A 52,359-nucleotide genomic window follows, 5' to 3' on the forward strand; every position below is an offset into this window, starting at 1 on the left:
TATTGCTCATCAGTGTGATATCCGTACCAGGTCGGGTTGACGGAGGAGATAGAGAACATCCAAAGAAGAGTGGCGCGTTTCATCACAGGGTTATTTGGTAAGCGTGATAGCGTTACGCAGATGTTTAGCAAACTCAAGTGGCAGACTCTGCAAGAGAGGCGCTCTGCATCGCGGTGTAGCTTGCTATCCAGGTTTCAAGAGGGTGCTTTGTTGGATGAGTTATCGAATATATTGCTTCCCCCTACTTATACCTCCCGAGGAGATCACGAATGTAAAATTAGAGAGATTTGAGCACGCATGGAGGCTTTCCAGCAGTCGTTCTTCCACCCCTGGAACAGGAAAGGGAGGTAATGACAGTGGCACGTAAAGTGCCCTCCGCCACACACCGTTGGGTGGCTTACGGAGTGTAAATGTAAATGTAAATGTATACAGGTAGTAGTAAAATCGCATACACAAGGTATCAAGGTATAAAAGTGCAGTGTACTAGCAGAGCTGTCACTGGCACTCAGATGATGCACGTGAAAAGGTTTCCAATGTGATTATGGAGACATGAAAGGAATTAACAGATTCTGAAATCGGAATGGTGGTTGTGACTAGATGCATGGGACGTTCTGTTTGGGAAATCATTAGGGAATTCAATATTCGAAGATCCACAGTTGCGAGAGCATGCCAAGAATACAAAATTTCAGGCAGTACCTCTCACCACAGGCAACGCAGTGACTGGCGGCATTCACCTAACGACAGAGAGCAACGGTGTTTGCTTACAGTTGCCAGTGCTGACAAGTAACACTGCATAAGATAACCACAGGAATCAATGTGGGGACAAATGTATCCATTGGGGTGGTGCAGTGAAATTGGTGTTAATCAGGGTGTATACATGGACAAGGAAAATAAAATTTCTGGGTTTTTCCCGGATTTCCCAGTTGAAAATACACTTTCTCCTGGGTGAAAATACACTTTTCCCGTTTTAAGTGACAGTATACTTTTCCATGCCGAAAGAATTTCCCGGCACTTTAGAAAACGAAACTAAGGGGGGAAAAACACGTTTTGGAAAGATCTTTGATGTGCAGCTACATGTACACTGCATATTTTCGTGTTACGAATGTATATATTCGAATTCCACCAAACACCGCATTTTACTTTTCAAAGCATCGAAATCGAGATTGTGACGTGCTTTTGTAAGCCAGTCATAGCTCATGTCATGTGATCTCACCAGCTGATGACAGCATAGGACACGTGATGATGTCAGCCAATAGCAAGATCACTCTTAAGTAGCGCAAATGCACAAATAAGAAAATTTAATGGTTTAAATTAATATACATAGTGTTGCTACAAGAAAAACAAAGCTTTCACATATAATATTGGTCTCTAAGATTAATACGCTGCAACAGAAGCTAAGCTTCCACATGTAATGTTCATCTTTTTTGCGCATGTTACACTTTAAGTTACATCACACAAATGTGCCAGCAAAATTTTTAATAATGACGTAAATGTCTGATCTTCTGGGTTCAAAATTCTTCTCGATGGTCGTCCTCAAAGAGTTGATTTTTAATTGAGAGTCAAACGCTCTGTGATTTAAGAAATTCGTCGTATACTCTCGCACATAGTTCATCTTGTGTGAAAGGAAATTTACTTTGAGAGTAACGCTTTTCAAACCACCATTCGCAATATTTTCCTGTGACCTGTTACAAAATAATTCGTTCCAGCAGTTGCCAGAGAGCGCCAGATAACAGGCGTCACTGCTCTTGCGCAGCTACGATGATACAGGAAGCCCGTATATTTGTACATGTAAAACATTAATAGATCTTGCACTATGTCACAAAAGAAACAGGACATCAGAGGATACTTCAAGAGCATCGGAATTTCATGAACCATACTAAAATGCATAATTTGGCTTAAAGTGCTCATTCGTATGTCCAGATTCGAATGTAAATTTTCTTGGCATACCAGTACTGAATTATCTCATGTATGGTTCTTTATTATGCCGTAATGCCATACGTGCTAGAAGATGAAAACGCGCACTTGAAATGCAGCGAACAGTTGAAAATAACCAATACTGTGCAATTAAACACTTCTTTCCAAATAAATTGAGTGCGTCAGTGGAAAAGATTAATAAAAGCCCAATTTCTTTAGAAAACCGTCAAAAATAACTTCATTGTTCTGCTAGATGATTAATGCTTTACTGCCCAAAAGGTGGAAATAAAATAAAATCTGAAACTAATAACATATTTTAGCCTTCCGTAATTATGAGAATGTATTTTAATTTATTTGATAGCTCCCAGCCACAGAAATCTGTTTTGTTTCATTTGATGTGAGAGCAGTAAGTGAAGAGGAAACAGCAAAACAACTAAACATAATCACAGGTCACATGGAGACTACCCACCTCCCCATTACTGCTCAGACTGCTCTGTGCATAGCCCCGGGTCTACGATATTTCCAAACTGGAGCAGTATTAGATAGTGGCGCCCAGCCACACATCCGTAGCCAGAAGTGGGAGAAGGTACTACTCATAAGCAACTCAACTGGGTATGCACAAGAGCTGTCCCACAACTGCTCAAACAAATCTAATGTAAACAGCTGTCACGTCATGCTCATGGGAGGCAATTTGTTGTTAGGAAGCATTGCATAGTCTTCCCTAAGCCTTTGACACACTTTGCTGTCGGCAGACGCATGTATGAGCACTGTCTTTCGTTGTTGTATATGGCACATTTCCTTTGCAACTTAAGTTTTATTTTCGTTTTTTTCCCCTCTCGTTCACGTTTTGTTGCTGCAGTATTATTCTACAATAGCTGGATACAGTAATATGCTTTGTTGGAGTATTGGTTCTTACCAGTCAAAACCACAAAAATTTAACTGAAAACTAAAACAATGAAAAATGCCCGGAATTCTAAAAAATTCCCAGGTTTTTCCCGGTTTTCTCCCTGATGAAAAAATTCCCTTTATCCTTCCTGGATCTTCCGGACTGTATATACCTCGTTAATGAACTGTGGCAGTAGATGACCAATTCCAGTACCTTTGCTAATACGACATCGCCTGCAGCACCTCTCCTGGGCTTCTGACCATATTAATTGAACCCTTGATGACAGGAAAAGTGTGCCTGGTCAACTAAGTCCTGATTCCAGTTAGTAAGAGCTGATGGTATGATGCAGACCCCACAAAGCCATGGATCCATATTGTCAATAAAGCGCTGTGCAAGCTGGCGGTGGCTCCATAACTGTGTGGGCTGTGTTTACATGGAATAGACTGGGTCCTCTGATCCAACTGAACTGATCACAGACTGGAAATGGTTATGTTTGACTACTTGAAGGCCATTTGCCGCCATTCATGGACTTCACGTTCCCAAACAACAATGGAAGTTTTATGGATGACAATGCACCACGTCATCAGGTCGCAATTGTTCGAGATTGGTTTGAAGAACAGTTCAAGTGAATGATTTGGCCACCCACATCACCCAACATGAATCCCACCAAAATTTATGGGACAAATCGAGAGATCAGTTCATGAACAAAAATCATGCACCAGCAACACTTTCATAAATACGGATGGGTATAAAAGCAGCGTGGCTCAATATTTCCTCAGGGCTTCCCATGACTTACTTGAGTCCATGCCATGTCGAGCTGCTGCACTATGCTATGAAAAAGGTGGTCTGACACAATATTAGGAGGTATCCCATCACTTTTGTCACCTCACTATACTAATAAGTGCTTGCTTTCAAAGAATGCACCACTGGAAAGCATCCTTAATGTAACTTATTGTAATACTCTTTTATAATTGATGCAGTCAAGCAAAGAAAACACATTAGTTAGGATTTGGATGTGTCGTGGACAATTTTACAGTAAATAACAGTCATTGCCAGTGTTCTTCATAACTGTTATTGTTCTTTGTACATTAGCAAGCAATCATCATAAATATTATTCCTGAAGAAGTTTGCTTCACTAAATCACATAAACAGGAACTTAAAATAGGAACAAAGCTCTTTTTAATCTTGATTATTTTATCAGGCAATAAAATATAAATCATAAACTTTCCAAATAATTGTGACACTGGGTTACAACCATATTTGATGCATGTTAACATATCCTCGACAAAACTGACTCATTGGTAGTAACTCTGCATTTATTAATGCATGGCTGCATATAACAATGACTATTTTCCACAATGATTAGAAATGTTTTGCACTTGTAATCTCAAAATGTCACTAATGGCAGTCAGTAAGGTAATCATCAACTGCTCATTGCCACACTTCCTGCATGATTCTGAACTGATTCTTTCATTGCACTGTACCACGGTCCTATCTTTGTGTTTGCAAGAAGGTCCGCAAAAGCATTACAACCTTCTATACTAGTCAGAGCACCATACACAGCCAAATCAGCTAAGTTAGGTCTGCTTCCTCCCAGAAATGGCGTCCCTTGTTTCTTTATGGTTTTTATCCAAAAATTGCATTCATCATAGAGAGACTGCCGAACATCGTCTTTCAGGTTATGCCTAAAACAAGAGTACAAACAAAATTTCAGCAAACAATTAAGACAATTAATCAGAACAAGATGAGAGAGAGACAGCATGAAAAAGATACTTGGATGTAAGATATTTACAGCAAGATAATTTGGTTTACTGGTTTTTCACATGGAACACTTACTCAATATGTCTCTCAATATATTTGTATGTACTGGAAACTAATGACAATGTCTTAACAGATAATTGAAGGGCTCGGAGAGATATAGTCATAAGCCACAACTTTCATGAAATTGAGTTTTTCATGTTGCGGCATTCTTAACAATGTCTTCTTCACAATGCGTTGAAAAAGTTCCATGTTACTACAACAGATGACAGACTATGATGGAATGCAGTTCTATGCTGTGCCATTTGGTGATAGTTTCAGAAGATACACAGTCACAAGCCACGGCAAAATGGCAGGTGGGTCAGGAACGTCTGAAGCGTCTTCGAGTCTTCAACGCATATTTGACACAGACAGTATGGAAGTGAAGAGCTTTACCCTTTGGATCCTGACAGTGATGAATCTTGGCATCCATTTGACCAGCAGTTCCAGCTCAGATGATGTTTCATTAAGGAAATAAAACGGTTTATTTCTGGTGATTAATTTCCTGTGGCTTGTGACTTTGTTTCTCTCAACATTGGCAACGCATTTGACAGCCATCCTGTGTGTTAATGATGAAACTTGATGGGCACATTTATATTACTGCATAATGGTGCAATAATGTAGTTTCAAAGGCAAAAGATGTGTAAAAAATATGTTATCATTAATGCGATTTTAGTGAAATTTAATGTTCTATGTGGCTTATGACTATATCTCACGCAAATTCTTAGACTATTTTGCTCTTCATATTATACCTTGAAATAAGTAGAATAAATGAAGAATCACCCGAAAAGCCAAAGCCTTCATGGAAAAGAAAGCGACATATTGATCAGTGGAAGAAAAATAAAGCAAAATGTCGACGAAATGCTGGTCAGCAGTATAAACCCACAAGACTGTTCAGGCTGCTACTATAGGAAGTCCCTGTATTGGTTCAAATAAATGCTTCACAAAACTGCTTGCAGAGGAAGAAAACATTTTTCATTCATTTTGGGACATAACAAACTTTAATGCCCCGAATACTTACCTGATGAGCTGTAAGGAAATGGAACCGAAAAAGCGGAGGTTTGTTCACTATTTAAATACAAATGGTTTAATATTGTGTACATTTATTTCATTTTGTTATATTTGTCATAATTTCTTTCAAAGCTATCCAAAAAAGACTTCCAAGAAAATATCATCCAGGGATGTTACATTTTCTTATAATGTGAGGGTATGCGGAATAGAAGTCATGATCTGCAAGTAAGCTTTCCTAAGGGTTCATGGCTTACAGATACATGCACGAGGAGTGAGGAATTTGCAACATCAAATGAAGCAGGGATTTGCAGTGCCAAAAGATGATGGAAGAGGTTTGTATGTTACTCTGTGCTATAAGTTAGTGATGTACTCAAACTGAGTACTATACAAATATTTCTATTAGGAAGAGGATATTAGCTCATCTTTTTTTTCTTTCAGAAAAACATGGAAACTACCCATATAAATTTCAAGATGAAGCTGTACAAAGTGTTAGAGAATTTCTCAATGCCATACCGAAATATAACAGTCATTACAGCAGGCAACAGAACCCCAATAAAGTGTATTTGGATTGTGATCTCACAACTGCTTCCTTATTTTGAGATAAATACTCCAAATACTGCAACGAAAAGCAGGTTCCTGCAGCATCTGAAAGTAAATTCAGAGAAATTTTCGTATCTGAATTTAACATAGGCTTCAAACCACCAAAAAGTGACACCTGTTCAAAATGTGATGGATTTCTAATTGCAATAAATAACCCAGAATTATGCGCAGAAGAAGTCACAGAAAGGAAACAACAATATGAACTGCATCTCATAAAGGCTGACAGAGGACAAATATGATTGCGTCTTTAACTGCTCTGGCTAAAGAAAATTCGAAAGAGCATCATGTGATAGCAATGGACATGCAGCAAAAATTCCCCACACCTAAACTAACAGTAGGTCCACCATTTTAAAAGAGGAAAATATGGACATACAACTGTGGTATCCACGACTGTGGATCAAATAAGAATTATATGTTTCTGTGGAGCGGGAAAGATGGAGGACGGTGTTCAGATGAGGTTGGGAGCCGCTTATTGAAGTACTTGGAGATAACTAATCCTCAGACAAAACATCTCCACATAATCATAGACAACTGCAAGGGCCAGACAAAGAATTGGAAAGGTCCCTTGTTGCTACCAAAAGATTTGATTCTGTCCAGCTTTACTTCCCTGTGGTAGGTCACACCATGCTACCTTGCGATCGTGATTTTGGTTGCATTGAACGGTATGCAAGAAACAGACGTCCAATAGTGTACACTCCAGATGAATGGGCAGAAGTAATAAAATGTGTGAGTCCAAAACATTTCATTGTAACTAAAATGGAAAGAGAAGACTTCAGAAGTTTGGAAAGCCTGAAGACATTGATCTCAAAACGTACAGAATCCACGTCTGGAGATCCCCACCATTTCAATGAAGCTACTCAATTTAAGTTTGAGTCTGAAGATCCCTTCAAGCTATGTGTAAAGCACTCTTATTCAGACATAGGAGCTTTCATGTCAGTGGATATTCGAGTCAAAAAGAAAGGAAGGCTAGTTGAACCAAATCCATATCAGCTGCCAATAAAGTACAGAAAGCCACTACCAATTAATCAGAAAAAAATTGATGATGTACTGTCTTTTATCCCGTATATACCTGCAGCAAATCAAGATTTCTTTTGGTCATGTATTGGAAATAACGTGTACAATAATGAGGTAGAGGAACTTCCTTGATGTAACTGTATAAATGAAAAAGTAATTTATACATCTCAGATACCTGATATGTATATATTAATGTGTAAAAATTATATATTCTGCTTGCTGTGTAAGAGTAGTTAAAATAAATCCTTACAAATTCATACTTTATGTTTTAAACAATTTTTTGGGAGATATAGTCATAAGCCACCGTTTACTACATCTTAATTAGAACCTTTCTAAAATTAATATTTTATAGCATTCAGAGAGTTGACTATTTAACAACATGCTTCGCAAGTATTAAGCAAGTGTTTGCAGTAGAAATAAGGTTTTTATTTTGTATTAAACATTTTCAGACCTCTATGGAACTTTAAACTCGCTGTATCTCAAAACTAGTTTGATGTGGCTTATGACTATATCTCTCCGACCTCTTCAATTATATTGTCTTCACAGCTTTCTATGACTCATTATTTTCACAAGAATTATTTACAGGATTAGTTAACTTTTCTCAAATGGACAATAAAGTACCTTCTCTTCAATCTCTTGCCAATAATCCACATTGCAACGGCACCAACATACACCATGATAAACCTTTCCCATGCTGGAAACAGTTTGTCCCACTCGCCAACCTGCAAAACAAGTGCATAATTTAGCACATGACCTATATATTGGAACTGTACGATAGGTGTAAATTTAATCCATAATTGAAGAAACTCTTCCGAAAAATGCTTTCAGGATTTATGTTTTGCAGTTCGTCTGAAAGCCTACTAGGTTCCCTGTTATTGTTTTACAGCTAATCCAAATTTATTCACATCATAAAATATATTTATACTCAATTATTGTAAAACACTACTAAAATATCTAAGAGCATTAGTAAATTTTAAATAAAATAAAATGTATGTAAATGGTTGACAATTCATTTTCAACAAAGGGATAAGAAGAATACTCCTTTACTTCTCATTATGGTATCTCTATGTATTACTACTGATAGTAAGTCATTCATTTTAAAAACATGGCTCTAAATCAGAAGCTAAAGCTTACAGATACACTGCTGACAAAAAGTTAAGCATCAGGAGGGGAGGATGAAATGAAATGAAATTTCACAAATTGAGAGGTTATGTCATTACAAAATGAAGTCAGATTTTCAAAGAACTTAGCAATAAGAGCCCACTTATCACATGGTTCTGCACTCCCCCCGGCCTGGATGTATGCACTGTCTCAGTTTGGAAGGGTGTCATAAAGCCATTGTATCCTCTCCTGAGGCAAGCATCCCACAACTGTTGTAACTGGTGTTTCATATCCTGGAAAATCGAGCTGGGACAAGGCTGACATCCAAGATCCAAGCTGCTGCCCCCCCCCCCCCCCCCTAAACACACACACAGTCTATCAGGGACAGACCTGTAAACCTTGCTGGCCACAAAAGTACTTCAACACCACACAGACCATTCTTAGTCATGTGTGGATGATCACTGGCCTGATGAACAATAGCACCATCAGACTGTCCCATTAGAGGCAACACGAGGATGCAAGATGTCCATTTGTACCCTTGTGTTGTCAGAGTTCCCTCAATCAGTGCCAGCTGTGAACTAAAGTAACACCCAATTGCTACACACACTATGAGACCAGGAGTAACACCGCTATGTCACTCCAAAATATTGAAACAATGGGACCTCTCCCTAGGTTGCCACAGTACTCACTATCGACTTCCATCTGGAATAATACAGAACCATCTTTCATCATTGAACACAATGTGACTGTATCCACCGGCAGTCCATGCTTCCTGGCCATGGCACCATTTAACACAGCTGTCTGTTACAGTGTTAACAGCAGGCTACACATGGGACAGTAATACCATAGTCCAGCTGCTGCTAGTGACTGACCAGAGGACCAGGAGTACAGAATGGTGCATGGAGTCCATTACTTGTTCTTGGACAGCAGGTGCAGATGCGACGAGGTTACAATGTGCTTGGTGCACAATACGGCGATCCTTCCTTGTGTCAATCAGACATGGTCGACCGAAACACTGAAGATGAGTATGCCTGCCCTCATGTTCCCACACAGTCCAACATCGGCCAGTCACATCCAAAGGCCCTAAAAATCTGGATATTGCTAGATTCAACCAGCCACCCAGATGGAGACCAACAATGAGGCCCCTTTCAAACTCTGAAAGGCACTGATAATGCTATAGCACATGAGTATGCAGCACCTTCACATCCTTATTCAACATCTTGCACTATTCACACCACTTATGCCCTGAAAGGCCTGGTAACAGCAATAACACACTCGGGTAGCTGTTCTACCGGCCGCAGAGTATTGCGAACCTTATCATTCAGATATATGCCATAGTGTTTACAGATATGTAGTCACATTGACATCCCACCATGTCTTCTGGGAGCTTCACCTTTTTAGCCAGGCAGTATACTTTACACTTTATGACATTGGCTTCCTTTTTTTTAAGTAAGAGTACTATTGTTAGTAAGTATTGTTGGGGCTGTAGTGCAGCTATAGTTGATGTGATGTCATTCTTTCCTTAGATAATTTCAAAAGTGGCAAGATGGAAATAAAACTTCAGTAAGGGAGTGATTGAGACAAAACACAAGGTCTGCCTCCTCTCACGCAGTTAATATACCATAATGATAGTAGAAATTAGACAAATTATTATTCCACAGAACCCACCTTAAAAACATTTTATTTAATTTCAAAGCATTACCGATTTGAGAATCCTACAAATATACAGCAATGTTCTGAAATACAAGCCATTGTTATTAAAGCAAGAAAATTAAGACCTGAAGTAACAAATAAATTTTGTAAGCTACAGTAACTCAAAAACATTAGTTGCCACAAAACACAATGATAACAGTGCAAAGAATGGTACAGATAAACACAAACTTAAGCTTCTGGGGAGTGATACAGTTCCTCTTACTTAGAATATGTAGGTGATACTAACCCAAGTAGAACAAAGTGAGGACTCTAAATCAAGGAATTAATATAGATGGACAACACTAATCTACAAGAGAAACAAAAGTAGGTGTAAGAACAGTGACACTGAAAATGAAAAAGATTTTCTCATTATCTGTGGTTACAGGCTAAAAAGTCGTAGAACGAAATTCACGAATAAACTAACTACATATTCAGCTAAAAAGTAGGTTCACCAGATATCAGGTATGAACTATAAAGGTGTGTTCACATATGTAGTGATAAATTCATTTCAGTGCAGCAATGAGTAAGAACTTTGGTGATAAAAGATCTAAGGACTCAAACTAAATTTTTTCTAAATATCACATAAAAAATGAGCCAGTTACCTATACTGATAAAATTTTAACATATTATGGACCCGAAGATTTGTCTGCTTTTTATTTGTTTTTGTTAGGGACATTCTCACCATTCAGAACAGTTCACTGAACTGCCAAAAACACGCAGGGAAGTCCTACATAAAAAATTTACATAAAAAGAAATTTTAATCAAGAAAATTTAACTCTGTTTCATAATAATGTAGATGAAACACAAAACCCCTTTGTCCTAATATTTCAAATAGTGCAAATTATGTTAAGTTCTTAGGCAGTGTTCAAGGTGCAGTTAACAAAATCTTTCCACCAGAATCTATCATAACAAAGTAACAATTAAATTTTATTTTAGACACTAGAATGATATGTTTAACAATGTTGTGAATACAGCAAAATAAAAGCCAAATAATAAGCTAATTCCATGAGATAAAAATACAACAATGACCATGTGGTCTGTTGTCAAATCTGAATTAGTAGTTACAGTCTGAAAGAGTTAAATTCCTGAAATTAAGCTTGATGGTGTCATTATTATGTGAGTGTGTGCAGTAAAGTAATGCCTCCAAATTTTTTATTCCTTTCTCAGTATTAGTTAAGTATTACATGTCATGCAGATCATTCGGTCACCTTTCCTGCTTTGCTGACAAGATGCAACCCTCTGCCACAAGAGGGATCTGAATTGTTGTGTGTAATGTGGTGATGTGTAACTACATCAGCGCATGAGAAACAGCATACTACAATCAAGTTCCTGAAAGCATGAATCTGATGAATTCCTCCACACATTAGGCACCCTCTCCTATTCTGCGTCAACTGCAACAAACCAGTGTCTTTGGTTCACTGTCACTGTTCATCCTCCATACGGTCCTAACTTGGCCCCATCTGATTTTCAACTGTTTCCAAAACTTAAGAACACCTCTGAGAACTTCACCTTGATAGTGATGAAACAGTACAAGCAAAGGTGAGGTTGTGGCTTCATCAACAAAGTCAAACATTCTACAGTGATGGTATCAAGAAACTAGTCCCATGTTGGGAGAAATGTGTTCATTTCCAGGGTGACTATGTTGAGAAATAAATAGGTAGATACAGAGAAAAAAAGCTCTAGAATGTTAATAAAGTTTGTTTTATTTAAAAAGCTTTAAGAGTTTTTGCATATTTGTAAATCCAGGTCAAATATCAGAGTGCTTTAATGAAATAGATTATCAAAACAGTAAATCCTTTAGCCTGGTTTAAAAATTTGAAAGTTCCAAATAGTTTTAAAAAAATAGACATGGAAACAATTATATTGTCACTAAAAAAAAAATCCTGAATTTTAAAGTTCCTGGTGGATTAAAACTGTGCGCTGGACTGGGACTCAAAACCTGGGACCTTAGCCTTTCATGGGAAAGTGCTCTACCGACTGAGCTATCCAATCCTAACCCATGAGCTGCCCTTACAGCCATACTTCTACCCGTATCTCTCTCTTATCAAATTGGCACATACTCTGGTGTAGAGTGAAAATTCAGTGATGACTGTTACCGGGGTAGGGACCATAGCGTAAGGAAATGGATGCACAAGGAACATAGGGACTGAGCAGGATATGGGGTGACGGGAGGAAAGGGGGATCATGAAAAACTGTTCTAGTTGTGGTGGGCAAAATGATACAAAGAATGAACCTTATTTCAGTGCACAATTTTATGAACCATAGCCTTGTTCAAGTAGCCAATTAATACATTCAGGGCGAGGATAGTACTGGGTGATAATAGGTGCACTGTGCATTTCCTTGACTTTTATCATTTCCTTGATTTTTATAAGCATTTTCTCATGCCATCATTTGGCAAGTAGATCTTTTATCTATCCAGTTATGTTAAATAAGAAGTCAGAGAAACCAAAAATGTTGAGTATCTAATTAATAACTTGTGTAACTTTGCTTTCGCAATGCACATTGAAGCATGTGCTATTTACATGGAGGATAGAAAATAGCATGCTTTCCACAAAACACTGGTTTGTTGTACACCGTGTCATGTTGTAAAATGTTGTATTAATATGATGCTTCAGCGCTTGTAATACCGTTGAGTATGGGCTGCCCTGTCCCTCTGAAGTAAATTATTCCACATGTTTTGACCTCACAAACACCCTGAGTGTGCAGCCTATCAATGGCATCACTGATTGTCTTCTAATTTTGTTTTTGATCTGACAGATCAGTTTAATGTTCACTTGGGCAAGAATTTTCTCCACCTGGACCTTGACTGTATGGTACAATAGTGGTACATTGTTGTTCTAACTCCAGATCTCTGTCACTCTTGTTCTTTGTGCGTATGACTCTTTGTTGATGCTTACAGTATTACCTCTGTAGGTGGTATCCAGCTTCCGGCTTCTGCAGTTCTGGCTCCATGTTGTCAGCATCACAGATTCACTGAGCACTTTTGCACTGTAAGTGTAATACAGACTTCTTGTGTTGTGGTTGCATTGTGGAAGTACATTTTATGGGAAGTTGCGAAAGTCTACACATGTAAATAGTACCATGTTTATTTTCAATCAATTATAGAGCAAGGTATTGTTCTTTCCAGAAACACACCTAATGTATCATGAGAATTGGAACTGCAGAAGAGGAGAGGGGGAGGGACCCATTAGGAATGTGTGCTGAACATCAAAAGGAATCATCTCACCCATTACAAAAATCCTTCAGATATTAACTGTACACCATCAGGCCTGACTGATTGCCATATAGCCAAAGTGGATAATGTTGATCGATCACAACTAGGGACCGGATTTCAATGACTAAATGAAAAAATATGAGTGAAATATGCCTTTATGACCTAAAACTAATATGAACGTGACCTTAAAAAATAAAATACAATTTTACTTAAGTTTGTTTAAAAGCAGTTGATTTTTTGTGTACCATGTAATACAAAATTCACTTCTGAACAAATTGTGAATATAGGACTTACTTTTTGCAGTGTTTGAAACTAAATAGCACTTATTTTTGAAATGTCTGTTTTTACTACAAAACACCACTTGTTTAATGTATTCCTGTCAATCTACAGTTTCTGCATAGTTGCACTGGATCAGAACATGCATTTTCTGGTTTTCTATTTTCAAAGATCTACAATTGTCTTGATGAGGATAGTTTTGTACACAGAAAGTTCCTCTGCACATCACAGACATCGCATATGAGTACATGAAGATAGCGAGGTAACTGCAAGCCTGCTTTAGTTCCTTTTCTTCGAATATTGTGACATTTCCAGAAAGACTGTCATTAATTTTGGACATTGCAGAATATCCACAATTCTGCTGTAGAACAAAATACCAGCTACTTCCATTGATACAATGGCTTTTGATACCACTGAAAACTTGACACTGATGTACGCTAAGTTCCCAGACAATGTAGCTGTAGAGAGCTCTTTTACATTTTTGATAGTACTTTATTCATCATCATCAAGATCACAAAAGATTGTCTTTATTTTGGTGTAGTTGGTGCAGTAATACTCAGCAGTATTAAGCCGAGAACCGCATTGTGTAAGAACAGGCTGAGAGGGTAGGGAAGAGCAGTGAAGGTGCTCGTTCCTTCAATTCCTGCACCTATAGTGGAGCTTTCACATAGATTTTCTTTCCATAGGAAGTGATGTACACCATACTGGGGTAAGGAATCTGAAGCTTCTTGGCTGCTTTAGCCATGTATGAAGCACCACCTGTTACTAGCAACAAATGCTGTCTTTATTCACACCATCCAGCCACAGTAGCTTCATAGAGCTGTCAAACAAAATTGCAATTGTAGAGTTGTTTACTCTCTTGAGAGCTTCACATGTTAGGAGGAACGTCTACTTTTACACCACCAGCAAGAACAAAATTTGCAACAGAATGTCCACCCCCAACCTTTTGGTCATCCACATTAATTCTTATTTTGTTGAGCACCTCCTTGTGGCACGTGGGTCAATAGTTCTTTTCCAATTTATATTCATCTGGAACTGGATGTTGGTATACTTGGTCAAGAACTGTCCGAAGCATTAGCTTCTTCAGTGGGATGCTGCAAGAGACCATCATCTCACACACCTTGAAAAATGATTGCACAATTGAAGATGGACCTGTCTGTTCGAATAACTGTGTTCTGCTGCTAAATTTTGAACAATGGAAAATTCAGAACGGAATGTAACACAAACATCAAAAGGATAGTTGCTGCTCACCATATAGCAGAGATGCTGAATCACTGATAGGCACAACAAAAAGGCTATCAGAAAGTGTGCTCTTGGTCATATTGTCTATTTTCGATGAAGGCCTTGGACAAAAGCCACTTTCTATTGTGCCTATCTGCAACCCAGCATCTCCTATATATGGTGAGTAACAACTATTCTTTTCATGATAGTGTTTGTCTGCTGTAATTTTTAGCACTTCTCTTAACACAGCTGATGTGTTTGACAGAATTACAGTGTTGTTGCACATTTAGCTCTTTTCTGCATTAACTTTAATTTCAGACAGTTTACAAAATAATAATTCCCCATCAAACTGTGAATTGTTTTTTATAATCTAAGACATTTGATTCACATACAGGAAACATGTCAAAACTGCAGTAAAATTTCACCATGAACACAGAACAGCTGGTGTTACCAAACAGCACCATAATAATAATACAATTTTGTTATATATACATACAATAAAATCTAACACTTTGTTACCCCTTCCTCAAATTATCATTTCATCCTCTATGTATTCTTCTATTAAATAGTAGCATTTCTCCCGCAGAATCTGCTGAAGCCTCTTCTTTTAAAATTTCTGGCTTCATATTAAATATGTTTTTGCCCATTAACTTGTTATATTTTGTCATCCCCATATACTGTGGAGTCGCATATAATTTCAACTGGTGTGAGGACAGCACAAAATTATTTTTATTTCTCGTGTTATACATGTGATTAAAATGATTCTCCTCAAATAATTTTTGTCTGGTGTGTAGGAAGATTATAATTTCATAAACATATATGGAGAGAATTTGTAGTTGCTGTGTTGACTTCTTCCGTAAGTTGATTGTTATGTTAGATTTTAAGTTCCTCACATTTTGAATGTTTGGTTTTGAAATGTACCAAATGGTCTTTTTTTGTTTATTTTTTTTTACATTTAGTTTCAATCATTTAAACTGGAACCAGTTTTCTAAGATATCCAGTGGGGTTACAATGGAGCTCGGAATTTTTTCTGTATCATCAACTTCAATTAAAACAGGAGTATCATCCACCAACAGAACTGATGCGGAATTTATATTTGAGGGTAAGTCATTTACATAGAACAGGAACAGGAACAGGATTGGCCCCAAAATGGAGCCTTGAGGCACATCTTGTGATACTGCACTCCATTTCAAACAATAACTCACTGCATCTGAAGGGATAATTACTTTTTGTTTTCTGTTGTGTAAGTATGATGTGAGCCACTTTAGAGTATTGTCCTTAATCTCATATATTTGTCTAAGTTGTAGATAAGCAAGTCATGGTTAACTGTGCGAAATGCTTTTGTGAGATGACAGACATCTGAACCTTTACTCCTCTGATACAATGACTTGCATATCTTTTCAATTAAAGTATTCACTGCATCCACAGTATTTTTTCCTGGTTGAAATCCAAATTGGTTTCTTAAAATAATATCATTTTTTTACTACAATTTTTGATCTGGTTTGCAGCTACTTTCTCTAACACTTTTGACACGACTGGAAGAATAGAAACAGGGCAATAGTTTCCCATGTCTTCCCTTTACCCTTTCTTGAACAGAGGTCTGACTTTGGTGTACTTCAAAGTAACAGGAAAGCATCCCTGTTCAAAAGATAGGTTGAATATTTTACTTAAGGGAGGTGCTATTATGTCACACACTTTAGTGAGTATCCCATCCGACCCAGCAAAGTTTTTATTTTTAGATGACCTTATAATGTTCTCCACATACTATATTGTGACTTTTTTAAAATCCGTAAGATACTCAGCTTCTTGGTGGAATCCAAGGGGATTTACTTTACTCTGATACACTGTTACATTAACATCAGACATTGCCCCTTTTGTGAAGAATTCATTTGAACACTCTGATATTTGAGATGTGTTTACAATAAAGCTATCATCTAGTTAATGCTGAAGAACTTATCTGCAAAAGCACAAACAAAACCTCGCACCTTCATGCTGTTGGAGCACTTTCCTTTTGGTATCTTGAACCAAGCTGGATTTGCATTCAAACTGAATTACATCAGGTTTTGGAGCATATACTGTATTCAAACATTGTGAATCACCTCAAAGGGAACGATCTATTGATACGTAATCAGCATGGTTTCAGAAAACATCGTTCTTGTGCAACGCAGCTAGCTCTTTATTCGCACGAAGTAATGCCGCTATCGACAGGGGATCTCAAGTTGATTGCGTATTTCTAGATTTCCGGAAAGCTTTTGACACCATTCCTCACAAGCGACTTCTAATCAAGCTACGGGCCTATGGGTATAGTCTCAGTTCGTAGTAATAGATGGCAAATCATCGAGTAAAACTGAAGTGATATCAATAACGAAAAAAGGTGAGGTGATCCACATGAGTTCCAAAAGAAATCCATTGGAATTTGATTACTCAATAAATAGTACAATTATCAAGGCTGTCAATTCAACTAAGTACCTGGGTGTAAAAATTACGAACAACTTCAGTTGGAAAGACCACTTAGACAATATTGTGAGGAAGGCGAGCCAAAGGTTGCGTTTCATTGGCAGGACACTTAGAAGATGCAACAAGTCCACTAAACAGACAGCTTACACTACACTTGTTCGTCCTCTGTTAGAATATTGCTGTGCGGTGTGGGATCCTTACCAGGTGGGACTGACGGAGGACATCGAAAGCGTGCAAAAAAGGGCAGCTCGTTTTGTATTATCACGTAATAGGGGAGAGAGTGTGGCAGATATGATACGCGAGTTGGGATGCAAGTCATTAAAGCAAAGACGTTTTTCGTCGCGGCGAGATCTATTTACGAAATTTCAGTCACCAACTTTCTCTTCCGAATGCAAAAATATTTTGTTGAGCCCAACCTACATAGGTAGGAATGATCATCAAAATAAAATAAGAGAAATCAGAGCTCGAACAGAAAGGTTTAGGTGATCGTTTTTCCCGCGCGCTGTTCGGGAGTGGAATGGTAGGGAGATAGAATGATTGTGGTTCGATGAACCCTCTGCCAAGCACTTAAATGTGAACTGCAGAGCAATCATGTAGATGTAGGTGTAGGTGTTTATTACATCAGATGCCACCTTTTTTGGTTCCAAGAGTTTTTTGTCAACTCTTTGCAGCAATGTCTTACACCTGCAAACCGACTAGCGCATTAAATTATTTTTTCTTATAGTCCTGATAAATAAAGCTTTGTAGTAATGGCATTTATTTGTGACAATATATCTGAAGCACTGACATGTAAACAACATTTTCATATTTTTATTCTTGTTAACACATTGCATACCAGCTGCCGTGCTGCGCAATTCTCATAACACGAGTGAAATGAGCGACCATTCCTTATCTGAATGTAGCTGCATGTACTGGTATCTGATGCTGTTTGAACTCGGCAGACATGTTTGTTTAATGTTCTAATATTCTTGAAGTGTGTGATATCTCTGGAAACATGTCTTCATGTAACGGCAAATCACAAAACTGGCAGTAGTATCTTGTTTCACTTCTTTTACGGTGCACTGCACAAACTCTGCAAGATTTTGCTGGATATTTCCTTTTTCCACTTCCCACAATAGTCTGAATAGTATGTTCTTGCATGTTCCCTGGCAATCAACCAGGTGGATCCTTGGGAGCTGCTCATTTTGTAGGTCTGATAGGGTCAGTTTCCTACACAGTTGCTGTGCCAACTTGTTGATCACCTGTCCAGACTCTTGCAACTTCTTTTAGGAAGCCTTCTGCCCCCCCCCCCCCCACAACCATACACACATTGTGAACTGTTATCATCATTCTCACCTCCCTTTTATCTTTCCATACCTCCAGCAGAATGTCACCTTGTCTTCAAAATTTAGTGTCACCTTTCTTTAGAGATTTGGCTTCTGTTGGTAGACATTGAGGAAGACCTCTGTTGATTCATATTGTACCACAAACTCTTGTTTTCCTTTCTAGAAGTGTTTTGGCAATAGCTGTTTTGTTGTAATAATTTTCTTTAGAAATGTGTTGCCATGTTGCCACATGCCAAGGTGAGGCGAAAGTACTGAGAGAATAGTGTCCTAAAGCTGTTTTCCTTCCCCAGGGTGGCGTGTTTGTCGCTGTTAGTAGTAGTTTATCCTGTAGTGAAGTAGAAGTGGATAGTTCCTGTGAATTATTATGGGTGGAGGTTACACTCAACAACCGAGCTAGGTTAATAGTTGGCTCCTTTTACCGACCTCCCGACTCAGCAGCGTTAGTGGCAGAACAACTGAGAGAAAATTTGGAATACATTCCACATAAATTTCCTCAGCATGTTATAGTCTTAAGTGGAGATTTCAATTTACCAGATATAGACTGGGACACTCAGATGTTTGGACGGGTGGTAGGGACAGAGCATCGAGTGACAGACCCAAACTTTTCGACTCTGTAAGTGCAGAACAGGGAATCAGTGATCATAAGGCCGTTGCAGCATCCTTGAATATGGAAGTTAATAGGAATATAAAAAAAGGGAGGGAGGTTTATCTGTCAGCAAGAGTAATAGAAGGCAGATTTCAGACTACCTACCAGATCAAAGCGAAAATTTCTGTTCCGACACTGACAATGTTGAGTGTTTATGGAAAAAGTTCAAGGCAATCGTAAAATGCGTTTTAGACAGGTACGTGCCGAGTAAACTGTGAGGGACGGGAAAAACCCACCATGGTTCAACGACAAAGTTAGGAAACTACTGACAAAGCAAAGAGAGCTTCACTCCAAGTGTAAACGCAGCCAAAACCTCTGAGACAAACAGAAGCTAAATGATGTCAAAGTTAGCGTAAGGAGGGCTATGCGTGAAGCGTTCAGTGAATTCGAAAGTAAAATTCTATGTACCGACTTGACAGAAAATCGTAGGAAGTTCTGGTCTTACGTTAAATCAGTAAGTGGCTCAAAACTGCATATCCAGGCACTCCGGGATGATGATGGCATTGAAACAGAGGATGACACGCGTAAAGCTGAAATACTAAACACCTTTTTCCAAAGCTGTTTCACAGAGCAAGACCGCACTGCAGTTCCTTCTCTAAATCCTCGCACAAACGAAAAAATGGCTGACATCGAAATAAGTGTCCAAGGAATAGAAAAGCAACTGGAATCACTCAACAGAGGAAAGTCCACTGGACCTGACGGGATACCAATTCGATTCTACACTGAGTACGCAAAAGAACTTGCCCCCCTTCTAACAGCCGTGTACCACAAGTCTCTAGAGGAACGGAAGGTTCCAAATGATTGGAAAAGAGCACAGGTAGTCCCAGTCTTCAAGAAGGGTCGTCGAGCAGATGCACAAAACTATAGACCTATATCTATGATTTTGATCTGTTGTAGAATTTTAGAACATGTTTTTTGCTCGAGTATCATGTTGTTTTTGGAAACCCAGAATCTACTCTGTAGGAATCAACATGGATTCCGGAAACAGCGATCGTGTGAGACCTAACTCGCTTTATTTGTTCATGAGACCCAGAAAATATTAGATACAGGCTCCCAGGTAGATGCTATTTTTCTTGACTTCCGGAAGGTGTTGGTTACAGTTCCTCACTGTCGCCTGATAAACAAAGTAAGAGCCTACGGAATATCAGACCAGCTGTGTGGCTGGATTGAAGATTTTTTAGCAAACAGAACACAGCATGTTGTTATCAATGGAGAGATGTCTACAGACGTTAAAGTAACCTCTGGCGTGCCACAGTGGAGTGTTATGGGACCATTGCTTATCACAATATATATAAATGACCTAGTAGATAGTGTCGTATGTTCCATGTGGCTTTTCGCGGATGACGCTGTAGTATACAGAGAAGTTGCAGCATTAGAAAATTGCAGCGAAATGCAGGAAGATCTGCAGCGGATAGGCACTTGGTGCAGGGAGTGGCAACTGACAGTTAACATAGACAAATGTAATGTATTGCGAATACATAGAAAGAAGGATCCTTTATTGTATGATTACATGATAGCGGAACAAACACTGGTAACAGTTACTTCTGTAAAATATCTGGGAGTATGCGTGCGGAACGATTTGAAGTGGAATGATCATATAAAATTAATTGTTGGTAAGGCGGGTACCAGGTTGAGATTCATTGGGAGAGTCCTCAGAAAATGCATCAACAAAGGAGGTGGCTTACAAAACACTCGTTCGACCTATACTTGAGTATTGCTCATCAGTGTGGGATCCGTACCAGATCGGGTTGACGGAGGAGATAGAGAAGATCCAAAGAAGAGCGGCGCGTTTTGTCACAGGGTTATTTGGTAACCATGATAGCGTTACGGAGATGTTTAGCAAACTCAAGTGGCAGACTCTGCAAGAGAGGCGCTCTGAATCACGGTGTAGCTTGCTCGCCAGGTTTCGAGAGGGTGCGTTTCTGGATGAGTTATCGAATATATTGCTTCCCACTACTTATACCTCCTGAGGAGATCACGAATGTAAAATTAGAGGGATTCGAGTGCACATGGAGGCTTTCAGACAGTCATTCTTCCCGCGAACCATACGCGACTGGAACAGAAAAGGGAGGTAATGACAGTGGCACATAAAGTGCCCTTCGCCACACACCGTTGGGTGGCTTGCGGAGTATAAATGTAGATGTAGATGTAGATGTATGTATATTTCTAGATTGGAGATACATCCACTTACACTTTCGTAAACAATACAAACAAGCACACCTCATCTGATACGTTTTCCAGGATTATATGTCCAGAAATGAAGCTGCCCTCTATGTGCCCAGAAATAAAGCCCCCCGCCCCCCTCTCCATGGTACCATTCCTTCATCAAGAAAATCCTCCTGTCTGGTTTGTATATGGTCTGAAATTTATCTAGGAAGTACTTTGGCACAGTTTTGATTTTGTAGAGACTGTTTTTCCTGTCCCCTTTGTAAGGAACTGTCATTGAAAATGCCGTGATTTTCATATCCACCCAAATCAATTTCTGCTCATTAGCTTGCCAAAAATCAATGACTATTAGAGGATCTGTTGACCAATAATCCTTCAAATAATCTTTTTTCTTTTGCCCCATCGAGATAACCATGGCCAGGGATTTTTTTTCAGTTCAACAGCAGTGATATTTCTAATTTGGGAGACTTGGGAGGTTCTTTACAATGGTTTTTGTTTTGTTCATAATACAAGTTTGATTGTGTAGACATTTGATGGAACAATTCATCCCCTACAGATAATTCCACAGTGATACTGATCTAACTGGAAAGTGTTTTTACACCTGGAATTTCTCTAAATGTTTCTAAAATAATTATCTTGTCCTTCTTCAGACAACTTTTATCATCAGAAGCTTCATCATCGATAATGTTCACAATTGACTCACTTTGGTTCATTATAGCTGTGTTCTTTTCTGCAAACAATTCAGCAAGAATTTCGCTTTCCATCAACTGTTTTCATGCAATAAGGCACAAGGCAATAACTACAGTACTGACTACTTCATGGTACTGATTGTTGGTAGTAAAACAAAAGTTCACACTGTTGTTCTCTGCACTGAACTCCCCAATTCATATGCAACCTTCTGTTAAATGGAAATAGTTACAGGCATGAGCAACACGTCTCAGAAAATGCACGCGGAACGAAAAACGTACATTTATGTGATCAGTCCACAGCAGTTGGATGTGGAAATACGTAAGTCTATGTGAGCCATATGCAACATGTTAATATATGCATTTTAGGCAAAAGTTGCCCAAGATATCACCTATCATAAAAAAAGATGTAAAAATGACTCTATATGCATGATAAAAATACATTTTTCTATACTACAATACCTGGATTTGTGCATAAACTGTTGTAAAATTCACCTTAAGAAATTAAGGAAAAGATATGATTTATCATTTAAATCCTGGCCCTGATGTGTATGGGCTAGGTCATTATTTAAAAGGCATTACTCACAACAATCATAGTTAATTAATTTCCTTATACAACCCCAAAACAGTGGTAAGAAAGAGAGAGAATGAAATGACTATAGTACAGAAATATAATCACATCCATTTTATGAAATAGCTAGAAAAAAATAGTTAAGCTGTAACATGAGAAGCAGCCTGAAACAAATAACTGATACTTGCAAAAACCGTTAAATTCCAGTACCTAAACAGTAAACAGAATCCATAGTAGCAAATCATTATACTTAAATTTTGATAATCATATTATATTTAGTCTTTCCATTCTATAAAAATTGTGCTTATATTTCCGTAGTATAATCGCTTCAGTACCTCCCACCACTATTTCGATTCCGAGTGGAAAATATAATTAATTACAATTGGTAATAACAATTCCATTATGTAACTAACTATCTCATGCACACTAGTTATTGGTAATTACTTTTGTGCCCTTTGTACTTCCCATTTAGTGTAAGTGTGCTGTTACCCAATGAATGTGTGATGCCTGTATCCACTTTGGCCTTACGGCATGGGGCTTGGTAATTTTTGTAATACTGAAGTAGACAAGTATACCTTCGAGAATATATTTATAATTATTATAAATTCAGAGTCTATATGTTGCCTTTGTTCTACAGGTTGCATATCATAATCTGCTGTTAGGATTACAAGGCTGGTACTGCATTAAAGTTATTTAATAAGGATTGGATATGTAATCATTGTGGGTTTTGTGAAAGAAATTGTGTAGATTGCTTAATACGCAACAATGTAAACTACGCAGAAGATGGCTGTTTTAAGATTATTCATTACATTTCTACAATGAATCAGCCACACAGGCACAAAATACACATCTGCACTGTCAAATATTGCAGAGTAAATGGCATTTGTTCCAATGTGTTAATCATTTGCTCAAAAAGTAAGTCACAAACTCAAAACCATTGGAAAGTGTTACAACAGATAACTGTTGCTCCATTTTTCCATTTAGTGTATTTTTGTGTACTTTGCATCTTTATTAAGCTGTGTCTTCAAAAGTTTGCACTTGCAACCCAAACTGACTTGTTTATTTAGACACAAAGTTTACAGTGTAAGTGTATTTAGCTTCAAATTTCATTTGACCTTCTGCTCACGACCACACCATACTCACAATGTACACTTTGTTATATAATTGAGACTTGCCTTCCTTTCTTATAATGCATTTATTTTTCTTGTAAATAATCAATGAGTGTATACAGCACAGAACACAGTAAAATATGAAAATTAAATAAAATGTTAACTTATAGGAGTTATAATGAGTCAATTAAATGGATTAGGAGAAAGGAGAATGACACTACATGTCAAATAATGAGTACAATTTTAATACCTCTGAAAACCAGTTGAATGCTTGGAAAGCTTCTTCTCTTGTTCGGTACACATTAGGTGATAAGGTATGAACTAACACATCATCAACCCATTTTCTCCATTTCCTTTCAAGCCTATAAAAAAAGAAAGAAATGTAGTCATTGAGAACAAAAAATACAAGAAACTGGATGCAAATTTTGCGTATACCTTGTACAGTTTTTAAAATTGAAGAATAATTACAGTCAAGAAATAATAAATAAATATCTGGTTTCAAACAATGGAAAATCCAGGATGGAATGTAACAATACCAGAGAAGGAAAGTTGCTACTCACCATATAGCGGAGACGCTGAGTCGCAATAGGCACAACAAAAAGCCACACACACACACACACACACACACACACACACACACGCACACACACACACGCACACTTTGCACACATGTCTGCAGTCGTAGAGAGCTGAAACTACCAGTTTCAGCTCTCTGAGACTGCAGACGTGTGTGCAGAGTGAGTGAGTGAGTGAGTGTGTGTGTGTGTGTGTGTGTGTGTGTGTGTGTGTCTACTGCTGACAAAATCCTTAATGGCCGAAAGATATAATTGTGTGAATCTTTTTGTTGTGCCTATCGCAACTCAGAATCTCTGCTATATGGTAAGTAGCAACTTTCCTTCTCTAATATCTGGTTTCAATTAGATTGCAATAAGGCACTGTAGAAAAATGTTGCTGGAAACGACACACTCACTGCCTTAACAGATATTCAAATTTCTCAAGTCATTTACACTCCAAAAGCCAAAATCTCCAACTTTGTAGTTCATTTCTTTTAATTACAATGTAAGCTGCAAGGAAATGTAATAAAAATCTTTCAAATAGATTCAATTCAAATTCTGTTGACATGGACTTAAAGAGAGCATCTTCAAAGTGGCACTAAAGGGACTATGAATGACCACAAAGTATTAAGAACTTAGCTCATGAACTCATGTTGAAACTGTGTCAGGTACGACACTCCCTGCAGGATTTGCAAGAACCAGTCACATGTGACTAAATGTGTGAATCCTGCTGTGGATTGTCAAAATAGGCCTATGGTATAAGTACATTGTTGACTTTCTAATTGCCATCATAATTTCCCCATATCACTAAACAATCTTTTGCAAACACATGTAGCACCACTTCTCCAACAGGTGCTGCTTTTCGCTTCTCCGCCATTATTCACCTCCTAAACGGGAAATGTAGTGCTATATATAATCGGATTCTCATAAATATCCTACATGGAAATGATATAACCTTGCCACTTAATCCATCAATTCTGATTTCTATTCATTTGCTCCTTTACCACACCAGAAGGCTCACACACTCCTTTTCACTTACATGGCACTTCTATAGCCTAACGCATAACAAAAACAACATTAATAAAATTTCTCCCCCAGGAGTAAACAACTTTTACTACGTCACACACTGTAACTGCATTATATTTTTTGCAGTATTTGTAACATTGCAACTTCACTTTTTGAGAGAAGAGGCAACTGATGCTCCAGGAATTTGGAAAGAGCCACCAGACAAAGTAGTAGTTGCTGAGTGTGGGCAAGATAAGCCACTGGAGGAACTGTCAAAAAGTAAGTCTTTGGTAGCAAGCAGCCATCCAACCAACACAAAGATAAAATAATCAACCAGTTCATTTGGATTACACGAGTGCAGCTGGGTGGTAAATAACACATTCCACCACAGAAAGAAGTGTAGTAATTATGTAGTAACTGAGAATTAAATAACAGAGTTTTAAATTGCAGTCTGGCAAGGGACTTACCGGTACTACAACTTAAGTAAGTTTCCAGAACTGTAACGATGTTTGTGAGGAAAATCTTTAATATATATTGATAAATGGGTACAGAATCCAGTTGTGTTACAGTAAATAAAAAGTTATTTAGTAGGTCTGTGTGTTTCCTTCACTGTAGGTAGCCTGTCCTCTTGGTTCACATGACTATTTTGTTAGGTTTAATTGTGATCAAGTTTGATCAACTGATAACTCTCCCTGCATTTCTCTGAACCAAAGATCTTAGAGAATGAAGTAGTCAGAAGGTTTTTAAAAAAGTCTAATAGATCCACAGTACTTGTCTCACAGAGCTTCATAGATAAAGTGAGGCTGTCAGTCCTAATATACAATCTATGAGATATGGACTTAGCTGAATAGTCATAAGATAATTTGATTATTACTGAGGCCCTTGAATGGTATTGCAAGCAATTGTAGTATATTTTAAAAGAACACACAAATGGCATTTTAAAATAATTTAACTAATATAATTATAAGTATGAAAATGACCTAATCTTGGTAGAAGGTAACTGACTTACAGAAGATTGTGTGTGGTTACACATCACTCCAGAAGAGTGACGAGCAACCCTACATCTACCTTGTCGACAAATGATGCTCGTGAACGGTGAAACAAAATAGTGATTTAATATTTGCGAGAGCAGACTGTTGTGTGGATTTATAATTTAATTTACATGTGGCAAGACATCTCAAAGGATGACGAGCATATTAACTCAAGAGGAACTATCTCCTGGGGCATTTGTGCATGCTCCATGCATTGTCACCCCAAGATGAAGAAGTATATCAGCCCTTGAGCAAGGACAATAGTCAAAAATGTTTACATTATGAAGAAAACACACAAACAATTTGAATTTATTCATTCTCTTATTGTACTTAGAACTATCAAGATGATGATTGTATTATTACCTTAGATCTTAAAAGTATAGGTAAAATTCCTATACTGAGAATGTCTTGTTTTTAAGCGTTCCATGTATCATTTACGAAGAATACATGGAAAAGGTTTCTTTGTAGAAATTCTTCACATTTATTTCAAAGACTATTTTTAAGTTGATAACTTTATTGCAAAAGCTTCTCTAAGGATCTTCAGATTCTTTCATTTCCAGACTTGTGTATTTCATCTTTGATAATATTAATGGCTAATAACAATGGTATGTTTCAAGGAGCAGCTTGCACAAAGGCATACAAAAACTCATTCTTCTAACACTCTGTCCATGCATAGAATAGATAGAAACCATAATCTACAGTACTGTAAAAAGTAACTTAGACACAATTTTCAAAATAATCTGCACAGTGCAGGATAAACAAAACCTTCACCTGTAAAACATGGTACTAGAAAAGTTATAACTCTATAGATAAAACCTAACATGTTTTAAATTTCAGCTTGGCCACAATTGCTCAATCATATCAGACATGTGAAATCTATTAAAAGGACCCTTGCATGTAAGAACAAGTAAGCATGCCATAAATACAGTATTTATAAAAAGCTGCCCAAACATTCAGTCAGATCTTGATAAGATTTGAATGTGGTGCAAAGATGGACAACTTGCTTTAAATGTTTAGAAAAGAAAAAAAAAGCAGTATTGAGTGCTTCAGAAAATGCAAAAATGTAATATACTACGAATATGATATCAATGAATTACTACTGAATCCCAAACAAATTCCTGGGTGTAGCATAAGAAAAGAAAACCCTACTGTACAACTACACAGTTTACGAGAAACTGTTAAAAACAGTATCTACCATAAAATATCTAGAGGTAAATATCCAGAGAGACCTTAAGTGGAATGACCACATAAAACATAGGAAAAATGGTTGCCAAACAGAGATTCATAAGGAAATGTAATTCATCCATAATCTTAAAGGAAATGAAATTCATCCATGAAGAATGTGTCTTATAAGGTGCTAGTTTGAATGAGTCTCAAGTATTATTCATCAATAAGGGATCTTTACTGTACTGGACTGTTTGAAGGGAGAGAGAAAATCCAATGAAGAACAGTGCATTTCGTCATGGGATCGTTTTGTCGGCGCTAGAGCGTTACTGAGATGTTCAACAAACTACTCCAAGCAGACATTATATGAGAGACACTGTGGATCACAGAGGTATACTATTGAAATTTTGAGAAAGAACTTTCAGGGGAAGAGTCAGACAACATATTACTTCCTTCCATATACATCTCGCATAATGACCACAACGAAAAAATTTGAGATAATACACAGGCTTATCAACAAATTAATATTCTTCCAACGTGTCATTTGTGAGTGGAAGAGGGTGGGGGTGGGGGATCAGTTACTGATACCAGAAGTACTCTCCACCACACACCATTCGGTGTGCTAATATACTACGATGTAGATGTAGATGCCAATGTTGTATTAAGACATATTACTTCCCGCATTAAGCAAGACTGCAGTATCTACAAGAAAAAAAGGCCAAGAAATCCACACAATCTCAGTCAAGAATAAATAAAAAAAAGGGGGAGCCAAATAAGATCCAGTAGTTACAGCTCATGAGAAATTAAACAACAAGTGGAACATAGTATTCGGGCACCAGAACAATAAATGCTGGAACTGAATGGAGTAACAGAAGAAAAGGGGAATTATTTAAGAAGAATTCTGAATTTTAATCAGAGATTTATTGGAAAAGTGTGGCTGTTGTCATTGACAACTGAGTAAACAATGTAACATTAAGAAATGCTTCGCTAAATACACATATGGGAAGTCAAACTTTAAAAAGGAAATAATTTTGCCAATAAGTAACAGTTACAAGGCAAAAATACATTGCAGAGGAATTTTAAGTCCACAGGAAGAAAGACTGGTGGCTGACAACATGCTTCAGCAATGACGCAGTAGCTAGCAGTATCAATGGCAGAAGCGCAAGAATCTACAACAACCGGTCGGCACCATATGCAGTGATCTAGCTCATAATCATCTTCTTGATGTGATGAGCTGTACAAATTCACTGTGTTGAAGCCATATAAACATCATTTCTGCCCTTTTTATTGCTCATGAAAACCCGACATTGCATGTTGTACCACCATACAGCGAGATCTTCAGTGGTAGTAGTCCAGATTGCTGTACACACAGGTACCTCTAATACCCAGTAGCACGTCCTCTTGCATTGATGCATGCCTGTATTCATCGTAGCATACTATCCACAAGTTCATCAAGGCACTGTTGGTCCATATTGTCCCACTCCACAACGGTGATTCAGCGTAGATCCCTCAGAGTGGTTGGTGGGTCACATCATCCATAAACAGCTCTTTTCAATCTATCACAGGCATGTTCGGTAGGGTTCATCTCTGGAGAACATGATGGCCACTCTAGTAAAGTGATGTCATTATCCTGAAGGACGCCATTCACAAGATGTGCATGATGGGTGCACGAATTGTTGTTCATGAAGACGAATGCCTCAGCAATATGCTGCCGATATGGTTGCACTATCGGTCAGAGGATGGCATTCACGTACAGCCATTATGGTGACTTCAAAGACCACCAGCGGCATACGTCAGCCCCACATAATGCCACCCCAAAACAGCAGGGAACCTCCACCTTGCTGCCCTCGCTGGACAGTGTGTCTACGGCATTCAACCTCCAAACACGTCTTCGACAATCGTCTGGTTGAATGCATATGTGACACTCATCAGTGAAGAGAATGTGTTGCCAATCCTGAGCGGTACATTTAGCATGTTGCTGGACCCATCTGTACCACGCTGCATAGTGTTGTGGTTGCAAAGATGGACCTCGCCATCAACATCGGGGGTTAAGTTGCACATCATACAGTCTATTGTACACACTTTGAGTCATAACAACACGTCCTGTAGCTGCACGAAAAGCATTATTCAACATGGTGGCATTGCTGTTAGGGTTCCTCTGAGCCACAATCCGTAGGTAGTGGTCATCCACTGCAACAGTAGCCCTTGGGTGGCCTGAGCAAGACATGTCATCAACAGTTCCTGTCTCTCTGTATACCCTTCATGTCCAAACAACATCGCTTTGATTCACTCTGAGACACCTGGACACTTCCCTTGCTGAGACCCCTTCCTGGCACAAAGTAACAATGCGGATGTGATCGAACCGCAGTATTGAATGTCTAGGCATGGTTGAACTACAGACAACACAAGCCGCGTACCTCCTTCATGGTGGAATGACTGGAACTGATCAGCTGTCGGACCCCCTCCATCTAATAGGCGCTGCTCATACATGGTTGTTTACATCTTTGGGCGGGTTTAGTGACATCTCTGAACAGTCAATGGGACTGTGTCTGTGGTACAATATCCAGAGACAACATCTATCTTCATCTTCAGGAGTTCTGTGTGTGAGTATGTGTGTGTATGTGTGCGCGCGCGCAGAGGTTGGGGGGGGAGGGGGGGGGGGGGGAGAGCACGCATGCACGTTGTATGGTTAAAAACTGATGATTTTTATATATACTTCAACAAAGTCACCTGCTATTTGACAGTTTTTGATTGGGAAAAGGTTACTGCAGACTTTTATAGAACAATTTGGCCCTGATTTAGTCTCAAAGTGCATAGTTAAATGCTAAGCTAGATAACACTACTGCTGACTTAAAGATGCACTGTGTGGAACTGGAATACACTTTGATGCCACTAGCATGAAGGGGTTATAATTACATGCTAAAATCCTCAGGAGATTCACATTCTTTGAGAATTTTTGTAGAATGACACCTGCATCGACCCTAGTTATAATTGTACTTAATGTTTCATTTTCTGTATGACGATTCTCCTCTTCTACAACTTTAAATTACACTTTCTTTTACTATCCTTAACTGAGATCAAAGGTGAGCTACCCTATGATGTATCACTTCCACGTGAGTAACATTACAACATTTACACTGGACAAACAATTTTATTGCTAACTGAAGACTAAAAATACAGAGCTAACAGTCTGAGCACAGTACCATAGGAAACCAAGTGATATGAAAATTCTTTAAGGCTGTTCCATACTTATAAATTTATGAAGTAAGTAAAAAATATTTAGACACTTCAATGATTTCCAGAATGAATTTTATCTACATTATTTACACAAATGTTCCATCATATAAGATGAAAATTACATTAATACTGTTGCAAGGTCATGCCTGAACACATGAAAAGAGAAAGTGAACCTCAACTACACAGTGTAATATAGACTTCTCATATTTTTTTACAGTTAAGGGTTTTCAGTAGCTCCGAGATATTTTCCCATGAGCTGAACAAACCTGGTATAGTAGTGACACACTTAAGCAACTTTCTAAGATGGATTGCACAAGTGTTGAGTAAGCAATTTCTTTTGTAAATGGATTGCATTTTCTCTGTGTCATACCAATGAACTAAAGTATGCCATCTACTTTACCTACAACTGATCCTGTGTGATCATTCTATTTCATATCCCTACAAGACTGAATTGTTACGTATTACTATTGTACTCACAGGATACTATGTTGGTTTTTTTATCATTCTGTTAATTGCACAGTTTCACATTTCTGGACAGTTAAAACAAGTTGCCAATATTTTGCACCACTCCCATATGTTATCAAGATACTTGTGCAGATTTTCCAGACAGTTCTTCATTATATTACATTGGTGCATATGTTTGTAGCATTTTTGTCTTGCACATTGATGTTCCAGTGCTATGGGTTTATTTATTGTCATTTTTATTTGCAATTCACTGTTGCTATTTTAGTTTACATACTGTCAGTTTGTCATCTGGAGGTAGTGAGTGGAGCTGCAGACATTAGAAAACGGAGTGTCAAGTGGAGGGGGGTTGCAGCAGTGAAGGCAGGCAGGCAGAAATTTTTGTACCACATATGGCAAGAACGCCACTGGACATGGCACAGTAAGAAAACAGCTTTCTCATTTTGAATTGACATTAGCGACTTTCCACATTCAGGAAGACCTTTGGGATTTCTATGGTTGCAGAATCAAAAATTTACTCCAGCGTAGGCAGACTCTTGTAAATAGTGAAGGAGAATATATTACTGATGACTGAAGTTTCTGTTATACTGTACTTATTTGTAGTTTTTACTAAATTCATGGTAAAACAATACAAATTTATGCACCAACTTAATAGATAAATACATTATTAGCAAAAAGTGTGAGGTTACTATTAATTTGGTCTACCATATCATTAATATACAACAGGAACATCAAGGGTCCCCCCAAACTTTCCTTGGTCATGCTTGTAGTTACTTCAGTTCTGTTGATATGTCTCCATCCAAGATTACAGGTTGCATCCTCAGCTTTTCTCATTTTGCTTTGTTATCCTCAGTTTTAGGTGCAATGTCATCCTTTAGTGTCTAGATACTAATGTTGGAGTCACTGAGAGCCTTTAGACAGGACCAGAATTTCTTTGGGTTTGGTGAGGTGCCCTTAGATAAGTTTAATATGCTATGGATGTTGTTTAAGGCTTTATACTTTTCCCTTTTGGCAGCCCAATGTGTTTCATTTAGTATTTCTCTATCAATAGTGACTTAAAATCTTTCGTATGCACCTATAAATTAAACTTTGTGAGCAGAAGTCAATTTCTGCTTCAAATAATAATTTTCTGTATGTATTTTGAAATTTCACAATAATTGCCTCTACATGTCACCCTTCTATAAAACACAAAATTGCCTGTAAATCTTAGAAAGTAAATAACAGTATATACTAAGTCCCGTACATGTATAGTCCATCTAACTTTCCTTGAGATCTCAGTTTCCAGCAGACAGTGGAAGAATTTGCGTAAATAAAGTATTGGCAATTGTACTTGGTATATGAACAATACTTATGGTGTATGCGCAGCTACAGTGTAACTTTCCACACTTTCTACTTTTAGCTCCATAATTTTGCATTAACCAATATTTCTAATATAGCAACATGTGCTCCTTCTACCACTTCAATAAGTCATTTCAGTTATATGATTCATCCAAACATTACCTCTATATATTGGTTAAGAAATTAAATATGTTCCATCTGCAACAGTCCTCTCGCTGTAGCTCCCACTACTTTTAAATTCACTAAAGAAAAAGTGCCCCCCTGTTCTCCAAATAGCAGCAGTCCTACAGAACAATATAATGTTATGTTTGTTTCCAATGACTCTCCAATCCAGATCATGTATGATGCTCTATTTGACAGAAACTCTATAATACTACTGCATACCTGTTCAAAGAAATCAGCTAAATTTTGATTACGTGATAAGTCACACAAATCTGAGGGCTGTAAATACAACTAAATACTTAGGGATTACAATTACAAATAACCTAAATTGGAACGATTACATAGATAATATTGTGGGTAGAACAAACCAAAGACTGCAATTCATTGGCAATCATGAAAACAAAGGCGTTTTTCATTGCAATGAGATCTTCTCACGAAATTTCAATCACCAGTTTTCTCCTCCGATTGCGAAAAAATTCTGTTGGTACCCACCTACATAGGGAGAAATGATCATCACGATAAAATAAGAGTAATCAGGGCTCGCACAGAAAAATTTAAGAGCTCGTTTTTCCCGCATGCCGTTCGAAAGTGGAACGGTGGAGAGACAGCATGAAGGTGGTTCTCTGCCAGGCACTTTATTGTGAATAACAGAGTAATCATGTACATGTAGATGTAGATGCATGCAATAAACATACTGTCAGTGACAGCACATTAGTTCTTACACAGTTGAGTGAAATTGTAATTGTGATTTATCAGTCTCGTAATATACATCATCTTAACCGTTAGATTCAGTTACAGGAGACTTATCATCAAAAATTATGGTAAAACTTCACCATGACCATAGAACAACTGATTTTATTATTATTATTATTATTATTATTATTATTTATTATTATTATTATTATTAAAAAAATCAGTTGTTCCATGGTCATGGTGAAGTTTTACCATAATTAATATTATATATATTACCCCCCTGCTTTCATCCTCCACTACCAAATAGTACCATTCCTCCCACAGAATTTGCTGTAGTCTTATTTTTTTAATCTCTGGCTTCATCCCATATATATTATAAATGTGAATGTTTGTGTGTATGTTTGTTCCACATTGAAATGGCTGGACGGATCCTGAAGAAATCTGAAACGGAATTAGCATATACCCTTAATTAACACATGGGCTACATTTAACAGAGTGTAGTGCAAGATATTTATCGATTTGAAGATCATAAAGTGAAATGTGTTACGATACTCTTGAAAAAAGCTATTTGCTCCAAGACTTCTGAACTGTATTGTATTTGTGCAAATGCTTTTATTTTTTAATATCTCCCACATAATATGATTCGAAGTAATTAATATAATGCTTATACAATCCTCACAGTGTTTAATCTATACTCCCATACAAGCACTTTAAGGCTCTCAATGGAGGTGTCATTTGAATGCTGTAGGACAGAGACACATCGTGCCTTTACATGTATAACGTGATAGACTTTTAGTGAGGCTGGATTGGATTATGACACGGGAGCCCTCACACGTGAAGGCTGATGATGTTGCACATACAAATATAATGAACTTTTTGCTGTACCAAACTAGAAATTGCTGATTTTCTTTCTTTGTTGATCTAGAATGTTTTTGTTACTGTTTTACACTGAAGTGGCTGGACACTTCTGGATGAACTTTGGAATGGAGATAGCAAATACCCTGAACCTTTTATTCAAAAATCACTGTTCCCAGGGGATGGTCAATGTTATTACATTAGATTTCTGGCTTACCATATACACCTAGATATTTATGATCTTTCCTGTGCTAGGCACGTCGCAAAGAGTTGTGAAATTATTTATTCCCTTTCCTGGCACATTTTGTAATTTGCTACTCGGTGGCATGTATTCTGTCAGCTTCTCTCATTGTCTGGTTTTTTTTCCTCCCCCCCCCCTTTCTCTCTCTCTCTCTCTCTCTCTCTCTTTCTTTTCTTTCTTTTCATCTTTATCTCCTCTTCCCTCTTTGACGTCTATGTCCGCTGGGCCGCAACTGACATTAACATTTCTTTATAAATAACTGTTTAACTGTAGGTAACTCCACGAGGCACAGCTAGTATTACATATGTTTTTACCCATTAATTTGTTATATATTGCCATCACCATATATTGCAGGGTCCATGCATAAAATTTAAATTGGTGCGTTGGTAGCATAAAATTCTCTTTATGTCTTGTGTTGCATGTGCAGCTAAAAAGATTCTCTTCAAATAATTTTTGTTTGCTGTGTAGGAAGATTACAATTTCATGTGTGTATATGGAGGGAACAGTTAGGATCTTCAGTTTTTGAAATACTGGGTGACAAGATTCTTTTTGCTGTGCAGTACATATGTATCTGGCAATTTTCATCTGCAGCTTCAGTATTCAAGATACACTAATTGAACTTCCACAGAAAATTATACCATGTCTAATGACAGATACAAAATAACTACGATACACTATTTTTTGAGTACTAAAGTCAGTACCACTTGCTACTATTTCACTGCAAATACAAAACTACTCAATTTATTTGATAGGAACTCAACATGTATGTTCCAGCTTAAGTTCTTGTCCCTGTTTAGGTCAAGGAATCTAATCCTGTCAACTTCAACTTCTTCCATGTTCCACACATTTTGAATGTTCACTCATCTCTTCAATAAAAATTATTCACTGCAAGCAAGTGTTTTTCCTTGTTGGAATCCAAATTGGTTATTTATAATAATGATTTTTACAATAACATTTTGGAGCTGGTTTGCGGCTATTTTAACACTTTCTACAGGTTTGTGACAGCTTCCCATGTACCCCCCTTTATCTTTACTTGAACTGAGATCTGACTTCAGCATACTTCAACCCGCCAGAAAACACCCCTTTTCAGAAGATTGATTAATTATTTGAGTTAGTGAGGGTGCTATTATGTGATACATAGTTTCCATCATTTTAATAGGTATTCCATCCCACCCAGCAGAGTTTTTATTTTTTACTGATAACAGAACATTTAGCACATTCTTTATAGGCTTTTTTTAAAAAAATATGTGACATACTCAGCTTCTTGGTGGAGTCCAGGGGCATTTGCTTCACTATGCTACATCAATATCTGACTTAGTTTACAATAGGCTCTCATCTGCTTTAATCCTAGATATTTGGAAAGGATTTCAAAATTCAAGAAACACATTTGCTTGACTATAATCACCTTATTCCTCCAGGATCTAGTGAACAGTGAGCACTTCGGAACTCCAAGTACAAAGGTGTTCAAAAATTTACAGACAAGTTTTCACATAGTAAAGACTGTGTTATCATTTTTCTATAACAAGTAACCAAAACACGCAAAAAGCTGATTCCTGTCCTGTAATTTCAAAAAATTGTCTATTCAGCTGAAAGGGCTTGTTTTTATATATAAAAAGAAAGATGATGAGACTTACCAAACAAAAGCGCTGGCAGGTCGATAGACACACAAACATACACACAAAATTCTAACTTTCGCAACCAACGGCTGCTTCGTCAGCAAAGAGGGAAGGAGAGGGAAACACGAAAGGATGTGGGTTTTAAGGAAGAGGGTAAGGAGTCATTCCAATCCTGGGAGCGGAAAGACTTACCTTAGGGGGAAAAAAGGACGGGTATACACACACACACACACACACACACACACACACATACACACACACACACACACATCCGCATATACACAGACACAAGCAGACATTTGTATACACATCTATCGACCTGCCAGCGCTTTTGTTTGGTAAGTCTCATCATCTTTCTTTTATATATATATATATGAATATAATAGAGGGAAACATTCCACGTGGGAAAAATATATCTAAAAAGAAAGATGATGAAACTTACCAAACAAAAGCGCTGGCAGGTCGATAGACACACAAACATACACACAAAATTCTAGCTTTCGCAACCAATGGTTGCCTCGTCAGGAAAGAGGGAAGGAGAGGGAAAGACAAAAGGATTTGGGTTTTAAGGGAGAGGGTAAGGAGTCATTCCAATCCCGGGAGCGGAAAGACTTACCTTAGGGGGAAAAAAGGACAGGTATACACTCGCGCACACACACATATATCCATCCGCATATACACAGACACTAGCAGACATTTGTAAAGGCAAAGAGTTTGGGCAGAGATGTCAGTCGGGACGGAAGTACAGAGGCAAAGATGATGTTGAAAGACATCAAGCTTTTGCAACAAACTGTTGCCTCATCAGGAAAGAGGGATTTTTTATTAGGTGGGTGAGGGCAATGGATTGTTCAGTTTGGAACTGGTATAGGGACTGATGGAAAGAAGGGTTGCAGCCAGAGATGGGAACTTTAAGTGTGAGGCCTTTGGGGGTTATGCCAAATGTCAGACAAGCCTGAGAAAATAAAATATGTGAGCGTAATCTGGCTAGGGTGAAGGCATGTTTGCGGAGGGAATGTAAATAAAACTTAATGGGGTCGTTGTGGGGGTGTTGTGAGGGTGACATGGTATTAGAAGGTGGAAAGTTTAACATGAGGTTGAAATGAAAAAGAAAGATAGAAATATATGGGGAGAGATAAAGGTGAACTGGAAAGCAACTGGAGATCTGGTATGAAAAAAGGCGAAAAAGTGTTGGTTAAATTGATCCTGTGGTGAACTTGGGTTGGTGGACAGCGATGTGCTTGAACTGGTATAGGGACTGATGGAAAGAAGGGTTGCAGCCTGAACTGGTATAGGGACTGATGGAAAGAAGGGTCCTCTTTCCTGATGAGGCAACAGTTTGTTGCGAAAGCTTGAATTTTGTGTGTGTGTTTGTGTTCGTTTGTGTGTCTGTCGACCTGCCAGCACTTTCATTTGGTAAGTCACATCATCTTTGTTTTTAGGTATATATATGCAGATAGCATGACAGTTCAGTTGAGAAGTGGATGCTATGCTCTGGCAGTGAAAGAATGGAAACTAAAAAACAAGCAGCCGTATCAGCTATCACAAGGGATATTATCTCAAGGAGACATACAGTTTTTAAGTAATTCTGTATGATCATTGTCAATTTTACTTGGTGGGAGAAACTAGAGATCTGGGACATAAATTTACACTGTGCATGTTCAACAAAAATATGAAAAGGATAAACTGCTACTCACTAAATACAGGAGGCACTGAGTCATAGACAGCACAATAAAAAAATTATGCAGAAAAAAAAACACACACAAACACACACAAGCAAGCAAGCACAACTCTGTGGTGAGCAACCTGTCCTTTCCTTATTATTATTATTATTATTATTATTATTATTATTCCATCCTGAACTTCCCAATATATCTTTAATGTTTCAGAATTTATCAAAAACTGTTTAATACAGTTATAAAAAAGACTTTGCCAAATAAATAAATAAATAAATAAATAATAAAGAAACTAAATCATTCCTCTGAATTTGAAAAATGCGAATAATATCACATAAATTTTGGATAGTATTGTTCTAATGTTCCAAATACTTACAAGATATCTTCCTTCGTCCTATCTTTAGGGATATTTCCATGAAACATCAGAAAATAGCGATTCATTATCTCCTTTTTGACAGTTCCATTATCATCTTTGTACTCAATACTGGGATAAAATTTGACGACATCTTGTAAAGTCTGGTCTCTTTCATAAAGGTACGACATAAGTGCCGAAATAATCATTGAACTGTCATTCAGCTGCTGCAAAGAGAAAACAATTTTGTAACACTTAGGCACTCATTTTCCTTTCATTTTAAGATGGTTCATGTAGAACGAACTGTAATGGTAAACAAGTGTGAAGCATACTGACATTCACACTAACTTAAACAATTTGTAGGCACCACTTGATTTTCTTAGTAGACAGAATATCTTATATGCCTCTTAACTTTTTGTTCAATTCCTTTTCAAAGCAACTGCAAAGAAACCAGTTTGCTATGTGCCAGCATTAGTTTTCTTCCCCTTCCTTTTGCCACATACTCATTAAGACAGTATCATACATTATGGGGCAGACATGTAAGGCATCAAACTGACGACAGTTGAAAAGCTTGTACCATGTGTGATTAGAGATGGCTAAGTCATTAGTCGTTTTATCTGCTGTATACAATTGCTAACTATTTTATTTATGTTAATAATTACAGGAAAATATCACACAAAGGTTGTTTACTCAACTTCACTGAAATTACTGTTTGATGCTCCGATAAAAAGATAAAGCTGACAAAGATTAAAAGGTGTCAAGTGCAGCTTTCAAAAATATATCTTCAAAATGCACTGAGAGCTTCATGACTATTTTCCATGGTACATAGAAGTTAAGTCCTGCACTGATTCTAATAAAAATCAGCAAGGCACACACAGAAATATTTAAGGAAAAAAGCTTCTTACGATGAAAATGGGATGAATGTATACTGGTGAAATATTTGGAATTATTTACAACATGATGCAAATAACTGAAATTATTTCACCACTTGTTTTGATTTTTTCTATCTTGCCACAGCCACACAATGAACCACAGAATGCTACAAACTTATGATGAGTTGCTAGACACTTGAAACCAATAATGGCAACAACAAAAAAAAAAACATCACAAACGACAACTGGTTTCATTCATTTCTACAAACCATAATACAATGAATAATTAATTAATGTACTGAGATAGAAATGGGCAGACCACATTGAAAGATAAAATGAAGAAAGGTGGATGACAGCTGACCTCACATGAAGCCCAATGTAGAGTAACCATTTGCAAGGAAGACTACCAGCCGACTGAGATAAAAACATTGGAAGAGTGCTTGACTTCACTTAAACTGACATAAGACTGCTACAGAACAACAAGAGCGGCCTGAACATTCAAGAAATTACTGCTTGATTTGGAGAGGCAATATCTGTCTAGAGACACACAGTTCACTACAAAACTAATCACACTGCAATCATAACGGAAGAAGAAAGAGTGATACACATTGCTACCTGAAGAATTTGTCTCTTAGGATAGAAAGAACTTACAGCCTGTAGATTATTTCTAAAAGAAACACACAATACCCCACATGTTCTACGTTTGCAGTTCCAGCTTTCATGAGCAGCACTAGCATGATAAAAGTGATTGTCTGGCGAAAGGCACTGGTTTGGTTTTGGTGATGCGCCATGGCTTACCTGGATTTATGGGAGAATGTGTATGATGAGACGTCCTGCAATTGTTTATGACAAAGACTGCTGAGGATTATTGGGCTAGCTTAAGTGAGTAATATGTAGTCATATTTGTGGCCAGCAAAGGATTGATTTGGTACATTAACCAGTATGCTCTAGTCTCCAATACTGCCACTGTGTCTAAAGACATCTGGCATTTTGGTGGCTTCAGTTACTGGCGTGTTAGAAGGGAACAAATATTACTCCTGCAAAACTTGCCTCTGATGGTTGTGGCGGTATCAAGGAATTGATGGTATCAGTCCGTGTTGTTATCCTGTGCTATGTAATATTGCTCTCATCTTACCATAGTCTTCCTGAATTTTACACCATAGGCCACATCTCGTTGATCAGATACAGCATATTGTGTGGGAAAAGTGTTTAAGGTCTTAATCTTATATCACTTTGTCTACATAATGGCCACAGACATTTATTAAGTGTATTTAAGATAGGCTCTCACTGGTTAAATTATTGAAACATTACTGGAGGATTACTGCTTTTCATTCCAATTGATCCACAGTGAGGAAATCATCTGGGATGTAGAACATGCCAGAAAACAAAAATACAAAATAAACAAAATAACAACAGATATATTAATGTACCTACCATGGATCCCAAATGAAACTGCCCTTGTGAATATGGAATTGCACAAAGAAAAATTTTCAATACACTTAGGCGCATTATTTGGCTATTGTAGCCACACATCATAAAATTTAAAAAAAAATAAAGAACATTATACAGCATTTATTTACAATGATCACATTACTGCATACAATTTGTGCAGAAGTGAGACTGTACTCAATGTGCACATTAAGTGATATTGTCCACCCCTGATAGCTGAGTGGTCAGCACGACAAAATTTCAATCCTAAGAGCCCGGGTTTGATTCCCAGCTGGGTCACAGATTTTCTCTGCTCAGGGATTGGGTGTTGTGTTGTCCTAATCATCATCATTTCATCCCCACTGACGCACAAGTCGCCGAAGTGGCGTCAAATCGAAAGACTTGCACATGGCGAACGGTCTACCCGGCAGGAGGCCCTATTCACACGACATTTATTATTATTATTATGTGATTAATAACAGCATAAATGCATCAATTGGTTCTACATCTACATCTATACTCTGCAAACCACTGTTAGGTGCACGGTAGAGGGTAAGTCCCATTGTACCAATTATTACGGTCTCTTCCCATTCCACTCACTTATGGAGCCCAGAAAAATGACTGAATACCTTCATGCATGCAATAATTATTCTAATCTTATCCTCATGATCCCTATGTGAATGATATGTATAGGTTTGCAGCATATTCCTAGAGCAATTATTTTAAGGTCATTGCTTTAAACATTGTTAATATACTTTCTCGGGATAGTTTACGTCTATCTACAAGAGTCTTCCAGTTCAGTTCTTTCAGTATCTCTGTGACATTCTCTCACAGAGCAAACAAACCTGTGGACTATTCATGCTGCCCTTCTCTGTATATGTTCAATATCCCCTGTTAGTACTATTTGGTACAGTTCCCACACAATTGAGCAAAATTCAAGGACCACATGCACAAACATTCTACTCCCATCATTCTCACTTCCATCTTTTTATTAGGTGGCAGACCCGGGCACGGAGCCACTTAAAGGCAATGAGGTGCTCCATAGATGGATGCCACTTACGGTGCTGAGCCCACCTATGATCTCGAATGGCCTCTGCAATTTCCAAAGACCACCAAGGTACCACCGTCCATTGGGGCGGGCCCAAGGAACAAGGGATCACTAAATCATCTGACAAAAGGATGGCTGCTGTTGTCTTCTGCACTGCCTCATCGATATCTCCATGTGGCAAAGTCAACAGTAGAAGTAAAAGCATTCTAGTCAGTGCTGTTTAGAGCACATCTGCTCTGTTGTCCAGGGAAATGACAGTGAGGGAGGGAAAGGAAGACTGGAAAGTGTTCACTACCTCACATGTCATCGTGGCCCCTCCACTGGATGGATGAGTGAAGACAAGGACTGTAAGTAGAAAGACCTACAGCCTAAAAGGCGAAGTGTGTGGGGCTACCAGTTGTGCCAGTACATTTTCGAGGTCTTTACTGTGGCCAGTGACCATGGTTCCACACCATAAATGCAAACAGTGTGTTCTGAGACACTTCACTGTCACAAGGGAGGTAAATATTGCGCGTGGTAATATCCTGAAATCCCCTTACCTGAAAATCAACTGCCTCCAAAGTGCATTAAGACAGAAGAGTTCACTATGTAGAGGGTCTAGAACATATGGGCAAACTCTGCTCAACACCCTGTCATAGGCAGTATGATTCTTATAATATCCCCAAATTCCATAAAGGGCTGGGGTTTACATTGCTGGAAACCAAGTCTCCTGAAGGGCAATACAGGAGGCAGGTGATGTTCTTAAAAGATGTCGTATCTCAGCCAGTTGGTGAAAAAAACCATTACTGGAGAATTATTTTTTTGATTCACAGTGAGGTCATGAAGGGATCAAGGGGACAGGTTATGCCTTAGGGTCACCTGCAGCCACTGGTTGAGCGGTTATGGCATCAATATACATGGGTTCTGGGTTCGATTGTGTGGTGCAAAATGGGGCTTCAGGGTGCCAGAATCTCTGCCAAGCCCACAGGAGTGGAACAGGCAGGAGATGGTGATGTGGGAGCCACCAGAATGTCCTCCTTGGAGGACTTTTTCCTTGTCTTTCCTCTCCTTGATGATTGTGAGGACTTCTCAGAATCAGTTTCAGGTAAAAAGGGTGATCACGAAGCCATGCGACCAGCAGCCTGTGGCTCCTTCAGCCACTAGCTGGTATCTGGTTGTAGACTGGAGGAAACCTTAGAAGAAAGTGTCCAGAGGGATCCCTTGCTGGTGAGAGAAGCCAGAAGAAGGTGATTTGTTTCCAATGTGGGGACCAACGTCCCTGGTGGATAGGAACTCATTGATCCCGATGTAGATGTGGGGGAAGCAGCAAGAGGTGGAGCCCACAATCATCATGGAGGTAGGCATGGTTAAGCGGCCCAGAGGACCCCACTGTAGGAGTGTAACGGCAGGAGTGCCATCACCAAAGGGGCAATGCCATTGTAGCTGTAGCAAATGACATTACTTGACATGCTGGGTGCAACCACTCTTATTTCTTCTTCTTGGCTACTTGGTGGCTGAGTTTGTCCACAGTCTTGTATTTTCTTTTCTCTCTAGAGAACAGTACAATCTGGTGAAAAGGGAGAGTGGTGCTTTTGTCAGTTGACAAGGACGGGGGAGCATTCACATGCAGTGCTCATCCATAGTCTTTATAGATGGGGCTAGCATTGCAACATTAAGAACATACGGTTTCACATTCCATCAGTATACCATCTCCTCGACCTTTTCAGGCAATGAATTAATGAATTGCTCTCAAAGACCCAGATGAAGGCTACTGTCCTTTGGCGTCTTATGTACACAACAGACAAAGTTTACACTCCATCGCTCCAAGTTGGTGCATAGTTCATCATCAGACTGTAACACCACATCTCTGTAAAATGATGTCCTGAACTAAATATAGACTTTTGGGGAGTGACAGTTACCCAGCTTGTTACACTTTCTGCTTTAGAGATACATGCCACTTCCCCAAACGTGCCTTCTAAGTTCTCCACAAACAACAAGGGTTTTGTGGACAGTAAGTATTCACCATCAGTCCTTGTACAAACCAAATATTGTGGGGAGTATTGCTCTGCTTGCTGCTTAGCCCTATGTTCCTCCCAAGATATAGCCAGGGAAGGCAGAATTTTAGGATCATATCTCTCTGTATGGAAGGAGTACTGTCCTTTATTAGACAGAGCTGGGGCCACATGGACACCAGAGGAAGATAACTTAATCTGCTTCAATTGCAGCCGATCAACCAAGGTGCCACCCACTACAAACGGGGACTCTCCCCACGGGCACCACCCAGCCACAACAGAGGCTACCTGGCCAGTAATCCATTGCTTGGAGTCCCCATACCCCAGTCATGATGAGCACATACTCCCTGGCATCCTGGGGAGTTTTCAGCTCGGGCACCAACCGTGCGATCCCTGCGTAGTTAGGGGCCTACCACCTTGCAGGTACTTGACGAATCCCTCCCCCAGTAGGATGGCTACTGTGCTCAATTTTGGTTGTGTTACCTTACTAAAGGGAAGAGTGCACAATGGAAAGGCACAAAGGTGGTGTACACACATCATTGGGAAACCTTCCCTGCGTGACCCGCACTTCTGGAGAATTCTAAAAATTGGTAGCAGGTCAAATCCAATAATGGGGACCATATGTTTATTTGATGAAAAGTTGTAGAATATGTCAGAAGTGGGAACTCGAGGCCCGATCATAAACCAAGCACAAGTAGAGTCACCAACAACAAGAAAACCGTCTGATGTAGAGGCAAAAGGAGAAAGGTACAGTGGAAGTATAAGCATGCAGCAGGGAAAGGAAGTAATGCTGCAAATGCTGTGGCCCTATGGTAGCCAAGCATGTACCTTCAATCGATTAATCGATTTGTGAGCCCTCAGGAAGGGGGAGGGTTGGGGGGGGGGGGGGGGTTGTACACGGCACGGAGTCAATCTTCGCACCACTTTGAAACGTTACCAAGGTGTGACTGTCTATTTATGCAGCGTCTTTCAGATAGTACTTTATTATGGATAACTACGTCATTTGCAAAAAGTCTGAGGTTAGTATTAATATTGTCTGCAAGGTCATTAATATACAACATGAACAGCAAGGGTCCCAACATATTTCCCTGGGGCACACTAAAAGTTACTTCTACATCTCACAAAATAAGGTGCTGCATCCTTCCTACCAAGAAGTCCTCAATCCAGTCACAAATTGCACTTGATACCCATAAGTTCGTACTTTTGATAATAAGCATATGTGTAATACTGAGACAAATGCTTTACGGAAGTCAAGAAATTACTCTATCTACCTGACTGCCTTGATACCTTTCAGTATGTCATGTAAGAGAAGTGCAAATTGGGTTTCACACGATCAATGTTTTCAGAATCCATACTGGTTGGCATTGAGGTGGTCATTTTGTTCAAGATACCTCATTATATTTGAGCTGAGAAAACATTCTAAGATTCTATGACAAATTGATGTCAAGGATATTGGACGACAGTTTTGTGGATCATTTCTACTACCCTGCTTGTAGACAGGTGTGAGCTGTGCCCATTTTTTTTTTTTTGCCCAGTTTTTTGTTTGAGAGATCTATGACAGATTATAGTTAGAAGAGGAGCTTACTCAGCTGCAAATTCAGTATCTGGCAGGAATTCCATGGGGCCCCTAGAGATTTGTTTAATTTTATCGATTTCAGCTGTTTCTCAACACCACTGACACTAATACTTATCTCACTAATCTTTTTGGTGATATTAGGATTAAACTGGGGCATTTCTCCTGGGTTTTTATTTGTAAAGGGACATTTGGAAACAGAGTCAAGCATTTCAGCTTTTGCTTTGCTACCCTGAATTTCAGTTCCTGTCTCATTTGCTAGGAGACTAACTTTGGCGCCATTAAAAGCCTTTACATGCAACCAGAATTTATTTGGGTGATGCGAAAGATCGTTTGACAATACTCTGCTACAGCAGTCAGTAAAGGCATCATGCACTGCTCTCTAAACAGCCAAACGTAATTCATTCAGCATCTCTCTATTTATAGCCCTACAGCATGTTTTACACCTATTATATAGTAATCCCTGTTTCTTTAGAAGTTTCTTTATAGTAACTGCACACCATGGGTGTTCCCTCACATTATGAACTGTTCTACTGGGTAGGTATCTTTTCAGTGCATGGTCAATTATATTTTTAAACTTGAGCCCTGGTTCCTTCACATGCACCTGACCTGTGCTGAAAGTTTCAAGTTCCTCATTGAGATATGACACTAGGCCTACTGATTTTTTGTTCTATCTACTTTACTGAAAATATATATATTTCTGCTTGTTCTAGCTGTCCTTTGTACTTTGATAATCATTGTTACCACAACCATGTCACGATCACTGATACCAGTTTCAAAGTGGACATCCTCAAAGTGGTAACAGGTAACGATTTGATCCGATATATTTTCATCATGAGTGGGGCTCCTAAGTATCTGTTATAGGCATTTTCAGAGAAAGCTTTTATTAATGTTTCACATGATAGCTTATCATGCCTACCACTCACATAACTGTTCTTTTCCCAATTAGTTTTTGTATGATTAAAGTCTCCACCAATGATTACAGTATGATTGTGGAACTTATGTACAAGAGAAATGAGGTTTTCTCTGAAGTTTTCAGTTACATCAAGGGATGAGTCTGGTGGGCAATAGAAGGAACTGTCATCACTTTATGCTCACCCTGATACCGAGTCTTGCCCAAACAATCTCACATGCAGTTTCAATTTCTATCTCAGTGGATTTTAGTTTCTTGTCCACTGTGACAAATACACCACCTCCATTTTCCACCTGCCTAACCCTTTGATATACAATTAAATTTTCCTTCAAAATCTCACTGCTATCAATTTCAGGTTTCAGCCAGCTTTCTGTTCTTAGTACTACATGAGCTTTACTGCTTTTCATGAGTGCTTCAAACTCTGGCACTTCGTTGTGAATGCTTCGGCAGATTACCATAAGGATTTTAATACTCGCACTTGTGGGGGGAATTTCTTTCAATCTTACACTGATATTTCTGGGTTTCCTACAGCTATCATTATCTGGGTTGGATGGAGAGTCACATAATCTAAAAACCCTTGAATTCACACCACACACAATCGGCAACCTGACTAGCAGCATCTGATGTGTAGTGCACACCTGATCCATTTAGAGGGACCCTAAAAAATTCATCAATGGATTAAAAGGAGTTGGCCACCAATAAGTTCTTTACACTCTTTTCAAATTGAATTTTATTATTAGTTAAACTTTTTATGTACACTGGCATGTAATTGGAAATGTGTGCTGCTGAATAGTGCACACCTTTCTGAACCAAGGTAAGTGACTATACCTTTGTGACAGTTACTCTTATTTAGTTCACACCAGAAATAATTCGTATTGCATGATTTTAGGCTCGGAAAACTTTAGCTTGGTTTCATGTGTTACCCCGGAAACTAATCTTGTATGACATCATGGAATGAAAGTAAGCACATAGGCTTCTTTTGTTTTTGTATCACCTGTGTCTGACAACATTCACATAGGAAACTGAGATTTGTTTAGGCACTTCAGCTGCTCTGTCATATGCCCCCCCCCCCCCCCCCCCCAGTTAAATTTATTCTCAAGCTGTAATGCCAAGAATTTAACACTGGCAACTTCTAAGGTGTGTCAATAGTTTCTTACATTTTAATTGATTAATACCTCTTGGAGTACTGACCCAGATATCAGTTACACTTGCTGAATTTGTGTAAATGATTGTTCCATGATTTTAAAAAATACGGCTTGTGTTACCCAAGTTTCTTACAAGTTTGGAAACTTTAATAGGATTTACTGTAGTTTAAATGCATGTTAATAATTTTAATTTCATTTTTTTTTAATTTGTCCACTTGAACATTAAAATTTAGAAGGGTGTAGTTAATGTTTAGTTTTAATAAATGTTTGAAAGTGGTAGCCTGCCTCTTGACACAAAGTCCTTGCTCGACATACCACTTGGTGCACATTGATATCTTTTGCTGCATCATTTGTACTTGAAAAACCAAACACAAAAAAGTGTCCTACAATTCATAATAAGGTTCCTTTTCAAATTTTATATTAGTCCATGAACAGATATTACACCTTTAGCTTCATTTCACATCCTTGCATCACCACACACTAATAGATCTATGGCAGAAATATCTAAATATATGATAACTCTCAAAATGTTCATTAGGTTCTGCCACATGACAGGTTGTGCAAATTGTCTATTGAAATTACTACAAAGCAGATTCTGCTGAGCAGAATAGTGTTGGTTTCTTGAGCAGTAAAATTTCAATACCACTTAAAGTTTCATTATAAATGCTGAAAAATTATTATCTGATGAATGATAGATGTGAAGTAATCTCATTATTTTAAATGATTTGATTTCCACCACACAATGCAGAAAGTGATTTCCTGTCATTTAAATGTCTTGATATTTCAATGGGATGTATCAAGCACTACCCACCCCTGCTATCAGTACAGCAAAATTTAAAATCAATAGTGTCTCTTGTCAGACTCTAAAGAACAAGCCTGTTCCCTCACCATCCGTACTCAACTATATAAATTACATTGCACGACACAATTACTTGTTCTCGGTAATACTTTTCTAAAACTGTAATTTTGTACTACCAGTGTAGGGCCAGTTAGTTGTTAACATTACTATGTCAGCTGTTCCAATGCCTCTGGCAGTCTCACTACAAAAATTACTTAAAACTGGTGGCTTAGAAAGGTGCAGTTATATTCTATGTGTTAGCTGAAGAGTGAACACCACGTCTGGCTGAATAAACAACATTTCCCAGAAGAAGTCTACAACTGCCATACAGGAATTTCTAGTCTACCAGTGAAATACTCTGTGCTGCGATTTACATAGATTCCGTCTGCATGTGTTTGTTCCATTAATTATATTAATTACTGATTTCTATATTTCATAATAGTGTTAATGAAATGAGTGGAAAACAAGACACTCCCTAACCCTGTCTGCGCACTGTCACCACTGATTCAAAAGATGTGCCACGTGAGTGTCAGTATAACTTTGTGAAACATCCTTTCTGCTCCTTGTGATATAGTGAGGTAGAGACAATGTGGAGTCCACTTCCTCTTCAATTTACAACCAGACTACACCAATGCAGCATTTTCCCCCCACATTTCAATGTTTGACGCATTCTGCTGATTTTTCTCCCAATAATACTTTTACTAACATTTGTTTCATTAGGCTGATAATACTTTTGAAGTTATAAGAATATAACTGCAAAGTAGGTGGCAATGGTCAACAATTTAAAGCACAACTTCTGCATGCAGATGAGAAGCGTACCCAGTACTCCGAGGCTTTTGGACTGTCTTCTACACCAATGGTCAACAAACACACTAGACTATAATGCAGTTCCATTAGGTATGAATTGGAAATTATTAAACAACTTCAAGCCTAGCATAAAATGAACATCAAGCCACCACACAAAAATCAAACTGTCTTCCAACATTTCCCATTATGCAAGTTTGTTGGGTTAATAATGCCTGCCTCAGAATGCAGTAATGTAATGGTTAAAACAGAAGCCTCTTAGTCATGAGGATTATTCAAACCCCAGTCCAGTCATCAAGAATTAGGTTTTATGCACAAATCCTAAATTATTTAAGACAAAAAATGCTAGAATATTTTCTTGAAAGGACACAATTGATTTCCTTCCCTAATCTGGGTGTGTGCTTAAACTGTAATTACAGTTTCACTGTAATGTTAAACCCTAAGCTTCTTTCTTCCTAACAACAACAACAATCATGTAAATAAATAAACCACCTGAATGCATTTCACCTTAAAAATTGTAACACACACACACAGACCCCTCATGTGAGATTATTTTATAGTCTCAGATTTTTCTGGATAGAAAGCACTGGAAATGTCACTTAAATGATGACAGCTTACACCTGTCAATATCAAAAAGCCTGAAATGGCTGTAAATTAGCTTCTTAATCCATATACACAGAAAATTGCTCATGTCGCTCAGAAGATGATACAAATTAGCAAGAATGCTTGGATTTATTAAATTGAAAACAAAAATTAGTAAAGCTGTGGGTATTTTGGGACGACTTTATAGGCCTGATTGCACTTTGCCACAGAAATCGGCGGTATTCCCGGATATTAAGAGCGCCTCCTCCTAATATACATCCAAAGGAAATACTTTAATTGCAGAATGCCCGATCCTGTATTAAAAACATGAGTTAACTTTTCAAATTCTGTATTATGTGATATTCAAAATGGTACCACTGATTCCTTCAACTGCTGTCAGCTTTCAAAATACGGTATCTTATGTCAACATCAGTGACAAAACAATATTGCCTGTTATGATTTTGATGATATCATATTTCTTCAGTGTGTAAGAAACATACCTGGTATCCATCTTCAACTTGGGCTAGGAGTATTGGAACCTTTTTATAATGAGACCACTTTATTTCCTGTCGCAAAACTGGGTCTACTTCAACGACGTCATAAGAAAATCCATGGTAATCAAGAAAGGCACGAACTTTGCAACAAAATGGGCAAGTCGGGTACTGAAACAGTTTCAGTTTTAATCCTGTGTTGTCCGTCGGACTTACAACCTGCAGGTGAATAACAATATGGACATCAGATTTCTAGTACAAGAGACTTTGTCTAAATAAAAGTAACAATTAATCGAAAGAATATGGTGTTTATCTTCTTACCGAACGTGAAGTCGCTACATCGGGAAGTGACTTCAACACAAAAGATTCTGCACCAGTTCCCTTGTTTAAAATTGGTACACGCGCCTCGTACATTTTATGGAACGAATATCCCGTACCAACTAATGCCCCAAGTCCCACGCTAATTAATCCTAATCTTGTCACACTCATCCCGGGCTTTGCTCCACTCGATGAACTATATGAGCTGTTTGATCGAACATTAAACTTGCCTTCTTGAAACAAGTACGGAGAACTACGAAGTGCTTTCGATATGTTCTTAATTCTCCAAAAGCTACACGTTGCCATTATTAAAATAATGCTATCCAGTCCATTGCACCTCGGTTATATCATAGCCTGTCACGTTATTTTTGTTATGGTCTATCACCAAAGTGTGCGCTACGAATCGCTGGACCAATCACCGCAGCTGCTCCGTGAAGCAGTTTATACTTCGTTCATCGCACTTGGCACAAGAAGGAAACACTATTTGTTGTTATGTAACACACAGAAAATTCAATAAAGGTCCGTGGTGGCATGATAAATAAGTAATGACTTTATCAAGTGAGGTTATAAATTGTTTTTGGTTTTCGCCATGGTTTCCGCAGAAATGAAATATTCATCACTGGCATTTACGTGTCGAATGCGAAAATCAAATTTGTGACCGGTGTCTCTATTGCGTTGGGTTGTTCATGTTGCTGTGTCGTTGGGACACGAACATTGTAACAGAGACTGTTATAAAATAAAAAGAATTTTATAGATCAAATAATGTGCTACGTTGCTCTTTATAGTTTAGATGCTGCGATTTAATCAACGTAATCATAGACACAGCGTTACTTGACTAGCCCAACACGGTGTATGATACAAGCAGTACGTTTACATGCAGCCCAGCTTCCGGAAAATGAAAACCAAATTTTGGAAACTGTTTTGAGCCTACAACTGTTTTCTAGATCAATCAAATAGAAGTTTATATAAACAATTATGCACTTCTTTGGGTTTTCCGATATTCAGTTGTTCTACACAAATCGCGTCTGGAAGACAGCTGTTCCAGTTTCTGATTTAGTCAGCTCAACGGCTGTTTCTCTACAGTGAAATATTAGAGACAGACAATATTGTACTCAGTCTGATATTTCTACTTCTGGTTCACTGCACAAAAAGTAACCTTGTCCAGATCAGCAGAAACAAGTACGTTTTAAAAGTGGTTGTGCATTTACACGAGAGCGAAAACTGACTTTAGAAGCGGCAATCCGGCGGCTAGAACAGCATTTCCAGAAACGATAATGGAGTATTTACGCCATCATCAGTGATACACAAAGTCTGGGTATAGTACCGGAATTGAGAAACTAATAATGATAAAAATTGTTAATGGCCAAAGCAAACTTCATGGCTGATTGTGGCGGCATCCCGCAATCATGTAGTGTTAAAGCCTAGTTTACACGACGACACTAGGTTGCAGGCAACTGCGCTACCGGCCACTACGCAACCGCGCCGCGCGTTTGCGCAACTCGTTGGTGAAACTAAACACTTTCGGCGTGTTCAAACTTTGGCACCACTAGTTGCATGAGTTTTGCGGTTATGTGTGTTCGTAGAGTGTAGACAAACTGAAATATGAAGTGGGGATGGAGAATAATTTTTTTTTTTAGATATCTATGCTTAGCATACGTGTTTGTGGGATTTCAGAGATGGTGATTACAAAAATAAGCTGAGACGTTCATGTGCGATCATAACGTAGGTTTGACAATATCCGAGCCGCAGAGCAACATTTATTGAGTTAGGAGCACATATACAACTGAATTATGAAAAATTGCTGTGGCAATGCTCTCGTCTGCAATACTAAAATCCCATCGCTCGAGTTGTCCAACTCCTTGTCAAGGAATATTGTTGACAGGAGGGAAGGCTATACAAATTCAAGAAGCTGCATTCTTTATTAAATATGCATTTATTTAAAACGTCCCTGCAGTGCTCCCCATTTATATATGTTAGAATTTTGAATTATTGCCACTGCACAGATCTATCTTCAAGAGAGTAGTTTGCAAACCATTCTCTACTTAATGCGGCCTGCTTCGAATAATTATTGTTGCTAATGTTAATAATTATTACTGCTAAGGTTAATAATTATTGGTGTTAATGAAATAGCGTCACCACCAACTAAAACCGTATCTTATAGCATGTCGAGTGTTCTCGATTGTAATGCAATATGATATATAATTTCAGTTCTGGTGACAGTGCTTCATGTACTACAGTGCCTTTATTCCTTATTGCATAATTAACTCTATTTAGAAGAAACGTTAAC

The 52,359-nt window shown here is 38.3% G+C and overlaps 1 protein-coding gene across 2 annotated transcripts; it reads right to left on the reverse strand.

Annotated features, from left to right (window-relative positions):
- Positions 1-3,856: 3,856 nt before the first annotated feature.
- Positions 3,857-50,752, reverse strand: LOC126187483 (prostaglandin E synthase 2). Of its 2 annotated transcripts, none has more exons than XM_049928597.1 (6): positions 50,076-50,752; positions 49,764-49,973; positions 38,094-38,293; positions 23,937-24,048; positions 7,844-7,944; positions 3,857-4,485 (listed from the first exon to the last, which is right to left on the reverse strand). In XM_049928597.1, exons 1-6 carry the CDS (start codon positions 50,376-50,378, stop codon positions 4,224-4,226), a joined length of 1,188 nt encoding a protein of 395 aa, XP_049784554.1. In that variant the 5' UTR covers positions 50,379-50,752; the 3' UTR covers positions 3,857-4,223. The 2 variants fall into 2 exon arrangements, with proteins under 2 accessions (XP_049784554.1, XP_049784550.1); XM_049928593.1 differs by having other exon boundaries at positions 38,094-38,296; positions 50,076-50,734.
- Positions 50,753-52,359: the final 1,607 nt, after the last annotated feature.

Source organism: Schistocerca cancellata, chromosome 1, assembly GCF_023864275.1.
Source record: "Schistocerca cancellata isolate TAMUIC-IGC-003103 chromosome 1, iqSchCanc2.1, whole genome shotgun sequence".
Lineage (NCBI taxonomy): Eukaryota > Metazoa > Arthropoda > Insecta > Orthoptera > Acrididae > Schistocerca > Schistocerca cancellata.

What these genes read in the sequence shown, in the direction of transcription:
- LOC126187483 (XM_049928593.1), bottom strand. Translation starts at nt 50,378, where the DNA reads ATGGCAACGTGTAGCTTTTGGAGAATTAAGAACATATCGAAAGCACTT. An exon ending in CATTCAACTGGTTTTCAGAG is followed by an intron (nt 7,945 to 23,936) that starts GTATTAAAATTG and finishes CTTGTTTTGCAG; the next exon opens with GTTGGCGAGTGGGACAAACT. An exon ending in GGCAAGAGATTGAAGAGAAG is followed by an intron (nt 4,486 to 7,843) that starts GTACTTTATTGT and finishes CTCTTGTTTTAG; the next exon opens with GCATAACCTGAAAGACGATG.